The 58,737-nt window shown below is 41.9% G+C and overlaps 3 protein-coding genes across 4 annotated transcripts in view; all 3 read right to left on the bottom strand.

Moving 5' to 3' along the window:
• mgll (monoglyceride lipase) overlaps positions 1-20,623 on the bottom strand; it is a 63,932-nt gene extending 43,309 nt beyond the window's left edge. The window contains exons 1-2 of one of the 2 annotated variants that reach the window (XM_083769350.1): positions 20,240-20,623; positions 18,787-18,946 (exon numbers count right to left, since the gene is read on the bottom strand). In XM_083769350.1, coding sequence (XP_083625476.1) covers positions 18,787-18,917 — 131 coding nt within the window. In that variant the 5' untranslated portion in view covers positions 18,918-18,946; positions 20,240-20,623. Of the gene's footprint in view, positions 1-18,786; positions 19,148-20,239 lie in introns of those variants that run through there. The other variant, XM_083769349.1, reaches the window with a different exon arrangement.
• Positions 20,624-25,092: 4,469 nt separating this feature from the next.
• On the bottom strand, positions 25,093-51,222 carry slc26a6.2 (solute carrier family 26 member 6, tandem duplicate 2). The gene is made up of 19 exons (XM_083770077.1): positions 51,096-51,222; positions 49,792-49,931; positions 49,406-49,516; positions 48,800-48,978; positions 46,735-46,899; positions 44,455-44,607; positions 43,585-43,667; positions 43,191-43,338; positions 41,061-41,174; positions 38,857-38,934; positions 38,409-38,504; positions 36,174-36,280; positions 35,689-35,758; positions 34,999-35,091; positions 32,112-32,234; positions 30,888-31,025; positions 30,510-30,564; positions 27,335-27,453; positions 25,093-25,348 (listed from the first exon to the last, which is right to left on the bottom strand). Exons 2-19 carry the CDS (start codon positions 49,805-49,807, stop codon positions 25,325-25,327), a joined length of 1,872 nt encoding a protein of 623 aa, XP_083626203.1. The 5' UTR covers positions 49,808-49,931; positions 51,096-51,222; the 3' UTR covers positions 25,093-25,324.
• Positions 51,223-56,560: 5,338 nt separating this feature from the next.
• slc26a6.1 (solute carrier family 26 member 6, tandem duplicate 1) overlaps positions 56,561-58,737 on the bottom strand; it is a 30,078-nt gene continuing 27,901 nt past the window's right edge. The window contains exons 17-18 of the mRNA XM_083769194.1: positions 57,464-57,588; positions 56,561-57,010 (exon numbers count right to left, since the gene is read on the bottom strand). Of these exons, the coding sequence (XP_083625320.1) occupies positions 56,984-57,010; positions 57,464-57,588 (152 nt within the window). The 3' untranslated portion in view covers positions 56,561-56,983. The remainder of the gene's footprint in view (positions 57,011-57,463; positions 57,589-58,737) is intronic.

The raw sequence follows: 58,737 nt of genomic DNA, 5'->3' as shown, positions 1-58,737 counted from the left end.
GACGGGGCAGCTAAAATCAATATCAAATATGTAAATACTGAATCGAGCACCTTAAAAACTGGTCTGGGGTGTTCACATAAGCCTAAGTACAGTAGATAAAATAGAAATATCCAAAAGTTTTTTAAAGTGAATTATCTCTTTACTATTGGTTTTACTCTTTTAATTGTTGTTTTCTAATAAAGTTGTCCGTTCTCTTGTCCCCCTCCCCCCCCCCCCCCTGGCCCCAACACATGTAAAGCGTCTTTTTTTTTAAATATTATTATCTTTTATTTGCTTTTGACATTTCATTTACATACAGTTGTAAAATGCAAGTTAAATACATTCCCTAACTGAACAATTTCAAACCCTTCCCCGACCCTTCCTAGTACAAGAAAACTATCAAATGCATGTTTTACTTTATGACCATGGTTATCTGAGCTACCACATGAATAAAATAAACATGACAACAAAAAAGAAAAGACAAGCAGACAAAAAATAAAAATAAATAAATAAACAAACAACAACAATCTCTGTTATGCTTCAAATATTTCTCTCCAGTTCATGTCCCATATTTGGTATGTAATCCATTGCCCGACCCCAGATCTTCTGAAAGTGTAATAATTTTCCTTTCACGTTATACATGATTTTTTCTGGTGTGCAATAGGATAGTAGTTCTGCCCACCATTGTTTAGTCGGGGGAGGGGGTTCAGATTTCCAATGACAAAGAATACATTTTTTTGCAGCAGACATTGCTAACAGAGTAAATTTCTTCTCAAAGGTGTCGAGGTTACTCAGCATAGAGACATCACCCAGCATAGCTATTCGTGCGTCAGGAGTCACAGTTTTTCCAATAATTTTTGAAAGTTGTTCAAATATGAATTTCCAATAATAATTTAGCTTCCAGCAATTCCAGAACGTGTGGATTAGGTCTCCTTTAACATGTTGACATCGAAGACAATTGGGTGATGTCTCGTGGCTAAATTGATATAATCTGTGAGGTGTATAATAAATTCTGTGTATTATGTTAAATTGAATTAACCTATGGTTGGAGTTTGTTAAAGTTGTTTGGGAGTTCTGAAGCAATGACTGCCATTCTTTCATGGTATATTTGTGTTTAATGTCTTTTTCCCATTTATTTTTTTGTTGTAGCATTTTATCATCTTTCTGCTCAGTATTCATCAGTGTGTAAATTTTAGATACGAGGCCCTTTGATGATTTTGTAGTGTTAAACAGTTTCTCAGTTGGTGTTTCAGACATATGGGGATAGCTATAACTGTTATTTTTTATCCAATTCCGTATCTGTAGGTATTTAAAAAAGTTGGATGAAGGTAAATTATATTTCGTTCTCAGGGAATTAAAATCAGAAAAGATGCTTTGGTTATACAAGTCTCTTATTTCACTGATTCCCTTGGTTCTCCAGTTTTCAGATATTCCATCACTAATAATTTTGGAGACACAAGGGTTGTTCCACAGAGGCATGCTCATTAACAAGTTGTTTTGTTTTCCCATTAGTTTAATAGTTTCTTTCCAACATGCAAAGGTGTGATGTATAATCTGGTTTTTAGTGATAGAGTTAAGGGTTTTTTGTGTGTCTATATAGGGGATTACCTGTGGTGGAATAGGATGGATTATGTTTTCTTCCAGTTTAACCCATGCTGGTGTGGGCAGGCTCTCACTGTTGAGCCAACACCAAATAACACGTGATTGACAGGCTAGGTAATACAGTCTGAAGTTGGGGAGGTTTAAGCCCCCTTTATTCAGGGGAGCCTGTAGTGCTTTTAGTCTGATCCTAGCCCGTTTCTGGGACCACAAAAACATTGAGATGATTTTGTTCAGTGATGTAAACAAGCTTGGTGGGCAGCTAAGTGGGATTGACTGGAACAAATAAATTAGTTTGGGCAGAACATTCATCTTAACCACATTAACACGTCCTATCAAAGAAATTGGTAGGTCTTTCCATTTGTATAGGTCGGTTTTGATTTTTTCCATAATAGGTAAATAGTTATTTTGGTATACTTGGGTCAGATCGTTAGATATTTGGATTCCCAGGTATTTGAAGCTTTTTGGTGCCCATTTAAAATGGGTAATCAATGGGTGGGTATTGTGAGTGGTAACACTATTGAGTGGCATTATTTCACTCTTGTCATAATTTATCGTGTAACCAGATATGGCACTGTATGCCTCTAATATGCTGAGTAATTGCGGCAAGGATGTATCTGGTTGGGTAATATAAATTAGTAAATCATCACAATATAGTGAGAGTTTGGATTCGTTTGTTCCAGTCTTTATGCCACTTACATTGCTGTTGTTCCGTATTGCCACCGCCAGCGGTTCAATGGCCACGGCGAACAGATATACGGAGAGTGGGCACCCCTGTCGTACTCCACGTCCCAATTGGAAGGGTTTGGAAAGTATACCATTTGTCAACACTTGTGCCTTCGGAGAGCAATAGAGCATCTTAATATAATTAATAAAGACATCACCAAAATTCATCTGCTTCAGAGTATAAAAAAGATATTCAAATTCTATTGTATCAAAGGCTTTTCGAGCATCCATCGAGATTACAAATCTTGAGTCATTCGTTTGTTTAGAGAGTTCAATGATATGAAAAAGTTTTCTGATATTGTCAGAACCCTGTCGCTGCTGAATAAAACCTGTCTGATCCTCGTGGATTAAGTGAGACATCACAGGGTCCATTCTTAGTGCGAGTGCTTTAGAAAATATTTTGTAATCCACATTTAACATTGACAGGGGCCTATAGGAGTCACAAAGTTGTTTATCCTTAGAGGGTTTAGGAAGTACATTGATTGTTGCTAATTCTAGACTTGGTGGCAATTTACCGTTATTGAGACTGTCTTTGAGCATGTCCATATAAGGGCGGATTAATTTATTTATGAACAGTTTATAAAATTCGGCAGGTAGGCCGTCGGGACCGGGAGCTTTGCCCGTTTGCAATGAGTTAATAGCCTTGTTGATTTCTTCCCTTGATATTGCTGTTTCAAGGGTAGTTCTGACTTCTACAGGAAGCTTAGTAATTGGTAAGGTTCCCAGGAAATCCTCACATTTTGTAGCAGTTGATTCTTGGTTTTCAGACTTATATAGATTGTGGTAGAAACTTTCAAAACGCTGGTTTATCTCTTCAGGTTTATGTAATACATCACCATCCTTAGATTTGATTGAGTCTATTGTTTTTGCCATCTCTTCTTTTCTTATTTGCCAGCTGAGAAGTTTGCCGGTTTTGTCCCCCTTTTCATAGTAGTGGTATTTAGTTCTAGCCATGTCTGCTTCTACTTGGCTAGTGGTTAAATTGCTATATTCAAGCCGCTTTTTTACTAGTATGTGAAGAATTTCTGCTCTATTGGTTTCAGCATGTTTTTTCTCTAGTTCGTGGATTTCTTTGTCTAGTGTATTTAGATACTGTCTACTTTTTTTTTGTTTAGAAGCTCCAAAAGACGTTATCTGACCTCTTAGGAAAGCTTTCAGTGTCTCCCAGATTATGCTTGGGGAGGCGGAGTTTTCATTAATTGTTAAAAAGTCGTCGATTTGCTTTTCTAGGAAGTTAACAAAATCTGGGTCGTTAAGGAGATATGGCTTGAATCTCCAACGCTTAGTTTTAGGTTTGTCCAAATGTTGTTTCACCCTCAATTTCAATGGACAGTGATCCGATATTGTAGAGGCTAAATATTTACATTCAATTATATTGTGTAGTAGTGATTTAGTTGTTAAAAACAAGTCTAATCTGGAATAAGTGTCATGGACCACAGAATGAAATGAGTATTCCCTTTCCAGTGGGTTAAGTACTCTCCAAACATCGACTAAACCCATTTCAGACATACCATCCCTTACTACTTTAGCTGCAGTACTTAATGGCTGGGGGTTCCTATTAGATCTATCTGATGTGCTCAGTGTTAAATTATAGTCACCTCCAAGGATACATGTGCCATAATTTTGTGCAGAGGATAATTAAATGTTCCTAAAAAAGGGTGCATCGTCTTTGTTGGGGCCATATAGATTAATAAGTGTAAATGGTTCGTGATTATCCATCTACCAGCAGTATCTTTTTCTTGAGAACGTATTTTTAGATTTAACTGTTTGTGACATAGTATGGCCACCCCTCTTGATCTGGAATTAAATGAGGAATAAAATACTGACCCAACCCAATCTCTTTGCAACTTCACATGCTCTGCATCAGTCAAGTGGCTTTCCTGAATAAATGCAATGCTGCAATCTTGATTCTTTAAATAGTTGAGTATCTTTTTCCTTTTAATGGGATTATTGATGCCCTTAACATTGAAGGACATAAATGTCAGAGTGCTAGTCATCTAAAATCATTTTCAATATCTGCTTTAATAGGGGTTTAATTGTGGTTTTGTTATAGAGATTGCAGCATTCCATTTGTACGTGAGTGCGCGTGTGTGTTTTTGCATAGGCTCACTAGTCCTATATTTCCCTACTTGGCTCCCTGTTAACTTCCCCTTTAAATTGCCAGGTGGCACACCACTATTTAAAACTATGTAAAGCGTCTTTGAGTGTCATGAAAAGCGCTATATAAATCCCAGATATTATTATTTTGGAGTGACTACTGTATGCGACTAAAACATGAAGAATACAGCAGAACCGACTGATTTGGAGAGATTTGTGCCCAGATGGCACGCAAAATTATGGATACAGCTCTTTCATTTTTATGCTCCATCTCCGACTCCTGGGAGGGAGTCCTGCACACACACACATTGTGCAAGTGCACAGCTAGTTTTTTGTAACCCATTTTTCAACTAATCCTGGGCGCTACTCTCCCTCTGGCAACCTGGGGAGAGCCCCGAAATGTTTCCTTCAATGCATGAGGAGTGAGCGGCATGGGTCTTACACTATTTCTCTAACATATTATATGCAAACATTTTTGATGAAATGAATAAATGGACAACTCCAACAGAGTTAAAAAATATCCACAGGTTCATTGCATGTTAGGTGATACAAGTTTGTCCAAGATGGTCCACAAAACAGGTTGTATACCGTACTGTGCATATATATATATTTTTTATACATTGACACTAATTAGTCCACGGACCCCCATTTGAAAAGATATGCCAGGGACCCCCATAAGAGAAGATTTGTATGGATTTGTATGGTAAAATTTGTATGCTCTAGCAGCGATTCTCAACCCGTTTAATTTTCAAGGACCCCTAGTTTGACATGCATTAGTCTAGTACGGATCCCCATTTGATGGCATTTCTATCTCTAGGACCCCCAATTTATATTGTTAAATCAATGTTAATTTAACTCTGAGTGTGTACAAATCGGTTCCATTTTGTACACACTCTGAGTTACACACCCATAAGGGTCCATTTGGTTCCAAACTGAAACTATCATTTAGCTGGGGACCCCTTGGAACTCCCTCAAGGACCCCTGGGGGTCCCCAGACGCCACTTTGGGAACCACTGTTCCACAGTGTCTGATCAGTCATGTACCCGACTTGATGGGGAGGGGGGGTATTCAGAGCAGGCAGGAGCCAGTGGTCCAGAACTAGGCATGTTAATGTGATTACTAGACTTAGCCGTTCAGAAGTGCATGGTCAGTGTTTCTCCTCCCACTGTGTGTGTGTGTGTGTGTGTGTGTGTGTGTGTGTGTGTGTGTGTGTGTGTGTGTGTGTGTGTGTGTGTGTGTGTGTGTGTGTGTGTGTGTGTGTGTGTGTGTGTGTGTGTGTGTGTGTGTGTGTGTGTGTGTGTGTGTGTGTGTGTGTGTGTAAAGAGACAGAGAGAGATGGACACTCTTTGAAGTACACCCCACTGTGTGTGTGTGTGTGTGTGTGTGTGTGTGTGTGTGTGTGTGTGTGTGTGTGTGTGTGTGTGTGTGTGTGTGTGTGTGTGAGAGAGATTGATAGTGGGAGTGAGAGAGAAAGAGAGAGATTACTGTGCTTTCTTTGAAGGGCTGCCCAGGAGACCTGGTGTGTATGCTCATGTACAGTACCGTACACTCTGTACTTGAATACGTTTGAGAGCTGCATATGGATATGTGTGTATGCGTGCGTGTGTGTGTGCGTGAATGACAAGTATGAGAGTGAGAGTCGGAGAGAAATGCTCCAAAAGGTTGAATCTGACAGTAAGAGAGAGATACTAAGAAAAGGAGTGATACATCATGTGAAAGAAAATGAGACACAGACAGACAGACAGACAGACAGACAGACAGACAGACAGACAGACAGACAGACAGACAGACAGACAGACAGACAGACAGACAGACAGACAGACAGACAGACAGACAGACAGACAGACGGTTCACATGACTAACACAGGGTGAGAGCAGACAAGTCAGTTATCATTGCATGATGGAGCAATGAGATGAGACAAATAAAAGTAAGATCCTGGCACATAAATAAGCTATTCTGGTATATGCAGTATGACAGAGAGAGAGAGAGAGAGAGAGAGAGAGAGAGAGAGAGAGAGAGAGAGAGAGAGAGACTATAGGTGTGACAGTCAGAGAGCAAGCATGAGTGATCATGTGATTGTCATAAAACAGGAAGTAAAGTGTGCGAACAGGCAGAAGCGCAAAGGAGGAAATTGGAACATGCAATTCAAATGTGTGCTTGTTCGCATGTTCATACAGTAGATAGATGTACTGTAACTAATTGGATGAAACTGGTCCAAGAATAATATTTCTGCAGTAATACAGTTGCTTTTGGTGCTACGTTGATGTTTGATCAATGTCACTACTAAAATACATCATGTTCCGTCAAGACAACAAGCGACAACAAGCACACCATTCACGATCAAAGCCGGTTGATTTGACATACTCCAGACAGACTCCTTGATTGAGGACTTGTGTGAGGAGTAGCGAGCCAAATGATAGAATAATGATGAACAAGAACAAGACGGTGGTTTCCAGAATGGAAGAGAGACTGAGGGAGACAGAGGGTGGCACTTTTAGAGGCTTGAAATGGAAACTATGAATGCTAAAATTGTGTCCTCTCACTCAGCCCATCCTTCCATAACAGCCTCCCACATGTCTCTCACATTCAATATATCTTACAAGTAGTAACAGGACTTGGGCTGGGAGAGTGACCAGCCCCTGGCTGGGGCAGGTCAGCCAACAACTCTCAGGTCAGCCAACAAAGAAATCACTACATTGCACTGAGGTCATTGAACAAGTAAAGGGCCTTCAGGCCAAGGAGCTAAACTCACCCCCTGGCTAGACCAAGAGAACAGTGTGATACCATAACAAGCAAAGTTAAATATGTAAATTAGTCATTTCAAATGTCCAAGCTCAACTCTGGCAAGTTGACAGTAAGGAACTACTAGTGTAAGAACATGAGGTGATGTTATGTATGTAACATGATAACATCACATCAAACTCTCACCATCTTAATGGTGAGTTTCACCCTCTTTTTCCTAATCCGGGTCTCAAATTTCTCAGAGCTTAGAATTCCTGCTTTACCCGTCGCTGACCTCTTCCATGGACATCTACCCTTGTAATGACTGAAGCAGCGACAAGGGTTCACACAGCCTAATTTACTCAGATCAGTAGAAATGTTCTCAGTGTTTCCCCTAGCCTATAGACATAAGCTGATTGTGTGTGTGTGTGTGGGGGGGGGGGGGGGTGGAGTTTTCACACATGCACGCTCGTGCACTTTGAGGTTTTTTGTGGGTTTTTTGGCCAATTCGCAGCCACCTACTAAACATCATACTGTGGTGGCTGGTCATGATGCATATAATCCGTCAATAATGCATATAGGAGAAACACTGGTTCTAACAACAATGTCAATGAGTACAGGGCCTAAATATATCAAATGTCAAACATATCCATATCATTTTCAAATAACCACCAACAGTGACAGATGAAGGGGTGGAGCGACTGGCAGAGAGAAATGAGATATTCTAAAAGCAGAAAGAGAGCACGAGCTGACCTTGTTCGGGAAGGAAAACGCCTAATCCAGAAACATCGGATAAAACATCAATACTGCCATGACCTACTTAAGATGCGGCAACGCCTGCGTTCTCACTTGGATCGGTGAGGCCGCACTGCACTCCTCAAACTCTTGACACAGGTGCATGGGCAATTTCATAGGAATGTGCCTATGCCTGAATGCCCACTTCGCATTGAGAATGACTTACTACTAGGCGGGTCAGTTAGTTAGTTCCCATGTGAAAAGCCCTTAATGCATCCTTATAGGAAAGTGTGCGTGCGTGCGTGCGTGCGTGCGTGCATGCGTGCGTGCGTGCGTGCGTGCGTGCGTGAGAGTGTGTTAGAGACGCAGACGGTGAGCACTGTGTGTTTTTCAGATTATGTATACAAACAGTTGTATTATACTGTTGTACTGTACATAGCAAACCAGAGAGGACACTGTTATGGTTCTTTAGAGCTCATTTGAGTGAGTGAGTTAGTGAGTGTAAGTGCGTGCATGTACAAACACGTCCCAATGTGGGTTCACAACCCAACAGAAAATCAATCTCTCCATTTCTCTGTGTGTGTGTGTGTGTGTGTATGTGTGTGTGTGTGTGCTGGCTTATCTATTGACAGATCTGTCAATCATTGGAGTGACCCCTCCTCCCAAACCACATACCTTTCACCTATACTTCCCAGTTCCATCAAACGCACGGGAAGCTTTCAGAAGCACCTGACCTTTGACCCCGTTATAGCCAGACAGACATGATCACTGGATACGAGGAAATGAATATTTACAGTCAAAATATTGACATTTACTAGACATTTACTAGTCCTAGAGGAATTCTACGAATGCATTTTACAATGCTTTCCATTTCTACTTTATCACTCTGTTATCATTATCATTTCCTTACTCACAAGCCACAAGCCACTTCACATAATCCATTTTACTGTTACCGTTTGTGTTTGACTTGAACTTCTGTCAAGCGAGTAGTACTTGTACCACATTAATTTATTAATGATCTGATCAGAACGATCAGATCATTAATAAATCAGTTATTGATTTGCTCACAAGCCTAGCGCTTTCAATCGTAGATTGTACCGTATCATGTGCATAATATTTAGACCGCAATGTCTCAATCAACTGTAGGCATGCGTTGACATTTCCTCTCTGACAAAAGGGCATTAAATAACAGATTGTGCATATTAAATAATGGATCACAGTTGAATTAACTGGTTTCAATAAATTGGATTAAACTTGTCTTTCAGTGTATTATGGAAAGAGCAGGTGTTAAATAGCGCGTGTGTTTCAGTTAAAATCTGAAACTAAACTCACTCTGCCTGTATGTGATGGCAATCGACATGATTTCTTTATTTTAGTGTATTCACATGGGATTAAACCATTCAGGATGGGAACCCCTTTTGAGGCTCTTGTTGCTATGTACAGTATAGCAAGTTAGCAACATAACATTTTTGTCATTTTGATTTGATTTGATTTATTTATTTTTTCATAAAACATAGGTCAGGCTTTATACAGCGTTTTTTTAGAATGGGCCTCAGTCCTACGCTAACGAACCAGATTAGAATGGGCCTCAGTCCTACGCTAACGAACCAGATTAGAATGGGCCTCAGTCCTACGCTAACAAACCAGATTAGAATGGGCCTCAGTCCTACGCTAACGAACCAGATTAGAATGGGCCTCAGTCCTACGCTAACGAACCAGATTAGAATGGGCCTCAGTCCTACGCTAACGAACCAGATTAGAATGGGCCTCAGTCCTACGCTAACGAACCAGATTAGAATGGGCCTCAGTCCTACGCTAACGAACCAGATTAGAATGGGCCTCAGTCCTACGCTAACGAACCAGATTAGAATGGGCCTCAGTCCTACGCTAACGAACCAGATTAGAATGGGCCTCAGTCCTACGCTAACGAACCAGATTAGAATGGGCCTCAGTCCTACGCTAACGAACCAGATTAGAATGGGCCTCAATCCTACGCTAACGAACCAGATTAAGCACAAGTTCAAGTGAACATACATTTCGACATCAAAGATTTTTACTTACCTTGTGCCATTAATTAACACCAACTATATTTTTTTAATTATGAAACAAAATGTAGTAACTCAGTTTACTTACAAACAAAGTTTACAGCTGAGCTTACAGAACCAATGCATTCAATGCCACTAAACAATATACAATCCAAACTCTGTACAACAATAGCCTACATTACAAGTAATTTGTTTTAGTCTTTACTGTGCAGTTATTGCTCATTCCATGTTTGTTATTTCATGGCTCTCTGTTTCCTAGTTATACTTAATATTCTGGTGTGCTCAAATGATTATATTTCATCTCCCAGACTCCAGTCCGGGCCACATGCTGATATGACTCATAGCAATCAGCACTGTCTGTCTCACCAACAAAAGTTACGGAAGCAATTTCTTGCGGGTCCGACCATATTCTGCCCAGCATGACATTTAAAAATCACACCTGTGTGAACCGAGTGGTGCAACTCCCTCTCCCCCCTCCTCTCTCTCTCTCTCTCTCTCTCTCTCATTAGCAGGCAGCAGGCACAGCATACCCCTCTCTCTGTTTCTGGTGCCCCCTACTGGTATAAATAAGTCACATACTCGTGCTCACACAGGTACACAAACAAACAGGTACACTGACATTGCTGGTTGTAGGAGTGGTTGCACCACTCAAAAATAAGCATTATACAACAGGTCGTTTCCAGGAAGCAATCTGATTGGTTGAAATAGCCATCTAGCCATGCTTAAACGAGCATGATGGAACGCCTAATCAAACATAAAAACCAGCTGTGCTGAGCATAGATATAAAAACATAGATGCCTCATTGGCATCTATGTGCGGAAGGCACGCTGCGTCGCTGCCACTCAAGTGACTACTGGCCAATCATAGCGCATATTTTCCGGGACTTATCAATTAAATCCAAAAAGAGCTTTATTGGCATGAGAAAACATGTCTATGATGCTGAGCCTCGGTGTTCTCCCAGAGAAGAGCTAGCTGGGTTGCTAAAGCTAGCGGTTTTCGGCCCAGATGGTTAGCTCAACCGTCTTCTTGGGCACCTAGGCTGCTGAGCTGGCCTGACAGCATGCCGCGGGTTCGACTCCTGATCCCGACGGCCTTTGCCGCGTGTCTTCCCACCCATCTCCCTTCCCGTTTCCTGTCAATCTACTTTCAACCTATCAATAAAGGCAGAAAAAGCTAAAAAAAAAAAATTGCTAAAGAAATGCCATCTGGGACAAGGAATAGGAGATACGGGTGATTGAAAGAAACGGATTATTATGGCGACGACAATCTAAGATGGACGATCCAGTGCTGTGCTAACAACATAGCTAGCTAACCGGCTAACGTAAGTAGCATTATGGCTCGATCGATCGAATGCACTATAAAAGCGTAATTGCCATTAATCAACGGCAATGGCGTTAAGCGTTAGTATAAAAAATAGGCTTCAATTGGCATTAATCAACGGCAATGGCACTATAGGTTAATGTTCCTGAACTTCCTTCAAGGACCTGTTTTTAGAAGCAGCTTTGTTTGATCATTCTCAAACACGCCTCACCTGTCAGTCATGACTTCGTTAAATCAAAACTGTCTCAAATTGTCACAAAATGTTTTTTTGTTTTTTTTAATGCAAACAAATAGGAATTTTCCTATTGGAATAAATTCCAAACCTTAAGGATCGCAGGTTGATGATATGTCCATGTGTGGTCCAGCCCTAGCTCTGGTCCATAGCCTTACTGCTTCTATCTGCCCTGTGCAGATAGAAGCAGTAAGGCTATGGACCAGAGCTAGTCCAGCCCTATGGAATGCATATGCTAATAAAAACAACTTAATACTTCCAAAGAATAATATGAGCATCAAAGCAATATTTAAATACTTTTTATTAGCATGTGCATTCCATACATTCCCTGGGGCTGGACCACACATGGACATATGTCATATGACATCCTCAACTTGGACAGGAGCAGTTCCTATTGAGTGAAAGATTCTCTATTTATGAAAGGAATGTGTTTTTATTTTTGAGATATAGAGGGCAAGTATAGTGTTTTAAGGCATATTTGTCTGGCCAGGGATCCTTTTAAACAAAGAAAGATAAATCCCCTTTGGGATTAAACAAGTGAAAACGTTTACAATATTGTAAACGTTGTAAATTTGGACATATTATGTCCAAATTTGGAAAAAATAGACAATTTAATGTTTAGGTGCCCACTCTTCCTGCACCCTTGCAATGTCCACTGAATCTGTAGACCTAATCGTTTTCCATTTTGATTATGTCTCGTCATATGGGCCACATCTCTTTTCAAATTGTGAGAGCCAGCTTGTGTACTGAGAAGGCAAAGGTTTCTGAACGTCTCATCCTCAATTTTTTACGCGTGCTGAAAATAGACAATCTACTAGCTCACAACGTGTTGCGGAGGCGACGTTGTGATCCATAAATCGCGATTTCGATTAAAATTCAATTAAATCGTGCAGCCCTAGTACAATGTTTTTGTTTTATTTCTCTATGTCTCAAGAAAGTTGACAGATGTTTCAGCTAACCAGCCTTCATCAGTAGTCTTGCGTAAACAGTGCTTACTGTAAATCGCTCTGGATTAAGAGCGTCTGCTAATTGCCTAAAAAACAGACAACTATTCCACAATCTCCGAATGCTATATATAGAGTCTGGAACTACACCTCCCGAAATCCGAGTAAGGAAGCTGCCGTTTCTGTTCACGTAATTTCGTAAATACATTTTAAAATATCTTTCTGCTCTGTATGTGTATGTTTAAAAAAAATGTAATATATATATGTACTGTATGCATACATAGATATCACAGATTTAGTCATAAAAGTACTGAATAGATTATTGCATGATATTTACAATTAATGGAAAGAGGGTGGGAGCAATAAGCCATGCTTCTTCTCACTCCTTTTGAATATGCTTTTTTATTATTTGTGTACTGCTTGTTATTATGACATTTCTGTTTATATTGTTTTTAAAATTGCTTTATTCAAATACACATTTCAATCAATGCTAAGCAGCAAGCTATATATGCTTAGATGATTTTTTTGATACATTTGCCAGACTGTAAAGACGAAACGATCAGAGCTTCTGTTTTCCAGACTGTATGACGGAAGCATTTGAAAATTGCGAGAGGCTATGCGAGACTCATCAGTAATGCACCAGAGTGGTCAGAGCGCTCTGAGAGATGAAGTTATCTTGACTTCATGAAACAGTTTATTGGTTTACTTCAAAATGTTATACAAGTTATAAAGAACCGCACAATGCAGTATATAGTACTGTATCCCAAATACCAAGCAAGTAGCAAGCTTTGGGATTAAGTCGTATCTACACAGCTCCAGGTTTGACATACTCCGATGGTTCTGAAATTCTGCATCACAAAATAAATCTACCCATTTAGACCTGGTAACGAATTAACGATTCTACAAATCCTAAATCCTAAAAGTTTTCTGAAAAACCTACTGTATATGTTTCTGTACATATAATCTTGGGGGTCCTTGACATGAAAAAGGTTGAGTACCACTCAACCTTTTTCATGTCAAGGACCCCCAAGATTATATGTATTTGGCCTCCGACCCCCATCTGAAAATATGTTGTTCCAGGGACCCCTCCAGAAGCAAAGATTTGAGTTAAAAACATTCACTCTGAAATAATATATATTCAAAGATTTGCACTACATTTTCACGATTTTTCAAAAATAGCAGATCTACAAGCTCTATTTTTCAATAGCTAAAGTATAACACAATGCTTAAAACACCAAAAGGGATTCCCGCCCAAAATAAATTAAAATGCTAATGTGACTTGACTGGATGAGTGAGTATAATGTGGGGTTGAGCCGGATCAAAACACAATGATGACATTTTAGTCATTTCACTCAAACTCTTTATGACTCAAAATGAGCGAGCAGGAAGAGTTGTTGCATTTCACGTCTCAATCTCTCTCTCTATCCATATTTCTTGTGTCATGATCTAAATCCAATGGACACGAGGTAATTCATATTTACTGTAGACAAAATATTGACATTTACTAGACTCTAGAGGAATTCTACAAATACATTTTACAATGCTTTCCCTTTTTTAACTTAAAACATGTCTGATTTTAATATATCACACCGTTATAATTTCCATTGTAGGTGCTCAGTGCACACAAGCCACATCACATAATCCTTACTGTTACTTTTCGTGTTTGACTCATCACAAAATACATTAAAATGTGACTTGAATGAATGAGGATAATGTGGGGTTGAGCCGGATCAAAAATACAATCATGGCATTTTAGTGATTTCACTCATACTCTTTAGGACTCAAAATGAGCGAGCAAGAAGAGCTGTTGCATTTCACGTTTCGATCTCTCTCTATCCGTAATTATGTCTGGTGACATCTGAAATGCTAGTACAGCAGTGAGAACAGACGACTACTGAATCTAATTCTACAGTAAATCTCATTCAGGTGGGGTAGATACATTAACACCATTCAGAAAAGGTAGATGAAGGCCAGAGGGGCCCGAACAGATTTCATGAAGACCTGATTTAAAATGAATTATGTACAACAATAACCTCCAATCTGAGAGGTTTATTATGACTACAATTACACATAGAAGACATGTCCAACCATTTAGACCACAGAGAGAGACCATGGTAAGAAACATCTGTGTGGTTTTGTGTTAAGAGAATTCCATTCACGACTGGAACACCAACGGGCATACAGTAACAGATAAGCGAACGTGCACAAACAGACGACAGTGTTTGAAGTTTGTTTACTTGGTTTCACAGAAAGCTAGTCTGCTGTTATGACGGCTGACATAACAAGGTATTTGGACTGGAAGAAGCTATTTACTCCCTGCTGGGGAATTCAATGCTTGCACGATGTTATGCAACATAATACAGTGTAACACTATTTCATGGTATTGCGACAGTAGGTTGCATTTACTATATGAAAACCTGCATATCCCGTCCATCCGTCTGTCCGTCCGTTAGTTACTTAGTCACCCACGCCTCCATATATGGTCATGCCTCGTGACATCGCGTGACAGACATGAAGACCCTTAGATCACCATATCTGCATATATGGAGCCGGCCAGCAACTCTACATCTGACCTCAAACTCCAACCCTTAGGGCCGACCGATTCATACTCCTATTTTACCACTGTTTCGGCTCCTCAGAAATTTTCAGTAGCACCGAAGAGCCGACTTTAGAACGGTACCCGCCCCCCCGAACCTCAAATGACGTCACATTGTAGGCTCTACAGAGCCAAACCGACTTTTATTCGGCTCTAAAATAGGAGTATGAATCTGCCCTTAGATCTCCATATATGGAGCTGACCTGTTCTGACATAATTTGATCCCTCCCCACCTGTTCTGACATTCCATATGTTGATCTGACCTCATCAAACCTTGTACACTCAAGACACGCTCCATATATGGCCAGTACAGAAGTCATTCCATATGTTGATCTGACCCCCCCATGCCAAAGTGCCAGCGCTCGCCCAGCAGTCTGCCGTCACCCAGGCGGAACCATGCACGCGACCTCGCCCGGTCACTTCTCGCCCTCAGGGCGTCTTACTGGTGTTAGTGTTGATTACACTATAGCAAGACAAGACACAGGTGAACAACATACCGTGAAGCCTAACACAACATATGCCATTTCATGGATGCTTTGATTCAAAGCTCCTTAAGCACAATGGGTTCAAACAACATAAGCCTGCAGGGTGGTCCCCTCCAAACAGTAAAACTCTCATACGTGTAAGCTTTTGTCAACGTCTAGGATCTACAATCTGAGACAAAAACATCTGTGACACACACACACACACACACAAGCACACATGTGTGTGTGTGTGTGTGTGGCACCTGTTTTCCTGTAAGCTGCTCTGTGGTTGGCCCGTTTCGGACCCATGTGGTTGTGCGTCTTAAAAAGACCTGTCACCACCAGTCAGCTCAGGTGAAAGTTCAACTTTAGTGTCACACCCCCATATGAAAACTCACACACACATTGTAAATACGCATGGACAACAGATACGCACAACTGGAATCACCCACAAAGCTCACTTCCACATGCACAGGAAGATAAACACACGCACACACGCCAAGGTATGATTTATGAGAAAAATACAGAGAAAAAACACAAACACACTGTACATGCGTGTGTGTGTGTGTGTGTGTGTGTGTGTGTGTGTGTGTGTGTGTGTGTGTGTGTGTGTCAGCTAAAACTTGAATCCAGATGTTTTCTGGGGGCATGATGCGTGTACATATGGTGCTATAGTATGTATGCTGTGCCTTTATGCAAACATATACAGTATGTACTGTAATAGAAGCTCTGTTATTATCTCTTTCTTTCTCGTACAGTCATAATCCCTCTGCAGAAAACAGTCAGGTATGCGTTTGTGCACAATATGTCTTTCTGTATGAACCGGACATGTGGACATAAGGTGCTCATGTGTGTGCCTTTTATGCAAACACGCGTGCATGGCATGTAGGGCGGGCTGTAGCTCTGTTTTATTAGGTGTGTGTTGCATTTACTGTGCCTCACTCACACGCCACATGTTGTAAGATGAGGGAGGTTAGGGTAACCAAGAGGTTATAGAGACAGAGGGACCCCTATAGCTACCTGCAATAGAAACATACACTGTCAAATCCTAAGAGTTAATTTCACACTAAAGAATTGACCTGTGAGTTAATCATTTCCACCCTGGCATCCCTATTTTGGGCATGGCAAGCATCATATAGGTGAACATTTTCAAATATTTCAAAAATGTTTAGCAAATGGATTGCAATGTGACGTGTTCTGATTCTGAACTTCTGAATATGTTTTACTGGTGATATACAGTATATGCTTGAAAATAGGGCATAACTGGTTAAGTGCACATGATGTACAGGTGAAAACATCCCTATTAGAGATGAGAGAATGCTAGACAATACACTAGGCCATACATGGGCAACTGGCAGCCCGGGGGCCACATGCGGCCCCCACCTTCACTTAATGTGGCCCTCAGGTTAATGTCAGAATACTGATATAATATTGGTTGTTACAATTCCACAACATGCAAACATGACCCGCTTTTAATTACTTCAGTCTAAATTAGTAGCTCATTACTTCAACACAAGTATAATTAAAGGCATTTGAAATTACATAAAAATGTCAATTTTCAGGATTCCAAAATAATTCAAGATTTCAATTTGAATATAGCAAAAATCTACAAGTAGATCGGCTATTTTTGCTACAACAGTATTATATGGCCCTAGGGAGTGAGTGTGGAAATATAGTGGCCCTCTCCATCGTCAAAGTTTCCCACCCCTGCACTAGGCTCTGGTGTCTTATATACTATTCTACAGTATATATTTTATTTAAACCAGGTGGACCCAGTGAGCTTGAGATCTTGCCCAGGCAGACCTGGCCAAGAGCAGCATCGACTTCACACATACAGTAATGACATGCTTAATATTGTTGCAGCAGCACATAACGCAAATTGTTAAGAGAAAATAAATGTAATAAAGAGGAGGCAAACGCAAAGTAAAAAAATGACTGCAAAATGATAAGCATAATTCCCAAAGGCTGTGTGGTCCAATTGTACAGTGGTTCTCAACCTTTTCAGGCTGCCCCCCAAAATAATAATATATAAAGTGAACCTGAAAGCACTTGAATTGTAGGAGTTGAGGCATTAAAGTTTGTTTATTGTGCAAGGCGATTTCTGGCGATTTCCCCAATGTTTGCCTCTTCTTACATTATTTGACAATGTTGTCAATGTTTGACAATTTTTATAGTATAGTTTGTTGATGACTAGTAATAATGGAGTTCTTTAATTATTAAATGTGCCTCAATATCCTTCAGGGGACCCCACCAAAGGACCAAATATCCCTGGCATTAGATTTAATTCACAGAGACAAGGTCATGGGGGCCTCTTCACATACATTGACTCTTTTGTCTATGACCCTGCATGACCCAATAAGATGAAGGCCAATTCAGGACTCCACTAATAGTTTTATGAGTCCAAGTCATGGGATGAGAAATGTGTTCCTCCCATTTATATTTATGTCATCACGGGCTGAATGAGTTGGGGTGGGGTCGTCCGGTCTTTAGAACTAAGGGAGGGGCATTTCAGGAAAGAAGGAATCTTATTATATTGATTGACACTTCTCAGTACGGAGTAGCCCACGTGAGATGTTTTATTAACCATGTCGGAGTAGACCATTGGGTTCCCAAAGTGGGGTCCGGGGACCCCCAGGGGTCCTTGAGGGAGTTCCAGGGGATCCCCAGCTAAATTATACAAATGGACCCTTATGGGTCTGTAACTCTTGAGTGTACAAATGTAGTAATGTACACTCTCAGTTAAATTAACAGTGGTTTTACAATATAAATTGGGGTCCCAGAGATAAAAAATGCCCTTCAATTGGGATCCGTAGTCTAATGCGTGTGAAACTGGGGGTCCATGAAATTAATATTTTTCAGAATCGCTGCTAGAGCCGTAAAAGTGACGCTCTCTTTCCAAATGGTGGTCCGCAAACTAATAAATGTCGATTTGGGGGTCCTTGACATGAAAAGGTTTGGGAACCACTGAAGTATGCCTATGTATGAACTAGGAGGATAGGACACAGCCAGCCTGGGTTCAGGTTCCAGTCAATACAGTAGCTATATCTACTACGACTGCTATTTTATCATCACATCATCAAAGTAAAACCATACATACTGTAGTGTACAGTGTACAGCCTAATGTCAAACTGATAAAACATACACATGGTGGTGTGTGAGTTTGCCTGGGGGGTGTTTTTGGAACCCTCCCTCCCTCTTTCCTTTCACAACAACAACACTGTACACACACATACACATACACACACACACACACACACACACACACACACACACACACACACACACACACACAACACTACAGTCTGACTGACTGACTGACTGACTGACCTCGGCGGACCCTCCGGCTCCCAGTAGCGGCAGAACAAGTGCAGCCCGTCGGCGTTGACCAAGTGCTGGAGGTCGTCGTAGGGGACGCCCTGAGGGCTCCTCCGCGGAGGGGGAGCGCCCTGCTCCGGCATGGGGGAGGCGAAGGAGGAGAAAAGCCGCTCTGCAACATAGACACGGAGCAGCGACAAGACGTCAGTGCTGCTGTACAGATACAGATAGGAGAAGCCGGCGGCGAGCAGGCAGGTGGCTGCCACTGCGTTCATTTTGTTGCTGCTGGTGTAGTGTGTCGCTGCCTGACTGTCATTCGTTCACTCATTCATTCATGGAGAATTCACACGCGCACGCACGCACACACGCAGCGGTTGGTCGGTTTATGATGATGATAATCTCTTCGTTAAAAAAACCGCGTGCGCTGCACGGTGCACGCGCCCAAGAATGTTTATTATCATCAGGAGGAGGGAGCTAGGCTACGTGGTGACGTCACGTGCCAAGCTAAACTCCACCACTCACTGTTGGTCACTCACACTGGTCAGTGAGTGTCTCTCTCTCTCTCTCTCTCTCTCTCTCTACGCGCACGCATACGGCGCCGCTCGCATGCGCTCCCCAACACGCACTGTGTGGCTGGTGGTGGCACGCGTATAATGAACACTATTTCCACCCCCGCCCCCCACACACACACACACGACCCCCCCCCCCCCCCCCCCCCCCCCCCATTGGCAGCCAGCATGCCCGTGGCCACAGCATCGCAGATGATTTATCTGGCATGATTTCAAGTGCATAATGTAATCTAATGTAATGTCATCAAGGCATCTCTAATGACGGTGAGTAACACTAACACATGGCACCGTGCTGGAGGTAAAAATAGCCCCATGCCATGCAGCGAATCCTGAGTAGGCTCCTTTATAGGTTTAGTGCAGACACCACCTGGTATTTTTACAAGTCCTTTGTTGTCTTCCTTATCTTTAGCCTAATTATGGCCTTATGGCAATATTGAGGTTTTCAATTTCAACACCATTTATTTATGTTAATGTTTATGAAATGCTCGTTTAAATTAGCTCAGAGTTATAGCCTATTTAAATTGTTTCCATACACATTCCATTATTAGCCTAAAATATTATAAGCTTGTAGATCGGCATTTTGGGGTATTTTTCTTTAATACAAAATAGGGATGCTGGGGTTAAGTGGTTAAGCGATCAGTCCACATAATCCTACTATACAGAATTGCTGCCGAGTGAGTGGCATCAATAGCTTACATTTTATAGATCAGATGCATTGTTAATAAGTTTACAATTGCAGTTTTTAGGCTATTAGAATGTTTTTTTACGGTCAGTGTCAAGTCAACCTATAAGTAAATGGTCAATTACAATGGTTAATTGAAACATTCAATAGGCTGTAGCATATTCATTGATGGTGAAGTATTATAGGCTAAATGCAAATACAGGAATCGACCAACCTGCAAAGACGCTTCTTGGAAGTTCAAGCTGTAGCTTCTTCTTTGACTTGTCCACTTAATTGTCACTTCTCAGTTTCTCTTCCTTCCTCGTTTTGGTTCTCCTCTCTCTCTCTCTCTCTCTCACTCACCCCCTCTCCTCTCGCTTCAGCTTTCTGCGTTTTAATCAGCGCGGTATTCAACTGAGAACTGATGCTCCGCTGTCGTCGCCTGTTGAGGGAAGAATGTCAGAGGCGTTTTGGGGAAAGAAGTATTCCTCTCCTCCGCGCTGCGATCTCTCTCTCTCTCTCTCTCTCAGTGAAACGGTCGCACATTCATTCCCCCCGGGGCGGAGAGTGTGTGTTGCTTGGCAGTCCGTCCTACTCTTCTTCACTTGTCCCGTTCTGTCATTTTGGCGTCACAACGCGCCTCTCTCTCTCTCTCTCTCTCTCTCTCTCTCTCTCTCTCTCTCTCTCTCTCTCTCTCTCTCTCTCTCTCTCTCTCTCTCTCTCTCTCTCTCTCTCTCTCTCAATTCAATTTAATTCAAAGGGGCTTTATTGGCATTACATTGCCAAAGCAAAAGTGGAACAAAACAATTAAAAAAACAATGTTTGCAGCAATTACATGGGAATAAATAAATGTGTAAACAGTGTTACATGTTTACACCCCCCCACACACACACACACACACACACACATGCTCTCCCAATCCCAGTTTCCCTCCTTGCACTGCCCTCCCCCCTCACTTTGGTGGCTCTCTCTCGCTCTCTCTCTCTCTCTCTCTCTCTCTCTCTCTCTCTCTCTCTCTCTCTCTCTCTCTCTCTCTCTCTCTCTCCCCCCCCCCCACCCCTTCTTTCCTCATTCCTCCATCCTTCCTCTCTCTACATTGAAACCCACCATATGTTTCTGGGTTGTGGACTGTTAACAGAAGCCTCAGAGAGGATCAATGGAGACAGAGAATGCTGCATGCACGGCCAGGAGGCCCGTGAAGAGGGGTCTCCAGAGTGGAAATCCATTAGCAGAAAATGGGTTGCTGTTTTGATGCGGAAATATAATTGAGCAGCATTCAGAGCTTGTGGGGTAAATATCTTCCCGGTGTTCCCGAATCCCAACCCAGCTTGGATTACAGAAGACTTGCTCATGGTTGCACAATAGAGGGTATATGCGCGTGACATCATCATCATCATCATGCCCGGAAGATATATGTGTGAGCGCCTACTATCCAAACAGAAAAGTCCTATCTGATGCAACATTAAACTCAATTTGCCACTCCCTTTATGTATGTGCATATAACCACTATTAGACTGTGGAGAAGGCGAAGCTTGTTGTCATCCTCAAACAAAGAGTAGGCTATGACTAATCTAACAACCATCTGACATGCTTAACCAGTAGGCTAGGAGGATGCCAAACATGCTTGACTTAACCTGTTTTGACCTGACCTGAAGGCAGGACTCCAGAGAAGGGACGATATAACCTCATTGTCAGCTCCGTAGTAGTGGCCGGCAAACTGTGTTCTTCTGGATCGGACTAGTGAAGAAACACGGGGGAAGGTTGGCGTATATTAGATATAAGCATATAAGCATGTAGATATATGCTTGTGCAATCTATGTTATCAAAAATACTGCACTGGGCCAAAACATAATTGGGATGTCAGTGTTGAAGTACAACTCATCTGCTTATTAGAACATCACAAAGATAATATATCTTTGTCTTTATTATCACATGATGACTGCAGACAGTGTTCCTGTTCTGCCTTTTCTAGCATAGCCATATCAGTCATGATGACTGCAAACATTCTCTGAAAGTGCTTAAGAAACTTCAGAATATGTGTTGAAGATACATGGAATGACTAGGCAGTCACTGACCATGGACTAGAGCAGTGCTTCCCAAATGCATGTCCAGTGGGATACTTGTCATTTCTCAATGTCACTTCAGTTAACCACAATCTACACCAAATATCTTCTACCCAAAGTTGCAGATTTACAAGCTCACAACATGTCACGCCATGTTGATTGATTGTTTGAAATTTGTATTTCACAGTATGTAGAATGGGTACATTTCAAACGAAAGCACAAGTCAATACAAAAACTGTTACTTTGAGGACAATTAACACCGAAAAGCACTAGACTAATCAGGGTCCTCCATTTTCAATGAATCTGAACATTTAAAGACGTACAAATATACACTTGAAAAACAAGAAATCCTCATATACTCATACTGTAAAGAAAGTAAAAAGGGGGAAGACATGTACAGTATGGAAAAACCTTTTTTAGCCATCCGTAGGTGGTAAATGGTAAATGGTGCATTTATATAGCGCCTTTCTCCAAGGCGCTTTACATACCATCCGGCCACTCTACCCCTGAGCCCACCACTGCCCCAAAACCGCTCTGTTCAGATATGGTTAAAGTATAAAGTTATTTTCAATCCGTCCTTGGAAACTGATATTCTCTCCAGTTTTATGCTTGTTTGTATGCACCCTACAGTATGTTCCAGTGTTTGTATGCATGCCAGGGCTTTCTGTGTTTCCATGAGTCTTGTATTTTACTGTATACAATACATCGTACTGTAGATACAAATTAATGCTAGGTGTTACTGTGTCTGATCACCTCCAGCACCATGCGTTAAAATATGCATGTGATATTCAGTCCACCACCTGAAAGTGATCTGGGTGGACTTTCAATTAGGAGCAAGCTTCCATCAAGGTAGGCCTACTATTATTATAGTCTCTGCAACAAGCTATCCACACAATAGGGCAATATTATATGCATATGTCCTGTAGTGTACTGAATGTGAGGTCAACATAATCACAACTTTTTTGTTAAATTTGATGGTGGTTCTAAATCTTATGTGGTCCAATCCAAAATTGCAGAATGGCACCCCCTGTTGAAAGATGGGAGTCTTGCCTCTACCTACATGGTGCATTTGTCAAGAAAAGGTGCCCAAACCAATTGACATGGTTTCTTTTTGCTATTTAGTCTTACCCAAAAGGTTTCACTGCCACTTGTTTGGTTTTGGATAGATTTAATGACATGATTTTTCAAAAATAGCAGACCTAAAAGCTCATAGCGCGGCACTCTGTGCCACGCTATACGAGCTTGTAGATATGCTATTTTTCAATAGCTAAAAGTATAACACCAAAAGGGGTTCCCTCCCAGGCCAGTGATGTAGGGATCTGACGCCGTGGCTCATTTAGTGGAGGTAAAGGTGCACCCTGTGAGGTGATTCTGGATAAGGGCATATCAGCTAAAAGATGGACTTTCTTTTTCAACCCTTAATTGGATTCCTCACGAAGTGAAACTTCTAATGAGATAATCAGCAGAAAGATGTGTATGAGCATGAAACGGAGGGCAATGTACAGTATATGACTTAATATCCATCTCCCTCCCCCTCTCTATAGAAACATACTGTAGGAAAACTGGAGCAGTGTCCCTGAAACCTGTTAGCGGGCACCAACAGATGGCGTTTTGCATAGACTCAGCAGTTGTATGAATTTGAGAAGCAAAGAATGGGCAATGATAAAGTAAGGCCAATTTAGACGATTTGTAAGCAAATACACAGTGTATGCACTTCACCAGATGGAACGTGTCAAAGGAAAACATTATTAACTGGGAAATAACTGGGAGATTTTTAAGTGCACAGTAAATGGTGCATTTATATAGCGCCTTTATCCAAGGCGCTTTACATAGATTGTGCATTACATTCACCCACACATTCATACACCAATTGCGGTGGAAGCCATGCAAGGTACCAACCTTCACATCGGGAGCAATTTGGGGTTCAGTGTCTTGCCCAAGGACACTTGGACATGTAGACAGGAGGAGCCGGGATTCAAACCGCCGACCCATGGATCATTGGACGACCTGCTCTACCTCCTGAGCCACAGTCTGCCTATCATGGGATAGCTTACATCATTTCCTTCAAATTATTCATATTTTTTAATTAAGCTCGTAGATCAGCTATTTTCACAATTGAAAACAGTCGGTATACAGTAACGCCTCAGTGTTTAGGTCATGCAATGTCTGCAATCCAAAACTTGCCACGTATCATCTACAGTAGATTCTACAGTATAAGGGCATAGCAATATTTATATCAATTATTTCAAGCCATCCAGGCTCCTGGTGAAACATTTAAAACATTTGATTCTGTGAATAAATAAATAAATTATATTTAATTGTGATATAAGCAGCATGGTGACTGGGCATATCATGTTTTTTTTCTCTAAAAATGATGTTTTAGCAAATTCAACAAACAAGGCGGAACCAGGGCGGAACATAACAGCAGAAAGAGCCTGCTGGTTAGTCAGTCAGGGACCAATCAGAAGTCTGACAAGCAGTGAAATAATCAGGGTGCAACATAAACACCACATGGCGTACCATACTACTGTATAACAACAAAGGCTACTATCCAATTGTCAAAAAGTATTTATTTGTAATACAATTTTCATAAATATTAAAAGATATTCTTTTACAATTTCATAAAAAATACAATCAATGTACGTGTTCATCTATGACTATGAGGCAAAAACAATAATTTCCATGAAACATTTGTCTCTCTTCGCAAGCCATAAATATTCAATATGTGCCTTTTGGTGAATACAACAGAACATACAGTAGCACTTTTATCTATTGTGTCACTCGCTCATCCCCTGGTTCACGGAAGTACTTTCTCTATGGAGAATAACATGGGGTCCTCTTGAAATCATCTCATATAATAACTGTGGTCCAAAAGTAAACAAACTGTCTCTGCGATATTGTCGGGGAGGTGTCTCTGTATCGCTTGTACGACAGTCAGTCACTCATATGATAGAGTCTGTTTCTAGCAAAGATGTAACTAATTCAGCAGCAGTATTAGTGTTTTCTCTCAGTCAGTTGATTCAAACACAGTTGAGGCGATCTAACAATCCCCCTATGGGGATTACAATGTACAAAAGTATGCGAACCCGTGGACTTAGCGCCCTCTACCGATATTGACGTCAGACTTCGGTGCTCTATAGAGACAGTCGTTCCGGGGATGTAAAAAAAAAAAGCCTGTGATTGATGTGTCTGTCACTCTTATTTTTCCCCCTCTTTTCTCATTGCATTCTTTCATCACTCCCAGGGATGAGGGATCATCAGAAATGAGTTCCTGCCATCTCCTGTGACATGGAAAAATGGAAATTTGGTTGGGGTGAGGGCACACCAAGGAAAGGAATAGAGAGAGAAAGACAGATGAGAGAGAGGGACAGAGAGGACAGAGAAAGATGGAGGACAAAAAGTCAGTTAACTTTCATCTCAAGACTGTTTTGTGTTTCTCAATATCGTTCGATCTCACAACTATCACACCTGGAATGGATTCTTATTCTTATTCTCCTCTGCTATTCTGTCTCTCCCATTTAAAATCTATTCCTGTGAAATGTATTTTGTGGACTGCAGCTGTGGCGCTTTGATGGATTTCCCGGGGGAAATGTAATGTAAAGTATCTCTGTCTCCCTCCTTCCCTCCCCCCCCTACAGACAGCAAAACCTAAAACACTGATATTAAATATCTCTGCTGTCGGGATGAAACCACCTAACTCCAAAATGTTAATTTTTCAGGAAATGAAGAAAAGAAAGCAATACTGCCTCATCAAAGTTGATGTTGTGACTTTATGTATTGTCAATTACTTCCATGAGAGGGGGAGAGGTGGTGGAGTTAGCTGCTTTATGGCCCCTACACACTGTAGGAGTTGTAAAGTTGTCGGTGAGTCATCAGATCGTTGTGCATTTCACACTGCAGGAGTCTTTTTTTTTCAATCGGCTGTCATTATATCTTTTTGGCTTTCACACTAAACAATTGATCGCCGACCAGGGATCACACACTACAAGAGTTCACCAAGATGCGATCCAGACCCGATACATATACTGTAGGCAGCGGCTACATCATTTGTTTTTTTATTAAAATAAATTTTGACATGCACGTGCAGGACGCCGCTTTTATCGGTGCTGGATCTTCTCGCAGCTCCTTTCACACACAGCGAGCAAAACCTGGCCGATCAAAGCCCGATTTTACGTCAGATCGGGGTTTTTGTCGGCGAGCGCCAAAAATGCTCCCCGACAGCATAATCGGAGCAAATATCGGGCAGTGTGTACGAGCCATTAGCAGACAGTTTGAGGGTCCAATGGAGTTGAGAGGTTTTGTCCAAATTTTTTACTACTTTCCATTGGTTCAATATTTTTGAAACAACACACAGACGTAAAGGGTGTTCAATAGTACTGATGTATGCAAAATAATCCCAAACCTCAACAATGGAGTGGAGGTTTCCTCGATATCATACAATTAAATATGCATACGTGCACACTGCACACCACACACACACACACACACACACACACACACACACACACACACACACACACACACACACACACACACACACACACACACACACACACACACACACACACACACACACACACACACACACACACACACACACACACACACACACACACTATTCTTTATTTACCCAGGGAAGTAGTTGAGCACAGGTGCTCATTTTCAGCACACACACACGCCCTACACACACACACACACACACAATGTTCTTGCTGAGAGAAGAATTTGCATTCAGGAGTGCACACTATAGGGAATGTGAATCTGCATGCATTAAGATGCAATGAGAGGAATATGTGTGTCTGTGTGCGTGCTCATGCATATTGCACACATATGCATGTTCATGCATTGTATGACCATATAATGTACATGTGTGTTTTAGGTTTGGCTGTCTGTAGAGAGAGAGAGAGAGAGAGAGAGAGAGAGAGAGAGAGATATGTCAAATATTGTACCATTTGTGCACACATGTGGAGGAATGTGTGCATGCATATATCAATGCAAATGCATTATATGCTTTTTCACATGTGTGCATATAACCTTGAGTATTGTGTGTGTGTGTGTGTGTGTGTGTGTGTGTGTGTGTGTGTGTGTGTGTGAGAGTGTGTGCATGCGTGCGTGCGTGCGTGCGTGCATGCTTGTAGATCCTCTCCTAAACGTTGAATATGCTTACCGTAACAAGATAGCACGTATGAGTGTTTTCACTATATGCATTTCTTTCTAATCTATTTATTTGTGTGTGTGTGTGTGGGGGGGGGGGGGGGGGGGGGTACCTGTCCATCGCCTTCAGATTGACAATGCAGAACAGCATCATGGATGGTAGAGAAGAGACAAGACTTTGTCACTTTGTCATTAAAGAAACCTGCAGATTCCATGTTCTCTATTACACCAGCTAGAGGGGAGGAGAGAGAAAGAGAGAGAGAGAGAGAGAGAGAGAGAGAGAGAGAGGGAGTGACGGAAGGACGAGTGGATGATTGGAGTTAGAGACGGGGAGATGGAGGAAGGGAACAGGGTGGAAGGAAGAGGAGAGAGAAGTGAAACATAGTCAGTACAAATGAACAGAGAGCAAGACAGTGTGTGGGAGTCTGAGGAGATTGGGAGTTTGTGGTTCAATTAAAGCTTGTTATGATTGCAGACACTGCAAACATCCACAACCAATCACAGCCCTTAGTCACTCACAATGAACTGTTCTCCTCATTACGGTATCTTGAAAAATACAATGCCAAATTAAATATACGGTATGTAAAAAATCACACCTGTGTGAAGTGAGTGGTGCAACTCCGTGTGGGGGTCCCCGGAAGTTCCAGACCCACAGGAACGCACCCAGGGGGCCAGACCGATTTCGGCGAGCCGCCCCACGTCCAAAACGGTTGAGAAATGACAGAGTTACCGTGTGGGGGTCCCTCTAGTCTACTGTACCCTCTACTGTACTGTACTGTCACTGTACTGTACTGGCACACCCAAAATCATCATATATAGTTAATATGTACGTGTGTGTTTGTGTGTGTGTTAGGTTGCAGTGGTGAAAAACAACCATGATGTTTTCGTGCTCATACCCACCCAGCCAGGCACCCACACACATACAGTAGCTCCATAAGGGAGTGGTTGCACCACTCAAAAATAAAATAAAAAATACATTCCTGAACAGAGACTTTATTTTAAAATGTTATCTCAGACCCCGAGAAAAGTCTTGTCTGTTAACTTGTTTTTCTGATTATCTTGATTATTTTCCATAGCTTTTTTTCTGGATATATGTTTGCTCTTGCACAACTATTAACTATTTTCCCTTGGTTGTGATGCACTTTATAAAACCACAGCGAAAATGATCTGTTTTGTAATAATAACAATGTTTACTATGTTTATACTATAAAGAACATTTGCTTTAGAGAAATGTATTGTAGCGAGTAATGCTATATATAATTTAATGATTTACACATGATATGGAATAGTAATAAAATAATATCATGGGGGTCAATACCCGACGAATGTCCTGGGCAAGTTACAAAAGCCACTGGCCCGGAGGGCGCTAATGTCTACACCTGAATATATACACATTACATATATACGTTTTCATTTGCTTTGCATTTTATTATTACCAGTAAGATGCCCTGAGGGCAAGAACAGGTCTGGGAATACCGATATATGTCCCTTTTTTTATTGACGTTTTTGGGCCAACATATTGAATGTCAGCACAGGTCAGCTCCATATGGAGATCTAAGGATTTGAGGTCAGATATAGAGTTGCTGGCCGGCTCCATACAGTATATGCAGATCTAGGTAATGATCCAGTCTTCTCCATGTATGGCTATCCAGGGTTTGATGAGGTCAGTGTCGTGATCTTCATAATATGGAGATGGCAATATACGCAACGTGTCGCGAGGCATGATGGACTGACGACCATATATGGCGGTGTGATGTGTCACAAGGCTGAGGAGTTAGCCTTGCCGAGCCATGAGGCCCATAGGGGCGGGAGACTATCTCCTGTTTCTGTAGCGTGAGGCAGCTTGATGTACAAGTACACCCCCTGGACATGACGCTAGTATGTCACATGCAGGGACTTACCCCCAATCCAACCCTTGATGCCGAGTGCCAAGCAGGGAGGCATATGTGGTCACATTTTTTAGAGTCTTTGGTATGAACCCGGCCGGGGATCGAACCCTGACCTCCCAGACTCAGGGCGGACACTCTAACCACAAGGCCACTGAGCTGGTGATGAGGTTTTCATAGTAATCTGCGACCTACAGTCACAATTATAATTATGTTTTTCCCCCTGCAACACAGATCTTATTCAACAGTCTTTAAAAAAAACATTTGGAGCCCCATGATTCCCTATGAACGCACCGTTTGATCCCCAGCAGAGTAGACGTTCAGAAATGTTCAACATCCCAGATACCTTCCATGGAAACATGGCAGCACTAGTTGATTGACGTACTGACCCGTCTTACAGAAAGACTACAATAACATCGCAGAACAGCTAAAACAATATACAATGTTTTGAAGCTATGTTCAGTTGAAGCAAGGATGAGGGAAAAACAATGTTTGTCTTACAGTGTGTGTGTGTGTGTGTGTGTGTGTGTGTGTGTGTGTGTGTGTGTGTGTGTGTGTGTGTGTGTGTGTGTGTGTGTGTGTGTGTGCGCGCGCACGCACGTGACTGTCTGAAGTGTCCCATGGGGAAATGTGGGCATTTTAGCTATTCCAGACATACTGCAAGATCACAAGCACCCTCTACTGGAGTGGTGTTAAAGGTCAGATTCCTAGAAGATTCCTCCCTCATTAACTGGACAGCCACATAGGTTTAAATCTCACAACAGCAAATAAGGCGATAGCAAATAAAACTCCCTGTTTGGAGCGTCCTTGAGTATAGATAGCATTCATGGAAAATGGGCCTATTTCAGTCTGACTCTGTTCAGAGAGTAGTTAAAACAGTGCAGCCAAGATTCAGTTACATAGTTTCTACACTTTTTACTGCAAAGAATAAAGTACAATTCATGTTTACCGGACCTTTCGTCGCGTGGCCTTCTCTGTAAACGAGACAGACGCCTGATTAACGCTTCGGCGACAAAGTGTCAAATAAAGAAAGTAAACACGATGCATCAAAAGTGTTTTCAGTTGAGAAGACAGACTGTCTTGCACTTACGCATCAATCAGGGTTGAGTGTGTGATTGTGGTTTTCTGTGGTTTTCACATCAAGGCCCATTATTTTTATTCGGCATGTGAGCCGTTCATTTGATGAGATTTAGCCTCTCTTAACCTAAAACAAAATATTTATTTTGTTGTTGGATAAGATTTTGTCCACAATTCCATGCCAATTGTGTAGACGTATTCTTGTAAATGAAGTAATTAACAATAATGTAACTCTTGAGAGCGTAAAATGAAACCAATTGGACCCATACTGGAACCCCCTCAAGGACCACTGGTTGAAAAGCACTGGTGTTTTTTAACAACTTACTCTGGCATCCCGCGAGGAACACGTCTACTCCGATGTCTCCGTAGTCTCTCTGGATCTGACGACACAAACACAGACACGACGTTGGCACACTGCTCATCATGACGTTAGGTATAACAAGGTTACTGTGCTGATTGAACTGAGATTCAACCAATGCATGAGGTCAAGAGAAAGAGAAGGGGGTGAAGAGACAGAGAGAGAGAGAGAGAGAGAGAGAGAGTCAAGGCCAAGGCACAAAGGGTAAAAATATCCAGGAATATTTGTATTTGTGTGTGTGTGTGTGTGTGTGTGTGTGTGTGTGTGTGTGTGTGTGTGTGTGTGTGTGTGTGTGTGTTTGTGTGTGTGTGTGTGTGTGCATGACTGCGTGCGTGCAAGTCTCACATTGCACAGCGTCTTTACTGCAACAGTATCCAGGAAGTTAACGGGGCTGAGGTCGAGGACGATGGCCCTGGGGAGGGAGGGGTCACGCTGCTCTCGCACCTCTATGACGCTGCTTTCATACTTCGTCTCTTGCTCGTCCTTCAGGAGGAGGAGGAGGAGGAGACGTAAACATGGCAAAATTTACATTTCATATCTAGACTGGGATCAACTGCAGTCTTCTGAGTCGCATCACCATTCAGGCGAAAACCAAGAGCGCACAACGTGCTGCCCCAAAATGATCTCCCTCGGCCAGACGTTGTTTTGTTTGGTATAATCATTTCATTTTGTTTGCTATCATAATAGTTTAGTGCAGTGGTTCCCAAAGTGGGGTCCAGGGACCCCCAGGGGTCCTTGAGGGAGTTCCAGGGGGTCCCCAGCTTAGGAACCAAATGGACCCGTATGTAACTCCTAACTGGTCCATATGGTTCAATTTATTTTTATTTTTATAGAGCCGTAAAAATCTTCTCTCATGGGGGTCCCTGGCATGGGGGTCCTTGACATGAAAACGTTTGGGAACCACTGGTTTAGTATCTATATTTATTCCAATTCTTAATCTTACTTACTTACTTAATTCGGCATTCATGTGGTGGAATAACAACAGCAAACTAGCGGCGTATGGGAGGGTACGCACGCAACGCAATGCGGTGAGCCCCCAGCAGGGGGGGGTGGGGCTCACTATATAAAAAGCTATAGCCAAACTTTAACTAACAATAGAGCTTGGTTGGCCACCCATTTTACATTTGAGATCAGCCCAGGGAGTGACATCATCGCTGGCCAGCATTTTCTTTTCTTTTTGTTCTTTTCCCTTTATTTACCCTGGGTAGTAACTGAGCACAGGTGCTCATTTTCAGCAACGCCCTGAACATATACAGTAGAAACACACAGACAGACACAGTTGAACCTGCATTAGTCTACGGGCCCCCATTTAATGGCACTTTTGTCTCTGGGACCCACAATTTATATCGTAAAATCAATGTTAATTTAACCCTTGAGAGTGTACAAATGGAACCAAATGGGATGTTGGTTCCATTTGTACACTATCTGAGTTACAGACCCATAAGGGTCCATTTGGTTCCTTATTGTCATTTAGCTGGGGACCCCCTGGAACTCTCTCAAGGACCCCCCCGGACACCACTAGAATAATCTCCGTTCACTTTGGGAACCACTGTTTTAGAATAATGTTACCATCTCCCGTCCATCCTTCTTGGCAGCTTTCTTAGCATCCTTGGCTTGTTTCTTCTCATGCCTCTTCCTCTTGTCCTCCAGCTTCTTCTTGGCTGACAGGATCTTGGTGATGTCTATGCCAGCCTGAAACAACACAGCACATCATAACGGATCACATTACTGCTATTTTGTTTATATTTAATGTCTGATTCTTCAAATTAGGGGAAGTGAGGATGAAGCCTTTTGGCTTTTAACTTCTCCTGCACAATATGAATATGCATGAATTTATTTTTCCTGTTTTTAACCTTTTTTATGTGCGAATAAATAAAACCTAAAACCTAAACCTAAGCATCTCAGTACAATTTACAATTTACAATTTAGGCATTTAGCAGACGCTCTTAATCCAGAGCGATTTACATTTAAGCAAGAACAAAAGCATGGGAATACATCACATAAAAGCATTTATCATGAGACATGCGTAATCTAAGAAGGTAACAGTGGAATATCTATATGATGAAACTATACATACACTGTACATAATAAACTATACATATTCACTACTATGCTATACATATGTACTATGGCGTGCTATGACTATATACAATACAATTATAGTGCTGTCTACATAACATGCTATAAGTCTGTGTCAAATGCTATCTAAGCCAACAGAAATGCTATCTAAGGGGTTAGGGTAAGTGCTATGGGCCATGATGGAGTCTGAAAAGGTGGGTTTTCAGGCTACGGCGGAAGATTGGGAGTGATGCTGCAGTTCTGACTGCAATGGGAAGTGCATTCCACAGTTTTGGAGCCAGAAGGGAGAAGAGTTTGGGGACAGTACAATACAACACAACGCAAAACAGAACAACAGTCAGCGTGGCTTATTGTCAGCATCAGCCCAGTGCTATAATAGGCCAATGTGAAAAGGGTGGCATTTCTTCTTACGCCTTTGATGGCAATTAGATGATTTGATGGCAAAAATCCACCTGTTGGTGGCGCTATAACAGGCCAATGTGAAAAGGGTGGGATATATTCCTCAGCCTAGTAGGAACTAGTGTGTGAAAGATTTCACGTAAATTGCACGCTGCGTTCATGATTTGAGGCTTTTGTTCAAAATGGGCCAAACCTGCAAACTTTGAAAGCCAATGTTAGCTAATTAGGATGGAATATGAAATATAGGACAGATCCGTCTTGAGCACATGACTATAGAGCGTTGCAGTCCCGCCCCCTCAAGAGACCCGGAAAAGAAATCGCCGTTCATTTTCCTCATAGACTTTTCAGAAAGTATTTATTTAAAGACGTTTACGCCACGGACAAAGTCAACTCTTGTCGTGACAAATCATGACAATAAACACAATGTTTATTAAATAATTTGAAAGTACACTTTTGTACACAAAAAACACTTTTGTTGTTTTTCTTCTTATAAATTAAGTTCAAATTCCGTCCTTTGTCTCCATATAACTTTTGGGGGATTCTTTTTATCATTTCATTTTTGGGGGATTTTCTATGTATCATTTAATTGTGTTATTTGTAAAACATTTGCAAAATGTCCAGTAGATTCACTCTATTCTGCCAGTGGTTTAGTGTGAGTGAAAGAAGCTGGCATTTTATAAGCTGTTGTATGCTGTATCTTTTTCAAACCAATGAAAAGAACCAGCTTTTGCAGAGGGTAGTGTCCTTGTGCTTGTACTTTACCAATTGTAAAAACCACTAATTGTGTATCTGAGGTTGCTGGTAAACACTGATGACACAATGAGTACGTACTGTAAGTAGGGTGTTCACATGGTCCCTGGCAGCCACTTTGCATTCTACATTCTGGCGTTGAAGCAGCTAGCCAACACTAGCGGTTGAGTTATGTTATTGATATCTCATCTTACTGTAGGAAATAGTTTACACCAAGGGCCTGTACCACACCATATCAACCACGCAAAACATTGCCTACTGCAATCTGCCTCAACATACTGTTTCATGTATATGTGACGTCATTGCTATAAGTGCAGCCCTTTTTGTTTGTCTGTCCTTTCTTGTCATTTTGCTGTGTATTATTATTATTAGTGTACAGTGAAATCCAGAGTTTTAATTCCTTTTACTCTCTGGGTTTCGTTGTGTGAGTATCTAGTAGACCTGTCTTTAGTCTGGCTTCTATTCAAGGGATACTTCATTTAGATTTTAGATTAAAAAAGAGCAAACCTGGCGCATATTATATTTTCATTCTATCACTCCCTTGTCCCCTTCCCTTGCACTCACTCTTATAAGTCCTTTCTCCTTCTCCACCTCTGTCCTTCCTTATTCATGCCTATAACTCCTTTCACTTTATACCTCAATTCTTCCTTAGCTCGATTGTGCCTCAGTGGGTCCCATGTCTCTAAATTAAAACCTTGTTTCCTTCACTTGTGCCTCACATAAAACTAAATAATATAAAAAATGGACGGCCACGTAAGAAGAGGAGAGGAGAGGAGAGGTAAGGGCTTAGTTTTTCCAGAAGGAATGAAGTCTTTGCATTGGTTCTGTGAAACTTAACTTCCTGTTTCCACCTAGTTATGTAGCTCTCTGATCGTCTGGCTCTGCAGGACTAAGACTAAGAGAGGGATGGATTTTATTTGAACAATTAAATGCCTGTCAACGTGGTGATGTGCGTAGTGATAATAATAGCAGCGGGTCAGTAATTACTGTGTCAGTGTCACTGATTCAGCGTTATCTGCCGCAGCCCACGGTCATCTCATGGACATCATGACAGGCCAATTATTGCTGGGATAGAGTGCCATATCTCTATTTTGAGAGAGAGTAAGAGAAACATGGAGATAGACTGTACATTATGTGTGAGTGAATTTGTAGACGTCATTCATGTACACAGTGTGTGCCCATGTGCGTACATGCACGCGTGTGTGTAATAATGTGTGTGTGCTCTTACCTTCTCTGCCAAGGCATCTTGGTACATCTCAGCATTGGCAAAATAGAGTGTGGCAGAGGAACGGAAGATAATCAACCCTGGCACCGGTTGCACCTGAAACAGATCAATCAAGTCATCGTCCGTCCATCCATAAGGAACTATCTTTGAGGGGCGCCAGCTCCTCCAATGCATGCCTTTCATGTGGCAGCCAAGTCTATGGACTTTTAATGTTTGTTTAGAGCCTAATTAAAACATAATAACCGGTTGCCAGTCAAGTATATTGACTTTGTTCGTTTATGTCAATTGGCCCGTTCCCACTTAAGGAGACCCAGTCTCAATGTGTTTTTTTTACTGGTTAAATAAAGGTTATATAAAATAAAAAATAAAAATGACAGCGTAAGACATCACCTGGCTGCTATAAATACTGCCCTCGCTGCGCCCCACACTTCAAACGAGTGTGATTTTTGTATTCCTTTGTAGTCTTCCTGTTCTCTCTATACCAAATGGACCCTGATGGGTCTGTAACTCAGAGAGTGTACAAACGGGAGGTCTGTGGGCCAATTAGTGTCAATTTGGGGGTCCTTGACATGAAAAGGTTTGGGAACCACTGATATAAAACATCAGCACATCAGAAGTTGAAACCTCCCCATACCATAGAAAGCTGTTTAACTCTCACAGTGCATACTGTATACACAATAGATCTATAAGTACCTGAGTATAGTCCTCCATGGGCCTGTAAATGTCAGTGTCTGGAACCTTTCCCAGAAGGGAGTACTTCGGTCTGGCACGCACGCACACACGCACACGCACACGCACACGCACACGCACACGCACACACGCACACACACAAAATTAGTCAGTGCACGCACGCATGCACACACACACATGGAAATAACATGGATATTAGCAGACTGTAATGTGCTTAAACACTCACTGTTTTTCTTGTAAATTGTTATCGTCCTATGTTTCAAGTTCTTGCGGCTTGAACAAAACACATTCCTGCACGTCTATACTGTACCGTATACTGTACATACTGGCCTACTGTGCATTCTGTGTGTGTGTGTGTGTGTGTGTGTGTGTGTGTGTGTGTGTGTGTGCACGTGCGTGCGTGCGTGCGTTTGTGTGTGTGTGTGTGTGTGTGTGCACGTGTGTGCGCGCGTGCGTGCGTGCACGCGTGCGTGCGTGCGTGTGCTTACAGCTGTGTTCTGAAGATGACAGTGAGAATGGAGAAGCCGATGGAAGCAGCCAGTCCCAGGTCAACGTTGAACAAGACTGTCAGGATAAACGTAGCAATCCACACCAACTACAGGACAGTCAGAGAGACAACAGAGTGTCAGTCAGAGAGACAACAGTGTGACAGTCAGAGAGACAACAGTGTGACAGTCAGAGAGACAACAGTGTGACAGTCAGAGAGACAACAGTGTGACAGTCAGAGAGACAACAGTGTGACAGTCAGAGAGACAACAGTGTGACAGTCAGAGAGACAACAGTGTGACAGTCAGAGAGACAACAGTGTGACAGTCAGAGAGACAACAGTGTGACAGTCAGAGAGACAACAGTGTGTCAGTCAGAGAGACAACTGAGTGTCAGTCAGAGAGACAACAGTGTCAGTCAGAGAGACAACTGAGTGTCAGTCAGAGAGACAACAGAGTGTCAGTCAGAGAGACAACTGTGTGTCAGTCAGAGAGACAACAGTGTGTCAGTCAGAGAGACAACAGTGTGTCAGTCAGAGAGACAACAGTGTGACAGTCAGAGAGACAACAGTGTGTCAGTCAGAGAGACAACAGTGTGTCAGTCAGAGAGACAACAGTGTGTCAGTCAGAGAGACAACAGTGTCAGGCAGAGAGACAACAGTCAGTCAGAGAGACAACTGAGTGTCAGTCAGAGAGACAACAGTGTCAGGCAGAGAGACAAAGTGCATTGTTGTCTTTACTCTGAAAGCGAGGTTTTACCATCTAAACTCAATGGGCTGTATTTAGCGTGTCTTAAGTACCAGGTCTTATTCCCTAACTTGAGTAAACGAAAGACCTGGAGGCGTGATCAATGCTCTTTGGCCACTCAGAATAGCCAAATGGCATTGATCACGCCTCCAGGTCTTTAGTTTACTCAAGTTAGGGAATAAGACCTGGTACTTAAGACACGCAAAATACAGCCCTATCTCTCCATGTGGTTTCCAGGCAATCATGCTCCTCACTGTATACAATATCGTGGTCATGAACAGGTAGCTGAAACCATGTCCCACATCCTCAATGGGTGCCATGTACAGTGGGGTTCCCTTCGTTTTTGCCTGTATACATTGCCTCTACATAATTTGATAATTTGATCAAATTTGATCAAGTGCATTTGATCAAAAGATATCTCTTCCGTTTTCAGGTCCTCCATCATAAGCATTCTACTGTGAAGCAAAGCATGTTTTGCCTGTGTAATGATGATTCTGTGTTCTCTAACATTTCAGCTAATACCCCTTCCCTGATGTCATTGTTGTTATCGGAAACCATAGGGAGGTGTTCGAGGTTGGCTGTACCTTTGACTACAGCTTAGAGGAAGCCTTCCTAACTAAAGTGCTAAAATATCATCAGCTAGAGCAGACCATCTCACAGCTAGGCTACAGATGTAAACTTTAGTTTTTTATCTTTGTTAGCCTATAGGCAATGTGCACTCCAAGAGGAAGGCCAACCACTTAGCAAGGTATTGCTCAGCTATTACAGGAAGCCGCTCAATTTGGAGGAGGCGTTGTTGACTTTACCCATAATATGACTGTTGTCTGCTGTGTTTGACAAGTAGCAATGTTCTGTGTTTTCCTATTATCTGACCGCACTTGGCAGTGTTTATGTCCTTTGTGCAAGGCGTTCACACCAAACACCTTCATACATTGCATACGGCCCTGGACTCCCTACATGTCAAGAGGGGTCAAACATGATCTATGTGTGACTGAATACAGCTTGTGATGTCATGTCCCCTCCCCCGTCCTTGTCCCTGGCCTTTTGACCTAAAGTAAAGTGCTTTGGCAGAACATCTGACATCAGTGGTCCCCATGGGATACGTAAAGGTATAGTTATAAAATAAGTTTAACATACAGTGTGCATGTACAAAAGCATGTTTGCCTACCAGTGTCTGTGCACTTACATTTTGGTTTAGCTCTATACTTGCTGTAAACTAAATTGCCCCCCGGGGACACTAATAAAGAACTTGAACTTGAACATAAGTGAATATGGACTCTTGCTGCTGTGGTCATAATTCTCGATCTGCTCATCACTTCTCTCTCTCACACACACTGTGATCTGGCTCTTGCAGTCAGAGGCAGGTGCAGGGTTTGTGTCTCAAAGGGAGCGTGTTATACGGTGAGCTGTGTGTGTGTGTGTGTGTGTGTGTGTGTGTGTGTGTGTGTGTGTGCATATGTTAGGCCACATTTAAAAGTTTAATCTACTCACCATGTCCACTTTGTTGCGCCTCCACAGGTCAGGGATGTCCATGAACTGTTTCAGCATGCCATGAAGGTTCACATAGATGATGGCTGCCAACACCGCCTGCACCACACACACACTACAGTACTGTAACAATAACATAGATGATGGCTGCCAACACCGCCTGCACCACACACACACTACAGTACTGTAACAATAACATAGATGATGGCTGCCAACACCGCCTGCACCACACACACACTACAGTACTGTAACATACATGATGGCTGCCAACACCGCCTGGCCCTGCACCACACACACACACACTACAGTACTGTAACATACATGATGGCTGCCAACACCGCCTGCACCACACACACACTACAGTACTGGAACTAACTACAGTACACACGTACAGTATGTGCACAGCTGCACGCGTGCAAGCACACACGCACACGCACACTTCGGCAACTACCTTGGGCAGATCTTCAAAGAGGGCTCCAATCCACAGTGTGATGAAGAGAATAACTATCGCTGATAGAGCCCCAGCCACCTAGAGAGAGAGAGAGAGGGGGGGGGGGGGATAACCAAATAGACAAATACAAGGAAATGAAGATGGGAACGAGAGAGTGAGAGAGCTGACAAAGCCCCAGCTGGGCCATGCAGTGAGTGATCATCATTATGGGTGAAATGATGCATGAGAGATGATGATGGCACATGATTAGATGAAGCCTCCCCTAACGTTATTGTTTCTGCCATACATCCAGTACACTCCTGTCCTCTCACTCTCTCTCCCCTAACGTTATTGTTTCTGCCATACATCCAGTACACTCCTGTCCTCTCACTCTCTCTCCCCTAATGTTATTGTTTCTGCCATACATCCAGTACACTCCTGTCCTCTCACTCTCTCTCCCCTAACGTTATTGTTTCTGCCATACATCCAGTACACTCCTGTCCTCTCACTCTCTCTCCCCTAACGTTATTGTTTCTGCCATACATCCAGTACACTCCTGTTCTCTCACTCTCTCTCCCCTAATGTTATTGTTTCTGCCATACATCCAGTACACTCCTGTCCTCTCACTCTCTCTCCCCTAACATTATTGTTTCTGCCATACATCCAGTACACTCCTGTCCTCTCACTCTCACTCCCCTAATGTTATTGTTTCTGTCCGTTTAGGCTCCCTGTGACTATGTGAGCCTGTGTTTGTGTGATGTCAAGTGTTTTTTTTAATAAACCCACTTATCAGAATAACGTTGAGTACTGCCGAAACCCCCGACGCACGCACGCACACACACACACGCACACACACACACACGCACTTTTTTTCCTCCTCTTTCTTAAATCCATTTAAGCTCCGTCTTTATAATGTCAAGATGAACCGCAGTTCAAGTGAAAAACAGTTATCTCCATGGAAACCCTGCTAACATTCATTCAAATGTCCCTCCTGTTCAGAAAGAGGAGGAGTTTGAAAACGTGTACGCTCATATTTTAAACTACAATATTATTATGCACATGGCTGTAAAGACAGATAGTTAAACACAAACAGGTGTGGGTGTTTTCTGGGCGAGGAATTGCACCAGGGCTGGACAGTCTTTCCCTCTACCTCCAACTTCTTGCTTAGCTGATTTCCTAAACACCTTTAACACCACTGCTCATACAGTAGTTTTGATTTTAGTTTTAGTCATTAGTCTCTTGAATAGTTTTCATTTAGTTTCAGTCACGTTTTAGTCACCTGGAATGTTTTAGTGTTAGTCTAGTTTTAGTCTACTAAATATCATAAGATTTTAGTCGACTAAATCTACAGTATTTTTTGTTGATTAAAATGTATTTTGGTGGGCCTAGATGCAAATGGCAGATCTACAAGCTCACAACGCGTCGCAGCGTGGCGCGTTGTGAGCTTGTAGATCGGCTATTTTCAGCATGCAACCAATTGTAAAAAATAATTGTAAAGACTTATACTGGATCTCTTGTCCACTAGTCCCTTCCTAACATTTAGGATTCAGGATATTAGTGTTAGTTTTAGTCAATAATATAGCTTAGTTTCCATGTAGTTTTCGTCAGTGGAAAAAGGTAGTCGACGGACATTTTTCGTCTTAGTTTTAGTCGACAACATCAACACTGGAACATACCTGGGTTTTCCCTCCTGTGGTGACCTGGACCATGGAGCGATACATGGAACAACACTGGAACATACCTGGGTTTTCCTTCCTGTGGTGACCTGGACCATGGAGCGATACATGGAACAACACTGGTACATACCTGTGTTTTCCCTCCTGTGGTGACCTGGACCATGGAGCGATACATGGAGCAACACTGGTACATACCTGTGTTTTCCCTCCTGTGGTGACCTGGACCATGGAGCGAGACATGGAACAACACTGGTACATACCTGTGTTTTCCCTCCTGTGGTGACCTGGACCATGGAGCGATACATGGAGCAACACTGGTACATACCTGTGTTTTCCCTCCTGTGGTGACCTGGACCATGGAGCGAGACATGGAACAACACTGGTACATACCTGTGTTTTCCCTCCTGTGGTGACCTGGACCATGGAGCAACACTGGTACATACCTGTGTTTTCCCTCCTGTGGTGACCTGGACCATGGAACAACACTGGAACATACCTGGGTTTTCCCTCCTGTGGTGACCTGGACCATGGAACAACACTGGTACATACCTGGGTTTTCCCTCCTGTGGTGACCTGGACCATGGAGCGAGACATGGAGCAGCTGATGGAGAAGCACTGGAACACTGCGCCGACGGTGTTACAGAGACCCAGGGCAATCAGCTCCTACATTAGATTAGATTATATTATTATCCACAATGGAACATGATCTTGGATTCTTGGGAATCAGCTAAGCTAATATTCAATTCAATTCAATCTTTATTACAGACTCACGGTCCATATCACATATAAAGAAACATAAGACACAGTAAATAATAAAACAAATGAAATTCCAGCTTTTCACCAGAGGAGAAAACCCTTTTTCTTTAAATATATATATAAGTTAATAGCACAGGCAGACTCTTTACATACTAGAGCATGTCTGAAATAAGTGTCAGAGCTGAAATTGACATAAATATCAAATAAATGCATAAACATGTAACTAGGTGTAATGTTAGTCCACAGAAGTGAACCTTTCAAGCCTGTTTTCTCAACTCGCTGTTTCTCTGCAAGACATTACTCTATAAGCCATATCTCCAAAACTGATTGGTCAAACAAAAAAATATGTTGTTCCAGGGACAGGGACAGGGACAGGGACAGGGACAGGGACCCCCCCCCCCCCCCCCCCAGAAGCAAACATTGTAGATTGTAGATCTGCTATCTTTCAACAGCTAAAGCTATAGTATAATGCTTAAAACACCAAAAGGGGTTCCCAACAGTCCTGAATGTGCTCTGCTGATGTAGTAGCACATGGATGCAACCACATCTTTATAATGGTGCATACACATGCCAGAAAAAGGGGGAGATGGGGATAGCTGGCCATAGTGCACAATTATAGAAAATATCAATCCATGAGCTGAGTGGCTCACGGTGAGTTGACAAAACCTCAGCTGACTAGGTCAATTGTTTTTTGGGGTTTTTTGGCCAGTACTGTACTGTACATCCATCTGTCTATATTTATTTCCTACTGTATATGGTCTCTTATTTACAGTATGTGTACTGTTCATGGTCCTGTCTATTAAACTCTGATGATAAGGCCTCATATACACACTTATCAAAACACATGTTGAAATGCCTTGAAATGAAAACGGTTGAAGATGACTGCTAGAGCCGTACAAACGGGGTCCGCGGGCTAATAAAATGTCAATTTGGGGGTCCTTGACATGAAAAGGTTTGGGAACCACTGGTTTAAAAAACGTCCACCCTCATTCCATTCCTTCCAGCCCTCCTCCCCCAGTCCTACCTGGTTGCTGTCCACCTTGTATCAGTCCTACCTGGTTGCTGTCCACCTTGTATCAGTCCTACCTGGTTGCTGTCCACCTTGTATCAGTCCTACCTGGTTGCTGTCCACCTTGTATCAGTCCTACCTGGTTGCTGTCCACCTTGTATCAGTCCTACCTGGTTGCTGTCCACCTTGTATCAGTCCTACCTGGTTGCTGTCCACCTTGTATCAGTCCTACCTGGTTGCCGTCCACCTTGTATCAGTCCTACCTGGTTGCTGTCCACCTTGTATCAGTACTACCTGGTTGCTGTCCACCTTGTATCAGTCCTACCTGGTTGCTGTCCACCTTGTATCAGTCCTACCTGGTTGCCGTCCACCTTGTATCAGTACTACCTGGTTGCTGTCCACCTTGTATCAGTACTACCTGGTTGCTGTCCACCTTGTATCAGTACTACCTGGTTGCTGTCCACCTTGTATCAGTACTACCTGGTTGCTGTCCACCTTGTATCAGTCCTACCTGGTTGCTGTCCACCTTGTATCAGTCCTACCTGGTTGCTGTCCACCTTGTATCAGTCCTACCTGGTTGCTGTCCACCTTGTATCAGTCCTACCTGGTTGCCGTCCACCTTGTATCAGTCCTACCTGGTTGCTGTCCACCTTGTATCAGTCCTACCTGGTTGCTGTCCACCTTGTATCAGTCCTACCTGGTTGCCGTCCACCTTGTATCAGTCCTACCTGGTTGCTGTCCACCTTGTATCAGTCCTACCTGGTTGCCGTCCACCTTGTATCAGTCCTAACTGGTTGCTGTCCACCTTGTATCAGTCCTAACTGGTTGCTGTCCACCTTGTATCAGTCCTACCTGGTTGCCGTCCACCTTGTATCAGTCCTACCTGGTTGCTGTCCACCTTGTATCAGTCCTACCTGGTTGCTGTCCACCTTGTATCCGTATTTCAGCGCGAAGATTCGTCCAAGAGAGATGGCCATGCCGTAGCCGACCACAGCGATGGCGAAGGCGTCGCCGATCACCTCACCAAACAGAGGGACTGCTGGGAAAACGGGTGGCTGGAGGCTGGAGGAAGGACGGTGGGGAACATACAATGATATGGATGGATTCCTTATGATTTTAGTACACTTATAATCCTAAAGTTTGCCTGCTGGTGGTTAAAATCTTTGACACACTAAACACATAATCCTGCTGACCTGCTGGGATACACTTTTACAAGTGAGAGAGTGTATGTATGTGTGCATGCGTGCGTGCGTGTGTGTGTGTGTGTGTGTGCGTGCGTGCGTGCGTGCGTGCGTGCGAGGGTCTCACCCTGATGGAATCAACCCCACCACATCAATTCCATATTTAACATCCAGGTTCACCTGCCAGGAGATTACTGTGGCGATGATGATCTAGAGAGCGAGAACGGGAGAGAGAGACAAAGAGAGAGAGACAGAGAGACATTACAGAGTAAGTGCAGGTAAAGTCTATTAGAGTGAATTAATAATGACCTTGATGTATGACTGTAATATAATTATACATTGTTTGTGCATGCATCGACACACGTGTGTGTGTGTGTGTGTGTGTGTGTGTGTGTGTGTGTGTGTGTGTGTGTGTGTGTGTGTGTGAGACCACGGATGTGTGTGTGTGTGTGTGTGTGTGTGTGTGTGTGTGTGTGTCAGGGACGTGCACACATAGACATCAAAGGGTGCTTCAGCCCCTGCCCTTTTACCCGTCTGTAAAACAACTGTCCTCTCCAGACCATGAATGCAGCATTTACTATTATGAAAGAAATGCAAATGCCCCTCCTCTCCTTTCCATGCCATACAGTATATACTGTACCCGAGAATTGCTTTTTTCCCGGAACTCTCCTGATCTTGAACTCAGCATTTTGCATTGAAAGAGTTTGTTTAGAAATCCATGTCATCGCCACATCTCCAGTAGCCAACGAGTGTGGGGTGGCGCCCGGAAAATAGCTGAAAATAGCTGATGTACAAGCTCTCAACGCTTGTAGATCGACTATTTTCTTCCAAAAGTGCCCTCTTACGGAATTTCAGCCCCTGCCTCTCTAACACTCTCTACACGTCCCTGGTGTGTGTGTGCGTGTGAGTGAGTGAGTGTGTGTGAGCGTGTGTGTGTGTGTGTGTGTGTGTGTGTGTGTGTGTATGTGTGTGTGTAGTGTATGTGGTGTTCACTCACAGCCAGCAGCTCTACAGGAATGGGCACAGGTATTTTTTTCCCCAGGTAGGTGTTGAGCTCCTTTACAATGATGAGACCCACTATAGAAACAATGCTGACCACCAGAGTACCAATGTTAGTCTCTGGCAGTAGAGAACACACCTCCAACACGGTCTGAAGGCACGCACGCACGCACACACACACACACACACACACACACACACACACACACACACACACACACAGCCACACACACACACACACACACACACACACACACACACACACACACACACACACACACACACACACACACACACACACACACACACACACACACACACACACACACACACACACACACACACACACACACACACACACACACACACACACACACAATGAGGGGGAGAGAGCAATCAGTGATGTAACTGATCAAATAGAAACCATAAGAAAAACCTTTGCTGCATTATTCCCCTTCCATTTGAGGGGTGGTATTTTTGTGTGCATTAAGGGGTGTCTGACTGTGAAAGCTGAGTAAATTAGCCTGATTTACATACAGCATGCACATTGTATAGTACAATATAGGAATTAAGACATAGCCAGCATACAAGAAATGTCCTCGTCTTTGAACATTTTCTTGTGTGCTGGCTATTCCTTTTTTCTTTGAAAATTGTGTGCTGGCTATTTCTTCATTCCTATTTTCCTATCTAATTTGGAGTGCTGTGGGCTTTCTGCTTTTAGCAGATCTTTTTCTCATACTGTATACTACTGTAGTATTCACTGACTGTAGCTACACATTGTATGTCAGCTCTGTATGCACGTAAACGTACATGCATGCATGTTCTGTTAGACAAAGTGTCTTGCATTTTGCAGAGTGCATGATTTAGTAGACTATACAGTACAAGTGGTTCTCAAAGTGGGGTCCGGGGGTCCTTGAGGGAGTTCCAGGGGGTCCCCCCAGCTAAATGATAGTTTGGAACCAAATGGACCCTTATGGGTCTGTAACTCTGAGAGTGTACAAACGGTTCCATTTGTACACTCTAAGAGTTAAATTAACATTGATTTTACAAAATAAATTGGGGTATCAGAGATAGAATTGCCATTAAATGGGGGTCCATAGCATAATTCAGGTCAAACCTGGGGGTCCTTGAAATGAAAATGGGTGAAAATCACTGCCAGAGCCTGGCATATATTTTCTAATGGGGGTCCACGGACACTAGTTTGAAACTCTATAACGTCATACATCTGTCACGCGAATTATCAAAACATTAGAAAGTAGGCTAGCCGGCGTTGTATCAGATTGTGAGAATATAATAATAAATAATAATAATAAAATGATTGAAAGAAAGAACTAGTGTATTGTCTAGCGTGTACTGCTTGCTTATTTTATGGATATACATACTGTTGACTTTTACAACTTTGTCATGAGTAATTATCAAAAAATACTTATAACTCGCACAAATACATTGCATTAAACAGTGCTGCCGGGCGGGTGGTCTTTGCGCAACCACTCATTTAGTCATTTAGATATATGCTATACTAAGTATGTATAATCCTCAGTGGTAAAGGTGATATAGTACTATAGACAAATTCACAGAGGCCATTACTGAGGTGTACCATTAAGTGCAGCAGCACTGATTAGCTACACCTGGCCTACGGAGCACCTGCTCCATGGATTACACCTCAGTAATGGCCGCGCCCAGGGCACCCCTCTGTGAAATCGTCTATAGACTGATATAGTACTATAGACAACATTCAGCCACTAGGTGTCTCACTAAATCACTACAGTACAGTATTGGCATCATACTTTTGCATTGAATGACTCATTTCTTGCATTAATGTTTTTCATTTTTTCAATGAAACTCTGGGTTTACGAGTATACTGATGTAGTGGGTTTGTGATGGGGAAGAGCCTTTGTTTATGTCATTATTGTTTGTTGCTGTATTGTTTTGTTGTACGTTGTATGGACCCCCTTGAAAACGAGTTGCTGCAACTCAATGGAGTATCCTCTAGTGAAATGTCAAATAAATAAATACTATAGTACTACAGCACTACAGTACTCTACTACCTGCAGTTTGAGGGAAGAAAGGATCGATGTTCCCCAACAAACATGAAAGCAACAACGATAATGGCTGTTTTTTTTTTTTAGCTCTGTAATATTTTATTCATGGTATTCATGGAAAATGTTATCAATATTATACCTTTAATTTATCCATTTGTAACTCTCAGAGTTAAAAATGTACAGCAATTTGTATTATGGTGTCGTGCATGTGTGTGTGTTTGTGGCGTGCGTCTTACATATATGAGTGAGAACGGTCCACTGTATCTCTTGGGGCTGATACCAAAGGTGTATTTGAGCTGGGAGACGATGACGTGCATAGCAGCACCCGTGGTGTAACCTCGGACCAGAGGCTCAGACAGATAGGTCACCACGAAACCAAAATGCACCAAGCCCAGCGCGATCTAGAGGAAGAACATATAGTGGAGATATACAGTATATACCTTCAGTGATTGTCTCTCTGCATTGTCTCAAATCCCATACGTCTTGATGAATTACATATATTTATAATTATATTTAACACTACAAGACATCTTCAAATGGGGTTTAAAGATCATATCGGGATACGGGAGCGTTACTTCAGTGGTATAATTGGGGGTGACACTACTACAGTACATAGTATAGCTGGAGAAGAAAGATCATTTATATCCTCGTCAACGCCCGTCATATCTCAACCGTGGTCGAAAATGAGGCATCCTAAAAATTGAGCAGTATTTCAGGGTTTGGGAATTTGAACCGTTATTCTATAGCAGGGTGGCACTGCTGGAAGAACAAAATCAGAAACTAGCTCATTAAAGGGGCATTCCACTCATTTTCAACATTTCACTATATATGACATTAATATACCTCATAGCTGTTGTGTGGAAATAATAAAAAAGATCTGAAAGAAAATCATTAACATGGTGAATCACATCTTGATAACATCAACTCGATGTGTTTCACCATGTTAATGATTTATTTTCATACTTACAGTTCTAGGATGGGGGGGGGGATCTTTTTTTATTATTTCGTATATCTAATCCTCGTTAATGGCAGCTATACATTTGACTACGGAACACTACAAGCAATCATACTGTAAATGAGTATTAACCCATTTTGGGGCGGGAACCACGTTTGGTGTTTTAAAGCATTACGTTATACTTTAGCTATTGAAAAATAGCAGATCTACAAGCTCATCGTGAATGAGCTTGTAGAAAATGTGCCTCAAATATTTGAATATATATTATTACAGAGTGAACATTTTAACTAAAATCTTTGCTTCTGGGGAGGTCCCTGGAACAACATATTTTCAGAGGGATCGGGGCGAGGCATATTACATAATATTTGGGGTCCAATAGAGAACAAAAGTATTTTCCTACAACAACTGAACTTAATACTTTCCACAAAATGCGATGTGTTGCATATACATATCTATAAAAAAAGATACTACAATGATAGCATGGCAGTCAGGCAAATCAAGCAGGCCTATGTACACCAGGCTTCAATATAATACTCTCTCTAAGTGGCTTTGCTGTGGGACCATTCGAGTTCAACGCACTTCTACAACTGTATAGCTCCCCTCTGAGTGCCCTTCCTTCCCAGCTGTCTCGGTCCCTTAGACTAAACTCGGGTGCAGGACATAAGACTCATTATACAACAGGTAGTTTCGAGGAAGCAATCTGTTGAAACAGCCTTCTAGCCGTGGTTCAAACGAGCACCACACCTAATCAAAACAAAGAATTCAGCTGCTCTGTTTTCCCAGAGTGCAGCAAACTCTGTGGGACATTTGTGGTTGTAGTACTAGTGACTACTTCTGTCATTAAAAAAATATGTTTTTTCAGCGACTGTTGTATAATTACATTACACTCGAGGGAGTGGTTTAACGTGATTATTGCCACTACAGTGATGCTTGCGGAACTCGACTACATCTCATTTCTGACCGCATCACTGTTGTGGCAATAATCACATGAAACCACACCCTCTCGTGTAATATTTCTTAAGTCTCTGTCCCCTCTGAGTTACAACTGGGTTAGACCCGTTAGATTTGCAACAGGGTCTACTACCCGTTATAACTCATGGTTTAAATCTGTTGAGTGCTATTAACCAAGATGTCCACTTAGTCCATTTAGTTTCTAAATGTTTTAAGTTTCCTATATATAACTTTTAAACATATATTAGTTACGATTAGTTAATGGCTCTTTATTAGCCGGTGGAGAACATCAACATATACTGAACATACTATATCTTACACAATCCCTGATTTCAAGTTCATTACCCTCGACACACCTGTCTTGTCTACTCTCCATATATAGTTTTTTTTTTTACCTGAAATAATCCAGACAGAAATGTGACGGCTGCAGCCACACGGACCCTCTCGTCATCCCGCGCTGTAATGTTAACCATGCTGGAGGAGTTGGATGAATTGTCCCATATCATGAAGTCTGAGTCTGGAGCCATCCGCTCAGTCACCGATCCTATCATCACACTCATCACAGCGTATGTACCTACACAGACGGACCGGGCACATTGTTGTGGATCTCTCTGTGTATGCATTTACTATTTAGCTGTGGTAAAAAGTAACCAAGTACTTTTACTGAGGTACTATACTTTTTAGTACAATTTTGAGGTATTTGTACTTTACTTGAGTATTTCCAATTTTCAGTACTTGTACTTCTACTACACTACATCTCAGAGCCAAACATTTTACTTTTACTCCACTACAATTATTTGAAAATATTAGTTACTATAGTTACTTTGGAGATTTTAATTTTGATTAGAAAAACATACATTAACCACTTCAACCCTATACATTTCGGCCATTCGAAAATCTTTTTAGATACTTTTGCACTTTTACTCAAGTACATTTTCAATTCCGTAATTTTACTTGTAACGAAGTACTTCTACATTGCAGTATTGGTACTCGGTACATACCGATTGAGATGTGTTTGGAGGTACCAAATATGAAGTAGATGAGGACAGGGTAGAAAGACGAGTACAGACCAAAGACTGGTGGAACGGACGCCAGGAGGGCATACGCCATACCTGGAAGGTCACAGACAACAATATACAAGTCTTAACAAACTGTATGTGTAGCAGATCATAGGTCAAAGTTCAAGTTTGTCACAATTTGGTTACAGCAGAAATGAACCAGCACTTACCCTGTGGCAGCTGCAGACCTCAGGTCAGGTATAAAGCTTGAACCAGCACTTACCCTGTGGCAGCTGCAGACCTCAGGTCAGGTATAAAGCTTGAACCAGCACTTACCCTGTGGCAGCTGCAGACCTCAGGTCAGGTATAAAGCTTGAACCAGCACTCACCCTGTGGCAGCTGCATAATGCCCACACTGAGCCCAGAGATGAGGTCTCCCACGGCGTTGTCTCTGATGGAGTAACGAGGGAGCCAGGAGAGGACAGGAACACTGCCCAGAACACAGCTCTTCAGCCTGGGGCCTGAACATCTAAGAACACACACACACACACACACACACACACACACACACACACACACACACACACACACACACACACACACACACACACAGACACACACACACACACACACACAGAGGGAGACAGAGAGGAGAGGGTGATTCTGTTGTTGCACGTAACAGTACGTTTTAACAGCGGGCGAGCATCGGCCGACACATCGCCCAATCGCCCGAAAAGATGAATTATTTGTATCTTTTCGGGCGACGTTGTAAGGAGGGAGGTGGTGGTTAGAGAATGACGGATGTCACAGAACCTCATTTCTGAGTTTATTTCATATTTCATACAAATTTGCCAACATGCGTGTGCAGGCTGGCAAAAAAGGAAACTACTAAGACGCAATGGAAAATAAGTCACGGCACTCATGTGTGTGAAAATACACAAAAAAAAAATTGTGATCTCTCCCTTTTGAAATACATGCTCCTTGGTTTCTAAGCGATTCACAAATCAATTGTCCTCAAAACCCCGCCATCGATCAGTCGCTGGTTCAGACCAAACCAAAATAGCAGATTTAAACAAACCAGAAATATGCCCTTCTTAAAAAGGTCAGGTAAAATAAATAGAACTGGCCCATATTAGTACGATTGCCAGCATTGGCATTGTAAACAGGACTAGTCAAGCCTGTCAGAGCCGCATCCTAGCCACTCCAGTCCAAAGTGAAAGTACAACCAATACAGTCATTGAACGTTATAAATTCACCAAGAATGTGTGTCACAAAGTAGCAATACGTAGAAACGACATAACCTTACAACAACGTTATGAGTAAAACAGAGGAGACTATGTACCAACATAGCGATACCGGTATTATCTTGCTCTGTGCAGCACTTTGGAACTATATGTTTTGAAAAGCGCTATACAAATAAAGTTCATATCATATCATATCATTAAAGTATAACAATAGTTACAGTAGATACAACCTGGTAGCAATCTAAAATTCTACTGTATTTTGAGTGTCTATATGAATGAGGTTATAGGAGACTAAAAGAGCAATAGCATTTAGGTGACAAATGGAGGGGAAGTCTGGAAATAATACAGAAACAATAAACCCAATTAGATGTTTTTATATATTTGGAAACATTCTGTATGCAAGCATACTTCCCCACCCTGTCCAGAGCACACAGAGGACGTCACATTACCTTATGGATCCTTTGACCTTGTCCGCCAGAGACGGCTTGTTCTCAGACTTCTCTGCTATCTTCTCCACAGCTTCTTCGTCCAGGACATCTCTGTGGACATTGTATCCCACTCTTCTCCTCTCTGCCATGGCTATCGACAGGGGGGGAACTCTGAGGTGCAGGCAGAGGACAGACAACAATGGTACACATCGTATGGTGCCTAAAAGGCCTGTGCTGCCTTCATCAGGCTATCTTTATAAAGATAGCCTGTTGAATGCCGCATAGGCCCTATAAAGTTTCTTTCACTGCATTTGAAGACAGTGTTTGTTCTTTTTCAGTCTCTAGTCTCCAAAATTACAGGCAATATCTAATCTCACAATCTCGATGTAATGTTGATATATTGCCCAGACATAATATTTCAAATGCATGTTTTCTCATACCGAGTGTCAGACAAAAATCCAATGACCTCTTCCTGGCTTAAGTGTGTCAGCTGAATCCTTTATCGTCTGAAAGTACAGAGTCTCTTCTTTTCTATTCCTGTGTGGCTTTGGTCTATCAGAGTCAGACAATTTAATTTACATTTTCACTAAGTAAAGTACACCTCAATCTACTTGTGCTTTGTAATGATTTCTTTCCACAGAGGAAGAGCCTAAAATTCGCTTTTCTGCTACAGTTCGGACAGTTTGGAATAATGGATAATAGAATATATTAGATATTCCTTCAGTTCAGTCTTGCAAAAAAAAAAAAAAAAAAAAAAAAACCTGCTCCCCTCGGCTGTATCAAGAGTTGGTACTATCTGTGTGTGCCCAAATGGTCATTGTGCTTCAAATTGAATCTGAGGCAGGGCTCTCCTTCAGGTCCAAGTTGTTCCAAGTAATGATCCAGCACTGGAAATCTTGCAGATGATGCCAATCTCATTTCATTGTACTCCTGCTCCGGGCGTCCAGTTCTCAGGGCAAAATGCTCCTTGAGAGAAATCCGAAGTGCAATTCAGTGTCCAAATTGGAAGTCCATATAAAATCCTTTGATCCACGAAACAGAAATTGCAATGCAATTCACCAGTTTTGTCTGTCTGTCTGTCTGTCTGCCTGTCTGTCTGTCTGTCCTCTACTCTGCTACTCTGAAGTGTCCTTTATGAATGAGAGAGAATACTTCACAGTGGAGACCTTGAAGAGAAGGAGCTATGACCCGCTGTCATAAAGACAGCGGGGCAAGGTTCAAATTAGTAGATTAGCTAGATAGTCTCCATCATTAGTTAACTGTAGTTAATTAGTGCACAAACTATCATTACACCTGAATCCATTATTTTTGGGTCCAAAATTAACCAAGGCCAAATACTTGGGTGGGTGACAATGTTATCACAAGAAAGAAGAAATCACCTGAGATTTGGAGAACAATCTTGCAGTGAAAGAAATAGCAACAAAAAATAATCAAGAAAGTCCACCAAAGAACAAGATTTTTGGGCAGGATGTCCACAAAAGCATTAGTATTCAAGGGACCAGTGCCCATATTGTTCCTGTCAAATACTTCAATAATGTGAGACACACACAGGGACAAACACCAAATACATGCTCCTTAGTTTCTGTAACCAATTTGTCCTCAAAATCGCATCAGTCGCTGGTTCAGACAAAACCAAAATAGCAAATTTAAACAAACCAGAAATATGCCCTTCATAAAAAGGTCAGGTAAAATAAATGGAACTGGCCCATATTAGTACGACAGCCAGCTGGCATTGTAAACAGACTAGTCAAGCCTGTCAGATCCTACCCACTCCATGTACACCCCATACAGTCAGTCAACGTTACAAATTCACCAAGAATATGTGTCACAAAGTAGCATTACGTAGAAACTATATGAACAAGAAGCAATATGTAGAATCAATGGACATCCTTACAACAAAGTTATGAGTAGAAGTAGAGGAGACTATGTACCATCATAGTGATATTAATAACAATAGTTACAGTAATAGTTACAGTAGATACAACATGTAGTAGCAATCTCAAATTCTACTGTATTTGGAGTGAATAACTGCGGTTATGAAATAGTAGAGGAGACTAAAAGAGCAATAGCATCTACAGTAGGTGACAAATGAAGTCTGGAAATAAGTAACAATGAACTAAATTAGATGTTTTTTTATACATTTGGAAACATGGAAAACATTTCATTCTGTATAGATACGCAAGCATATACTTCCCCACCCTGTCCAGAGCATACAGAGGAAGTTACCTTATGGATTCTTTGATTTTGTCCGCCAGAGACGGCTTCTTCTCAGACCTTTCTGCCATTTTCTCCACGGCTTCTTGGTCCAGCAGGACATCTCTGTGGGCAATGTATCCCACTCTTCTCCTCTCTGTCATGGCTACCGACAGGGGTGCTGTCTGTGAGGTGCTGAGGCAATCCGTTTCGATCCATCCATGAACTGGATGGCAGGTGAGGAGATGAATGCTGTGGCACTCCTCAAGGAAGCATACGAGGGCCTTTACTGTTCCTAATATATATGTTAACGACATAACATCAGCATGTGACTGAAATTGGTTCTTGTTCGCAAACAAATAATTGAATTTACACTTGTTAGTTACATTAGTGGTTCCGAACCACTGACCCCCAGGGGTCCTTGAATGAGTTCCAGGAAGTTCCCAGCTACAGTAAATGATAGTTTGGAACCAAATGGACCCTTATGGGTCTGTAACTCTGAGAGTGTACAAACGGAACCAAATGGACCATTTGTACACTCTCAGTAAGAAGTGATAGACAGGATGGCAGATTGACAGAGAAACAGACAGGCAGACAGAGAGACATATGCCTGCAATAGAGTCTTAAGCAAGCAACCCTTATCAGTGCTTGATTAGATTGTTAAGCTCTGTGTCTTTCTTCTTACACCAGGCCAGGGCCAAATAAATATATGGGAATGCTGAAGACCAAAACAGCCAGCTTAACGAATAACTTCTCTCCGGGTGCAAGAGTGAGCTATACATGGACATGCATTGGGTCATGACATGCATCGACAATAGCTGATCTACAAGCTCACAGCGCTTCACAGCATTACATGCTGTGAACTGGTACATCTGCTATATTCAGTGCACCATTGTGCAACTAAATATAAACGCAGTCCCGCTCCCTTCGAGGGCACGCACCGGAAGAGAATTTCCCATTCATTTTCCAATTAGACGTTTCAGAAAGTAATTATTTAAGCCCCTTTAAGCTTCGGACAAAGCCAACTGAGCTCCTGGCAAATCATGACGATAAACAAAACATTTTGTATCGGGACGAACAAATAATTACAAAGAAGAACAAAAGGGCAGTGTTGATTTCGTCCACTACAACTAAGACAACAAATGTTGGTCGACCTTTTTCTACTAAATAAAACTAAATGAAAACTAAGATACTAAAGCCAAGACCAAATATACTGACAGTTTCCCCTGGTAATACAGTAGCAAGTGACTGGCTAGCGGTTCTCATTCAATTAGCTGAGTAACAGAACTCCCAAAATGGCACACACACACACACACACACACACACACACACACACACACACACACACACACACACACACACACCTTTGCATAATATGACTAGTCTAGGACCCTTTTTTGCCATGTATGTAATGTCCCATCGTTCAACTATAACCTATATGACTTTGAGGTCTTCCACGGCTCTATCAGGAGTGATGTAGTAGTTTACACAGCAAATGATGGTGTCAAGGGAACTGATAATAAAGGCATGCGTGGAGTGGACACAAGCATGCCTTTATTATGTCTCTGGTGGGGAACAGGGAGATCTTGTGGCAGCATGGGCCCGGATGGGGTTTCAACCATTCCAGATACGTTTCTCTTCCCTATAGGAGAGAACTACATGACAACTATACCCTGTGTGTCTGATCTCACGTACTTCTCCCATTTAAAGCCTGATTTGCACTACAATGTGTAGCGTGCCGAAAAGACATGATCTACAAGCTCACCACGACGTCCAGTAATGCTGTGTGTGTGTGTGTGTGTGTGTGGGGGGGGGGGGGGTAAGTGGGGGTAAAAGGTTTCTCATTGTACAACTAAACATTTTTCTCTTTTTTCTTTTTTTTAGCTTTTACCTTTTTCCCCCCCTGTATGGGTCCTTGTGTGCTTTCTCACATCAGATATTTGACAAGCCTTTGCTACAAGACAAGGTAAAAAAAACAAGAAACAACAAAAAAACATGTACAAATAGCACACGAGATAAGATATACTGTATATAGTCAGTGTGTGTCCGATGCATAAATCCACATAGAAGACTGACACTGGTATATAATCCGCGACACTGGTTTATGAGGTAGAGCAAAAAAATTAAATAAAAGAAGAAAAGTCAAGTACCTTGTCCCTGGTATAGTCCAAGGGTGGTTCAAGGCAGAGCTATCAATTTGTCCCTGCAGGTATATAATCCACAGTAGGTTACGGAAGAGCAAAGAATGACACACCCTCATCGAGAAAAACAAAGTAAGAAAATACAATATATTATCCTATGCTCATACCCAGACGAGTTGAACTAGTTTTGGTTCAAGTCACAAAGGCAAACATAGATGTAAGAAGGGATAGTATATGGGACACGCACATTCACATCCCTGTTGACTGGATGTCGTTAATGGGTGCCTGTGTAAAATATACAGGACAAGACCTAGAATCCGTACATCTTGAAATGCTTGCTGCAGATTTGACAGGAAAGCCCTAAGCTTTCACATGCATGTAAATGGCCTGCACATCAAATGGGGGGGGTCGTGTGTGTTTGTGTGTGTGTGTGTGTGTGTGTGTGTCTCAGACTAGAAGGTAATTGGATATTGCGGTCGGAAACATCACAACATCACTTCCTAAATCGGGACTATATCCAAATATCCAATCTTAACCCTCCAGATTAGTTAACTTTTGACACGACAATCAATCTGTTATGTCAATCTGTTACGGGTGCACTGACCAGCTGAAACTTGTTATGTCAATCTGTTACGGGTCCACTGACCAGCTGAAACATGTCAATCTGTTACGGGTCCACTGACCAGCTGAAACGTGTCAATCTGTTACGGGTCCACTGACCAGCTGAAACGTGTCAATCTGTTACGGGTCCACTGACCAGCTGAAACATGTCAATCTGTTACGGGTCCACTGACCAGCTGAAACGTGTCAATCTGTTACGGGTCCACTGACCAGCTGAAACATGTCAATCTGTTACGGGTCCACTGACCAGCTGAAACATGTCAATCTGTTACGGGTCCACTGACCAGCTGAAACATGTCAATCTGTTACGGGTCCACTGACCAGCTGAAACATGTCAATCTGTTACGGGTCCACTGACCAGCAGAAACGTGTCAATCTGTTACGGGTCCACTGACCAGCTGAAACGTGTAAATCTGTTACGGGTCCACTGACCAGCTGAAACGTGTCAATCTGTTACGGGTCCACTGACCAGCTGAAACGAGACAATATACAAGAACTCTTTACTTTACTTTATTTGTTTATTTACGGGACAGCGCAAATTAATGAACATTTCGATCAATACACATGATTGCATGTAAATATGCTGGATTTGGATGTAGAAGCAAATTTCCATCCTTAGTCCTATAGGGATGTCCCAATCACATTGTTTTGCTACCGATCCGATTCCGATCATTTGATTTTGAGCATCTGCCGATACCGATTTTTCCAGATCCGATAATTATATTTTATAGAACACGTTTATGCCATATCACAATTAATTCCACTAATCCACACTACTAAAACAAGACATGTAGGTTGTTTTTAAAGGCCACTGCACCACTACTCAACACATTAAAAAACACTAGATCATTCCAACACGCCAAAACAAACAAACAAACACGCCTAGGTTCTTGCCTCTTGTTGACTTTGTCTTTGCATTCAGGCAAAGTAGAAGTCACGTTTTGGGGTCAACATTCATTCAGTCATGTCTGGGTTGGTTTCCTGAGAAGACAATTAAGACAACTTAATGTAGGCTACAACATCTTTATTAACATTTCATTAACACAATCGATTTTTTTAAGACGCAACATTACGTCCTGGCACAGGGGGTTATAGTGCTTAAAACGTAACCTGTTGCTCCTTTGCTTGGATTGGGTTAAATTAGCCAGAGTCTTAGGGCACACGTTATGAGCTTGAAGATCGGCTTTTTGAACTACTTTTGAAAAATCTACTATATAGATTTTTCAAAATTAGTAAAAAATAATAATAAGAAGAGGCAAATAAGTTTAGGGATAAGGGGTAAGGGTTGGCACAAGATATAGCCCTTGGAGTCTTGAACTGAACATCCTGACTAAGCATTCTGCAAGTATCCTTAGGCATATTTGTATAGCACATTTTCTAACATGCAATATGTTGAATATAATATGTAACTTCCTAAGTTACTTCCCAACGTACCTCAAATGTGCATGGCAGAGTGTGAAGGCAATGCTGGACCGCATGGTGGACAGAGGGAAACAGACGGACCCTTGGCAGTGTATTGGGTATACAACCTTGAAACTGCAGCTGGGACAAAACTGTCTCTGTTGGGAAACACCACAATTTCTTTTTTAGTTTAAACATTTCATTTAATTCATATAGGTATTTATGTGATGCCCTGAGCCACTGCCGCCCATTAGTGCTGATGTTGGCGGGATCAAACCTTTGACTTTTCAGCCATTCCACAACCTAAACATCAGTCTCTCTAGATCAGGGGTTCTCAACGTTTTTGGCAGGGGACCCCCGGAAATGCTTTGGCCATGTCTCGCGACCCCCGCCCCACCCCCAATACAAACTGACTGCAAAAATAACCTTAATAATAGAGAAAATACATCATAAATGAATACTGAAACCAGATATAAAGTTTATGCATGCGCTATGTGTACTATGTAAACTCTTCATTTCCATTTTCCAGCCATGCAAAAAAAGAATAATAATAATTGGGCGACCCCCCGAGGGGTCGCGACCCACGGGTTGAGAACACCTGCTCTAGATAGAAGGCCATGCATTTTGTCATTCGACTGAAACTCCTACATGCAATATAATATACCGGTAGACATATATTTATAATATAATATAATATACCGGTAGACATATATTTATAATATAATATACCGGTACACATATATTTATAATATAATATAATATACCGGTACACATATATTTATAATATAATATAATATACCGGTACACATATATTTATAATATAATATAATATACCGGTACACATATTTATAATATAATATAATATAATATACCTGTAGACATATATTTATAATATAATATACCGGTAGACATATATTTATAATATAATATAATATACCGGTACACATATATTTATAATATAATATAATATAATATAATATACCTGTAGACATATATTTATAATATAATATAATATAATATACCGGTACACATATATTTATAATATAATATAATATACCGGTACACATATTTATAATATAATATAATATAATATACCTGTAGACATATATTTATAATATAATATACCGGTAGACATATTTATAATATAATATACCGGTACACATATATTTATAATATAATATAATATACTGGTACACATATATTTATAATATAATATAATATAATATACCTGTAGACATATATTTATAATATAATATAATATAATATACCGGTACACATATATTTATAATATAATATAATATACCGGT

The sequence above is a fragment of the Protomyctophum parallelum genome (assembly GCF_964188405.1).
Source record: "Protomyctophum parallelum genome assembly, chromosome: 7".
NCBI classification, from domain to species: Eukaryota; Metazoa; Chordata; class Actinopteri; order Myctophiformes; family Myctophidae; genus Protomyctophum; species Protomyctophum parallelum.
The sequence above is the reverse complement of the archived record's forward strand: the minus strand, read 5'-3'. Positions and strand labels throughout refer to the sequence as shown.

What these genes read in the sequence shown, in the direction of transcription:
- slc26a6.2 (XM_083770077.1), bottom strand. An exon ending in TTCTGTCTGGATTATTTCAG is followed by an intron (nt 46,900 to 48,799) that starts GTAAAAAAAAAA and finishes TTCTTCCTCTAG; the next exon opens with ATCGCGCTGGGCTTGGTGCA. An exon ending in GGCGCAACAAAGTGGACATG is followed by an intron (nt 36,281 to 38,408) that starts GTGAGTAGATTA and finishes ACTGTCCTGTAG; the next exon opens with TTGGTGTGGATTGCTACGTT.